The 64,612-nt window shown below is 43.7% G+C and overlaps 1 protein-coding gene across 1 annotated transcript; it reads left to right on the plus strand.

Annotated features, from left to right (window-relative positions):
• Window positions 1–3,122: 3,122 nt before the first annotated feature.
• LMO1 (LIM domain only 1) lies at window positions 3,123–58,449 on the plus strand. The gene is made up of 4 exons (XM_039707574.1): window positions 3,123–3,811; window positions 42,214–42,427; window positions 53,118–53,243; window positions 57,140–58,449. Exons 1-4 carry the CDS (start codon window positions 3,787–3,789, stop codon window positions 57,243–57,245), a joined length of 471 nt encoding a protein of 156 aa, XP_039563508.1. The 5' UTR covers window positions 3,123–3,786; the 3' UTR covers window positions 57,246–58,449.
• Window positions 58,450–64,612: the final 6,163 nt, after the last annotated feature.

The following is a 64,612-nucleotide window of genomic DNA, read 5'->3' on the forward strand; positions in this document are numbered from 1 at the left end:
AACACGAGGAGCTCGGGGCCGGCCTGACGGTGCTGTAAGGAAATGAAACTAGAACCCTTGATTATCCAGACAGTTCTCAACAGCCTCCTTCCAGGAGATTTCACGAGTGGCTGTGTATAAAAGGGAATAATGGTGGTGGATGGGAGAGGTAAAGAGGAAATTAGTGCGGGGTGCACTTAAAAAAAGGAGCAAAGTAGGAAACAAACCCCTGATGGGAGGGATGTGGAGATCAGAGCAACAAGGTGCGGAAATGCCTGGGAATCTCCTGTGCTGTTGATGGAGTAGTTATACTCGAGAAAAAATTATGGTCACTTTTAAAGATGCCCTGGAGAAACAGGGTACAGAAGGTGAGACTCGGAGAAGAGACTCTTTTTATGAAGAGGTCATTTTACCTTTGTAAGTTTCTTTCTGCCTGATTCAAATGGGCTCCACTTGCCCGCTCGTCTGTGAATGTTAAAAGGGGATGCTGGACCTGCGTAGGTTACAAATGGACTAAAATGGAAGCTTTTGCTAACTAAACCAATTCCTTTTGAAATCAAGCTTGAATGAGCTTGTTAATAAAAATGGGTCTGTTTTACTCCCATAAATGGCCCTTTTTTTTCCCTTTTATTTTTCTTTTTCCCAGAAGCCGGTCTGATTTTTACCATCTAGAAATCCCAGCGTTGTGGCTACTATCCAATTCTCCCCTTGATTTAAGAGGCTTTGCCATGTAGAGTTTTTCTTTGAGGTGTTTTCTTCTTTTGAGGTCTCTGGCAGCGGTGGGGGTATTCATAGCTGTTGCTGCATAGAGAAGGCAGGATTTCAGGATTACCCCTCCCAGAAGTCCGGGTGCATCGCAAGGAGGACACTTGCTGCCTTGTAGATATGAGCCCCTTGCTTTTGCATCCCTGAAGGCCACTTGGGAAGCTGGGCCATGGCTCTTGGCCTCAGGGGCAGCTGCCCACTCTTCCAGCTTGGGGCCTTCGGGGTGTGTGCCAGCCCCAGTGTGACACCAGGATTGCCCCAGCGGTGCGAGAACTGCGGATTTGGGTTTCCACTCCGGGTTTGAGAGCAAAAAGCTTCCTTGGCAAGCACGCTCTGTGGTGCCGAGAAGTAGCAGAGACTCAGTAACACTTTTCTGTGGGTCTTCACGGATATCATTGAGGATGAAGGGGCAGACTGAAAAAATAACAACAGTAATCATGTTTCTGACTTGATGTGTTGTGGCATCACGTCAAGTTATGTCAGGGAGGTAACAGCATTTTGTATGTTTGAAGTGACATAATATAACTTGACTGATGCAACATGACTTGATATTAGAAAATACCGGTTCACAGTGGAACTCTGGCAGGTATCTTCCCCGAACAAATGTTAGCAACTGAGAGAAGAGGGACAAGAGGGGTGAGGGAGAGAAAGGTTGAGAGAGAAGAACTTCACGGCTCTCATTTTAGTCAGTTCCACTGTGTAAATCACAGCAGAATTTGCTGTGGGCAAGCCAACCTACGCACCGTGCAGCGCATTTATATATTTCAAGATAATGAGAGTTAAGATATTTCTGAAATACGTAAATGTTTTGATCGCAAAGACCAGATTTCTGCTTTAAAAAGTAAACTGACATCAGGTAGCATGATTAATTCCAACAGATTGTGTTAATTGTAGTTGACTTAAATTGCTGTGCAAATGTGTTGGGGGTTAGAAAACTTTTTTTTTTTTAATTGTTGGTGTGTGAAAAGAGTAAGCAGATAAAGTGTTTAAGAAAATCTGTTTGCACAGGGAGTAATCCAGCCTCTATGACATGATGGAGCAGTAAAGGAATAAAATGTACATTGATCCGGTACTGCATATTTTTTCATGAGTGCATTATGTCTGCTAGTTTGCTCTGCTGCAGAAGTCAGCTGTGACAGTCAATGGCTAACTTCATTTTTATCAAAACCTTGCCTTTCTTGTAGTTACCAAATAGTGGAAGTTGAAATGTACCATATATTTTGGGGTAAGTCTGTCCTTTTTGAAGGTTGAAAGGAACACAGACAGAAAGACGGAACATTTTTGGAGTTCACCATTTTCTGATGGAGGCCAATAGTATATTGGAAGTGGTAAAGCGCCTCAAATCTAAAAAAGGCTGTGGTTTTGTTAGTTTTTGCGTGGCTCCTTTTAACTATGAGACTTTAATCTTTGGGATAAAGTCCTCCTCCTTTCTAGTTTGTGACACTTCCTAAAAGAAAGTGATTATTTATGGTGCTTGCACTCTTATGCTAAAATACATATTCAACACTTGCAAACTAGTATCACTAGGAAACAGGAGTTGTTGGAAGCACGGGATGAAAACAGCTCAATGTAAACTGATACATTTAACATCAAATATTCTCAAGGACTGTTAGGATTAAGTACTGTGAATGAAGGGGGAAGGAAAAGCCACTTCAGCTGGGGATAAGGAATCTAATTAAAAATCGGTATTAAGGATATATAACTTGAGCCTGCTATCATGCTCTTTAGAGTACCGTTATATCAGTTGTAAAGGGGAGGAAGAAGTATCATCAAAGCAGAAATGAAATGTTTTCTCAAATTAAAAGACTGAGATGAGTGAAACGGTGCTGTTGATCTTGGTAGCAAAGTGTCTGATCCCGCAATCCTTGCCAGAGCCATTGGAGACAACCGATGACTTGTCTGGAAAAGGAATGAGAGTTGCAGGATGTAGGATAAAAGACATGGGCCCCCAACTTGTCACTTTATATTTGAGTGTCGATGGCATTTCTGATAAGTGGAGCAAACCTGTTAAGTGTTTGTATCGTGTTTGATTAGGTAAATTAATTTTAATATCGATCTAGTGAAAATGGAGCTGCGTTCTCTGGAGTACACCCTGAAACTAAAACCAACGTGTGAAAACAAACCCAAAATGTTTGTGCAGAAAATCAGTATCGTATTTTAGGTCACCAGAGATGGGTGAAACGTAGCTGGCAGCAGCGGGGGCTGGCGTAACTCAGCCGGCATCAGCTGCGGAGAGTTGAGAGCCTCTGACCTGCCCGAGCTGCTGCCTGGCGCCAGACACAATCCCCGCTCGCAGGGAGCAGGACCGGAGCAGGGCTGGAGCGGGACCGGAGCATCCCCCGCGCCCCGGCGAGCACAAAGCGGCGGCAGCGCAGGTGGCCCCGCGGCACCTGGGCGGGGGCCGGGCGGGCTGCAGGTGGTGCTGCTGAGCCGGGAAGCCGCGCTCCGCCAGGAAATCCCGGCAGGAGCTCCGGAGGGGGCCCTGGGAAACGCGTGCATTTATTCATCGCAAGTGTGCAAGGCTCACCAATTGAGAGGCAGAGGCAGCACTAGTCGGGCTTAGGTGTTCTAGCCTCTCTGAATGTAATTTCGGATTTAGATTCAGCTTAAATCCAAAGGGAAAACACTTTATAAGGCTGAAAGCTGTGTAGTTGCAACAGCCAGGGTTATGAGCTATCAAAGGCAATTACATTAAAATAGATTATACTGTGCAAATTGAGCCATTTAGAAGGTGAGAACCAAAGAAACAGCTCTGATCCCCCTTCTTTCTAAATTGCAGTTTTAGTTCCTTGCAATTCTGAGGCACAAAAGTAGGTGAGACTGCTTTTGTATCTGCAAAGTGCTTTATTTCTGAGTGTAATTCTAACTGAGTGCAATCTAGGTTAAAAGCTGGACAACTGGGTAATTAGAGCTCACTTGCTGCTAAAGGACGATCAGCTGTACCGTAGCTCATTTGTGTTCCCAGAGACTTGCTCTCCTCTCCCCTGAGCGGAGGCTGCTGGAGAAGAAGCATCTGTGCCCGGACTTTTCTTGATTGCGGAGATGATGGTGCTGGACAAGGAGGACGGTAGGTGGGCTGAGATTGTGTAAGGCTGCGCTCGGTGTCTTCTGTGTGCTGCTAATGTAGAAATAAATAGTTTTGAAACAGATGTGCGCTGTGCATTTCACAGTGCTCTGCTCTGAGCTTCTGATGTTTTTCTCTTGTGTAGGTAAAAGCATGCTTGCTCTGTATTTTTTTTTAGTCTCGTCTCTGACATGATCGGACAGCCAAGAAGGGTTTACTCTAGGCTCTGTTTGCTGAGGGACATAGCAGAAACAGCTTGATTTTTTTTTTCTTTTTTTTAAATATCTATGTAGATTTTTCTTTCTGCAAGTTATTCTAATATATCCTTTTTAGCCTGTTTGTTTTAACAGCTTTTATTGTAAATCTCATTTTGAGATTTTTTCTTTCCCTTTCATTTGCATGCCATTTAGGTCTCTTTAATGTGCGCCTTTAATATCTCTTTCTCACAGCTTTTCTTCATAGCTATAAACATAATGACAATAAGCTAATAACCCTCTTTGGCAAAAAAAAAAAAAAAGCGTTGGTTTATTCTAAGAATTTACTCCCTTCTTTTAATAGCAGAAGTGGAGGTTCGTTTGGGATGTAATTTCATGAATGAAGCTGAAGGAGAGCTTGACTGATTTTAGGATTTCGCATATGCTTATTTTTTTAAGCTGACTAGTCCTTATCGAGGATGCTTAAGGGGAACAAATTGATGTGAGGGAGATCAGTGTTAGTTAGCAGCCTGAATGACCTGATGCTGTCTTTTGCACGTTGCCTGCCAGGGTGTGCAACTTAACTGCTCAGTCATGAGTAGTTTCTGGGGTGCAGGTGGTAAGTTCAATCACAACTTTTTAATGAGTTTGTTTTTTGTTTTTTTTTCTAGCTGAGGCTGTTTTGTGGCTTAGGTCTTCCCTCATAGCTTGTACACTCAAAGCAAGGATTAAAACTGAGGCAGAGCAGAAGGCTCCTGCAGCCATCCACATGGACTTCCATCCATGGCGCTGCCTCTTTCCAAGGACCTCCGCCTTGGTGGCACTTTGTGCGTGGAAAGTGGGAACTGCATCTTAACTTTTAACAGGCATTTCTACCTATTATCTCCTCATTTCATTCTACCTGTATAAATGGATGAAGTGGGCCATGTAATGGATTTCCCTGATCTTTTAAAATTTATTTCAGGAACCTCTTTATGCATTAAAAAAAAAAGGTCATAGGCTTTTGCCATTCGAAAATAAGAGAAATTACTGAATATTTGTAAGACTGTAGACAGGAAATAGCTTTTCACAGGGTGCAAAAGAGCTTGGAGAAATTGGAATTTGGGCATTTTGGCAGTAGCATTGATTTTACTTGAATATATATATTGCTTTTTAAAATATTTATGAGAAAAATAACTTGTAATTCAAAGTCACTTACTTTCCTGTGTCAGAGTCATGCTAACTGTGTTTTGTGGCTACTACTAAGAGCTGCTCAGTGCTATTAAGTTGAAATTATATTATTTTTATTTCACAACCCATATCTGTCTTCTAGTATTTTACAACTGAATTAGTACTGCACTGGAGAATAATTAGGAAGACTTGACTATTGAAAGATCAGAAGTCTTCTACTAAAGTTTCTCTTCCCTCTCTCCTCTCCTTGCTTCCCAAAAAAGGGAGTATTTTAGACCTAGCATTTTGAGGTCTTACCTCATTGTAAGGTTGATTTCTAAAATTCTCCCTCTGGCATGTTCACGCGTGTAGAATTAGAATCTAGTTTCTGGGATGGCATGTGAGGTTTTGTTTCATGAAGCATTTGGGACAATGAAAAAAATGTGGGCTTTATCACAAAGACTTGACACCTTTAAAATAGGAGACCAAGCAGAAATGCATCATTATCAGTGCCCCCTTGTATGCAGATTCAATCAGATTTGGACTCAGAGTTGACCAATGTGAGATCAAAGTCCCTGTATAAATTGTCATGCTTTTCTGAATTTATTCCATGCTAATTAAGTTGGCATCTCAAAACTGTGAAATAGTCTTATTCGTGGGGAGAAAAAAACCTAAATCATGGGCTTTATTTCTGTTAAGATATTCCAAGTTCCTTTGTTAACACAGTAGAACTTGAAAAAAAAATAGTAGATGTGGAGCATCTGTTACACATCTTCTAGATCAGCTTTGCAGTTGACTGGCCTGTGGATAAAAGACACACTAAGTGCTTGAGTATTGCTTATGCTGGGAAAACAAATGAAGCTAACAGGGTTTCAAAGGCTTTGAAGCAGTGTCACTCTCAGAGGTGTTCAGTTGTTTTCTTTGGCAATATAAGTTGAAGCAAGCTAGTTTACTTTATTAGAGGCATAAGGCTACTCTTGTAACCTTCCTCTGACTAAGATGAATTTGGCTGACTGACCTTATTTCTTGCTGGACCACACGTGTTGTGCTGGGTTTGGGTTTTTTTGGTTTGTTTTTTTTCCTCCCTCCTTAGGATTCATTTATTTTAAAGGGCAGCAGCATTTTCTGTATTTTGTTAAATCTCTCTTTTCAATTTGTGCCTCCCTACAGAACTATGTTCTGCTATGATGGAGCAATGCAAATCAAGTAGAATAGCCCAAATTAATTCTTCACATTGGCTGCAGTATGATTGCCTGCATGGAATCAATAATGCATCATAGAGGGATCAAATTTTGGAGTATAATGTGTGAATAATGCTTGACACAAAACAAAAATTCAGTCATCATAATAGCAATTAGGAAAAAGCTGCAGCTTATCCCAGCTGTAATCTCTGCTAACAATGAAGCACAGCCTGGTAATCAGCATGTATGGTATGAAATGCACTAATAGAAATCACGGCTCTTTGTTATGTGTGTGGGGGGTGAAAGTTTCCTTTTCAGCTAACTTGTGCTGTGTTAACCAGACATGGCATCCTTCAACAAAATTGTGGAGTGTGTGTGCACTCATAAAAACACTGATCAGCTGCGTGTTCATCCCGATGTTTGCATAGACAGGAGCCCCCCAAATCACGGGTCCTTTGTGTTTTTGAGCAGAACTCTGATTGAACAAATCACAAGATAGGCTGAGTACAATATCAGAAGACTCCATTAAACATGTACCTTGGTTTTATATAGAAAGTAAATTTCATAGTTTCTTTAAAAATGAAAAGAAAAACATGGATGCTCAGTGGTTGTGTGTATTGGGGTTGGAGAATGGGTCTAAGGTTGATGGGAGATATTTAGGGCAATGAATATTAGGTAATTGGAAACTGGATTAGTACCAGCAGTTGGGTTCCCTGTTGTGTGAAAGCCCATCTTGTCCCTTACAGAAGTGAAAAAACCACAGCATTTGGAATTGGAAAAGCAGAGAAATGGATTGTATAATGTCAGTGACAGGACTTGTGCCACAGCGCCCTGCCAGGACAGCAGGGCTGTGGGCTGGATTCACAAGGGATTATGCCAGATGCCATATGGAGGTACCTATAGATAGGTAGGTGGATATGGAGAGGCACCTATCTCCAGCAACACAGGTCCAGGCAGTCCTGTTCTGTGGATAAAAATTGTGATACACACAAGAATGCCACAGGCACAAATTGTGCCACGCAGGAAGAAGAGCTGTTCTGCGTGCTGCTGGTGTCTTTTGTTTTCCTTGGAGCATACCTTTCTCAGGTGTGCCTGTTGAGGAGTCATGCAGAGAGAGAAAGGGAGGTGGCACCATGGCTTTTCCTCACAAGACATGGAATTTAACTTTTCTGTTGTCTGATGTTCCTGAAGCTCTCTCTCTTTTTCCTTTTTGTCGCTTGTGCTACTCTACCTCAGATCTTCTCCGTGGTTCACCGGTGTCTAGCTTACCATGTATGAAGAATCCCTACACATCTTCCCAGACATCAGCTTATTCAAAAGCTGACCTATAAAGGTTACCAAAGACTTTATTTTTGCCTATTTAGCTGAATTACCTGTTGGTTTTTTGAGGGCTTGATCTTCACACATATGGTTTTGGTGTGACTTTAGGGGTTTGCTCTGGCTTTAATTCATGGCAGTGTCCTTTTGTAACTCAGAATAACAGCAATGGGTTAACATGTTTATGAAGAGGAGATAAAAAGTTGTCAAAGAAGTATTCTAAATAAAATTGGAGCACATTTGGCTGCAGAACATGAGACTTCGTTTGGCCATAAAGGACCAAAAAACCATTTGGACTGTTTCTCCAAAGCTGACCAAGTGCGGAGCTAGAGGTAGTTCTTCCTGGAGATGCCCTCTGCCCCTGAAATGGCAAATATGGAAGCATGGCAGAAACATGGGGTAGTAAAGTAATGGCCTAAACCTATTCAAGAAATGGAGACTACTGTAATTGGAACACTGATAACCTAGATATCCATTTAAAGAATTCCCATCCTATGGGAAGGAGTGACAGCAGGTAGCAGGCCTAAGAGGAGCAAACTGCTTTGTGTAGGAGTATGGCAGGGGATCAAATAGTTCCTAGTGTTTGTTCAGGCTGGATGGCTGAAGGATCTGGGTAGGATGTCATTGTGCTTCATCCCCAGATGCTGTTGACATGTGATAATTGCCTGGTTGACATAACAAGCGTTGAAACAGTGTAAGGACATTTTTCAGCTTGGGTAATAGGGCAAAGGAAGGAGCTTGTTCTTGGAAATCAGTTTGCTCTAATTTTGGTTTAATGCAGTAGAAAGTGTACTTGATGCCCTGGCAGCAGAACATAATTCGTCTTCTTTGGAGTTAGTGTTAAATTTTATTATCTTTAATAAATACAACGTGAATATGTCAGCCTGTTTGTCATAGCCATTCCAAAAATATTCTCTTATGGTAGAATCTTCAGAAAAATTCCTTTTAAGAGCAGTGCATTATTAATAAAGTAATCCATTAGGTCTGGTGATAAAGGGTCACAGCAGAGTCTGAAATACGTTTCTTAAATGGTTAAGAAATTTATCATGGTTGGAGGATTAATTGATTTCATTTGGAAGCTTTCTTAAGGTTTTCAGGCATTGTGTTTAGAGATGGTTTTATTCTCTTTGGAAATGTGCTTGCTGCTCAAAGTTTTGCTTCGCTGTCATTAGCATGAACATTTCTGCTAAAGGCAAACTGTTCTTTTAGCATTATGACTGATTGCATCTGCGAGGAGTCCTACTTAGGTAAAGAATATGAAAGTTTATGGCAAATAAGGTATTGTACTTGAAATCAATTCAAAATCAGAATAATGGCATCAAGCATTAAGTGTTGCAGTACAAGAATAAAGAAGGCACTGCAGATGCTGCTAAATGCCAAACTATAATATTCCAATGGGGCTATATCTTTTAAAAATTGGACAGAATTGTCATCATTTAGAATACATAGACATAGTTGTAAACTGTATAGAAATCACTGCCCCCAACTTCAATAATGTGCGTTACTGTTGCCAGGGAATGATTTATTCAGTGAATGTAGCTCCTATTCACTGAAGACTTGGGGGTGGAGGGAAGGGCGTTTTGAAATGAACGTTGTTCACTATTAGATTAACATAATTAAACCTATCTGAGAATTCACCACAGCTACTGTTTTTTTTAGTTCTATGTATGTGTGTGTGTGTTTTCTCTGTCTTCCAGTGGGATGACTCCCAAGCCCAAGTTTCCAAGCATGATGTGGGGTGCTATCCGTGCAAACAGATGCTCAACTCTCCACTGAATGTTCTTGCAAACTACTTTCTACTTACATTCCATATCAAAGCAGATAATTGATGCTCTTGTCCAAATTTAGAGGGTTTTTAAGTTTCATTGAACATTTTTTAATTCTTTACACCAACATTCAGAGTTCCTTGTGTGCTAATCAAACTCTGAAAGGGTGATTTGGGCAGTGAAAGTATTATTTGTCTTCTTTTAAAATAATTTATATCAACAGTTCTAGTTTCTCTTAAAGAAAAAGTGGATGATTGTTGCATATTCATGAACTGCAGAGAACTTGGACCAGAATTAAACAATTAACCCTCTCGCCAACATCCATTTGAGTAGAAGCCAGGGATGTTCCTACTTGGTTTATTATGGATCTGAGATATAGAAATGTATTCCGGAGGACTGTGTTTCTAATAAATAAAAAGGCATAATGAGAATGTAACTGGGAAGGAAGACAAAAGCAGCCATGCTTTAAATTGTTAATGATGGTGCCAGTGGCTGCAGCTTTACCACAGCTGTTTAAATTGATCAGCTAGTGAAAATGTTTTGTTTTGGCATTTTCCCTGCATGTGCAACTCTTTCGAAGGGACTTCTGGAAGCTTTTCAAAGGGGAATCATGATCTTTTTTTAAACTAGGCTTAGAGCACTAGAGTTTCCAGTATTTTGGAATCCAATATTTAAGGATGCAGTTCAATTTTTCTTTTGTCAAGTTTTTGGCTGATGAGCCATTATTTCTCCTGGATTTTCCTTTACCATTTTTTCCCCCTCCACAAATACTACAAATTACTCCCTACCCATAAAAGCTGAGGGAACAACACATTTCCTAGCTGTCCTTTTTTCTTTTTTTCCCCCCATCTCTATTTCACTGATGCTACAGAGTTTGATCAGAACAGCAGAAAGGGGCTATGTAGATTTGCTATGCATCTTTTGGTCAAGCATCCAGTGTGAAATTGTTCTATAAAATGTACTTTTTCAGAGGGAACTCACTCCTAATTTCTTGTCTGGTTGGCTCTACCTTGCAGCTGAAGTGGGTTAAGCAACATCTCTTTATCTCTTGTATCCTTTCCTTCCATTCCAGAGAAATGGATATACCTTTCAAAAAGATGCAATCTCTTCAAGACAGGTAGGGAGGAGAAGATTGGCCTTTCTGTGTGTTCACAAGTGGTGTGGTAGAGATCTTTGGGCAGAGGACTGGCTTGAGCTGGTGAGCCTTGGTGTCTTTTGCAGAGCACCTCGTGCCTTGAGCTCATGAGCAGACCTGCCTGGGGCCTGGTGTGAAACCTCTTCCTGCCATTCCTGGTGGCAGGTGACTCCTGGAGAGGGCATGCCTTAGATAATGTTGAGCAGCCAGGTTTCTGCATTAATGTACTTGCAGTGAGGGTGGGTACTGAACATTATTCAGGATCCATTATATATTTATCCTTATACTCCTTTGTGGAAAATGATTTCTGTAAGTACCCTGTTACGGTTATGAAAGCCTAAATAAGCATCAGTCTCAAACCCTTTGACCTGTCTGCACAGAATGGAGATCTGTTTTGAAAAGGACTCCTTTATATCTGTTTTTACTCCATGCCCTTCCATTCATTTGCCTATACAAAGCAATAAAGGGTAAAACCAAAGTAACATAAATTGGTCTGTCTTCCTGAATCCATGTCTCGCTAATGTACCCAGATTAACTCAACTGTAAATTGTCTCCTTTGGATGTCGTGTCTTGCTAAAAGTTTCCTATATGATTCATGATTTGGATTGCTTTTAACAGCTATTGGCTAAGCAATATGGTAAATGTACAAGGTGATGCAATTGGCATTAGTGAGAGGATGCACAGGAGCATGTAATGCAGTCAATACTACATTAACTACTGATGCCCAATTACAGAAACTGGAAGAGTGGCTTTTAGGAGCATTAGGACTTGCAGAAGAGCTGAGATCACCTGCCGCTCCTTGCCTAAAAGCTTCACCCTTTACGCGCTGGGATCAAAGCAAACATTTACTTGCTATTTTGTCATGTATAACAACGAAGGTATTCCCCCCCACACACTTTTTTTTTCCCAAAAAGTGTCACACTGATGCTTTTAGCACATGTAAAATCCTACCTCTGTATTTCAAGACTCTACTTCCATCTCCTGGGGCAAGACTTTATTTGAATAAAAACTCTTTAACCACCTCTGCATTTATTGTTTCTCTGATGCTTACTATTTCAGCCAGTTTTTATTTTAAAGAAATACTAAGTGATATTTAGAGTGTCCTATTTCAGTGTGCCAGAGTGGGCTCTCATTGCTCCCCCCAGCTTCTTTCCCTTTTCTAATCTGTATGTGATTGTGACCTCAGCTGGCTCCAAGTCTCTAAAAAGTGTTTTAAAATACAACCAGATACCACATAAAACAGGATATTTGAGTGTGCAACCTTTCTGCAGTCCACATTCAGATTAAGCACACATTGTTTCCACCACTGCTTTTAAACCCATTTGCAGGAGATGGCAAAGGACCACATTATACTAGAAAACAGAGTGCATACTTTCAGATTGAACTGTGTGATCACAGCTTCTAAATCTATTTTAAAAATAATGAGCAATGTCTCTGTTGCATGGCAAAGCTAGCAGCCCACAAAGTTCCTCTGGACTTGGAGCGAGATGGGAAATTAATCAGCTCTAAGAACACTGAAATATTTTAATATAAAAGACAGCTGGCAGGTGGCTTATTGCTCTTGTTGCAGCATTTGTCTTTACTTCCAGCTATGATACTTGGCATATCACTGCTGCTTTTAATCCTCAAAGCATTTTGCAGTACTGAGAATTTGTGCAACCCAAGTTCCCCTGGAACTCAAGCCTGGATGTCTGGGGGAATGTGCCTGACCCCAGTGAGACATGGGTGGACTTTTGTGTTTTAGCTGTCCCTGCTTTGTTCCTCTCTGCTTTCTGTCGGCTGGGCCTGGGTCCCACCTTGCCAGCTGTCCCATGCTGGGTTGGGAGGTCAGACCTCTGCAGAAGAAGGGAGAAAACTTCTAGATCTCCTGGGAAGGACAGAGTCTTATGGAAGAGATTGCTCTCTTTAACTCTTTTGGGGAAAGTTTTATTGATCCCCAGTTGGCAATTTTAATTTTGGATTTTTTTTAATCTCAGAGGTCCAAGCAATTACAAATTGTTGAAGAAAAGCCTTTTGCTGTCTCCCTGCCATAAATATGAGCAGTGGTCACGTTCGCCTCCTGCTCCTGCCGTGACTGTGAGCATGGGTCTCACCCCCCTCTTCCATTTTCTGGGGGCAACAGAAAAAACGAGGTACAGCCATGCTGTAAAACATCCTGACAGTCTACAGGCATTTCCTCAGGGACCTTTTTTTTGGTAGATGGTGCCTTAACTCCTCAGCCCGCAGTTGTGCGGGTTGTCCGTGTGTTCGCTCCGGAGCCCCCCGGAGCTCTGCCCCATCACAGGGCTGCTCCGGGCTGCTTGCTGCGGCCGGGGGCAGAGGAGGAGCCTGTTATTTTTGAGTCCGACTGTTGCTTTCAGGTGCCGATCGATGCTCTTTTGAACGTCTGGGGGAGGAGAGCAGAAGGTGACCTGCTGGTTTTCCCCTTGCACTAATGTGTTTAAAAGGTGGCACCAGCAGCGGGGGCGTGCGGGAGCCCGGCTGAGCTGTGCCTTCAGCGCGCCTGAAACGCAGACGAGCATCCTGAGCTTGATGCACTTTCCAAGCTGTACAAACAATGTTTGAAAAGTCTGAAGTACCCAGCAGGGCAAGTCAAAACGTCCTTGAGCAACTTTGTGTTTAGACAGTGTTTTCTCTTTGCCTTTGATCAGGAGGGAACAGATGTGCCTCCTCTCATGTGTGTGTTTGCGTGCACCCCCTGATGTACGCGCGTTCCCTGTCCTTGTGCAGGGCTGCAGCATTTAGGGTATGCTGCTATTCCTCTTTGTTCTTTCTTATTACTGTTATGTTGTTTTTTTGGTGGTGTTGTTTTTCCAGGGAATCTAAGTTGGAATTTAAAGAGGTCGGACTAAACAAGGTTTTAACTTACTCTCGCTCATTTCCTTATCTCTCTTTAACTTGGATAGAGTGGGAAGAGAATATGTATATAGTAATGCTCCCTTTAAAAAAACAAACAAACTATGCATATATATAATCGATTCCTTGACTAGTTTTTTGGGGGGGCATGTTTTGAGCATTTGGTCTAAGTGGGCTGCTCAGTGAAATTTGTACATTCATAAAATAGCTGATTGAAAAGCAATATTTCAGATAAATACAAGCCAGCGATCTATCAGCAGTTGTAATAAAAGCTGGGCTTCAGGCTGTGATTTTATTTTGAAATAATAAGAATTGCTTTATTCTTTTTACTTGAGTTACCATGGTAATTCTGTCGTGTAGCAGTGTTATATTGATTTAGAAAGTGGACAGTAATATTTCTTTTGTGTTATTCTGTTTCTAGGGGTTGATTTCTAATTTCCACTTGGAGATTACTTTTATAAATTTCTTAAGTCCTTCCACTTTTTTCTCTAGCAGTGTAATTTTCCTCTCACACATTGCTATTTTCTGAGCTTATTGGTTTGCTCTTATTTTAAATTAAACTTGCTGGTTTCAAATATTGAAATGACATCTTTGTCTGTGTCTGTACTTTGGTTTAGCAAAATATTACAGTCTGCTGTTTTATGCTTAATAATTTAAGGGAAGCTTTATGTCTGCCATCAGTGGTTGTTGGTAACTCATGACTAAACCAACACAGAGCTCAAACCTCTGACATTTTAATACCATGTAATGGTGCTTCCACCCTGCACACTCCTTGGGTTTTTCTTTAATCTGCCTTGTACGCATTCTAAAAAGAATGCCAATTAAATTCTGAAGAGATCAGGAGGAGCTTTTGGGTGGAGCTGGGTCTTGGCCACTTCAGGTCTCTGTCACTCTTGAAAGAAGCACTGGTTTTATGTATGGCACAGGTACCATTCCTGGCTACCCATATTTCTCTTGCAGTTAAGAAGCTTCAAGTTTTCTAGAGGCAGAATTTTGGCTTTCAGAAGTGCTTGTACACACTCATTGACTGCCAAAAAGTAACAAACTGCTTTAGCTCTGTACAGGACTGTTATATAAGAACATTCTTGTTCTGTGCTACCTTAGCTATGGAGCACTGCTCTTAGATCCTGCTGCTTTAAGAAATGACAGTCTGAACAGGATGTGGCTGCTCCTTGTGGCATCTTCATTTTTTTGTGAATGAGAAATAATGGTTCTATTCCAAACCTGGGAGAAGAGGGGAAATGAACCTCAAGCATCACTGTCTTCAGAAGCAGGGTTGTAGATCCTGAAACCAAAGCCATGAATTCTGCTTTCCAACAGGAGTCATTCACATGAGCTTTTAGTCCAGAGGGTGGGATACCTACTTTGTGAGCACTAAGGACAGATTTCCTGATGGTATAAACTACTGGTAGGTTTTGTGGTGCAAATAACTGGTGGGAGTGGGACTGAAGCCATGTGCTGTTGCCCCCTGGTTTCATTCCTGTATGAAGCTCACAACACTAGGAAAAAGAGCCCAGGAATCCCATCTGATCCCTTTGAGGATCGCTGAAACATCTACAAGTAGGACCTACCACCAGCTGGAAAGGGCAGAAGAGGAGGAAAAGGGTGGCTTGGACAGATGGTGGTTGACCTCAAAAGGACTGAGGTGTGAAGTAGGTGGTAAAAGGCACATGCAGTCCTGGAAAGAATTGAACAAGAAATCGCTAGTAATGATTCCTGTTAATAATGCTGGAGAGAGGCAATGGTAGACCTGGTCTGCTATGGGTAACTTGCAGATCCCTCAAGCTAAGGGACAGTAAGTCCCTGTGGAAGTGGGGGCAGAGAGGATGCCCATGAAGAGCAATCTGCTTCAACTCATCTACCTTTACAAAATGAAGGCTGACTGGTCTGGACAAGCACTCTGGGAGGAGAAACACCAGGGATGAAGGAAAAGTGGACTTTTTACCCCAAAACATTAGAACAAGTAGTTGGAAATGGATAAGAATGTTTCTAGGCTAGCAATTTATAGTGTTGCAATTTAAAAGCTTTTGGGCTTCTGGTCTCTAGATCTGTTTTCCTCAGAGGGGAGTGGAGGCATGAAGCTGACTTGCTTGGGTTAGGGGAAAGGATGGTGCAATAGCCTCTGGCTGTAGGAGCTGGGACTCACTAGTCCTTCTCATCAGTCCATGTTGAGGCATTTATGTCACAGCCTGTGAAGCTCTGTCAATGTTTCCATAAAACCCCTGTATTTTCATGAACATTCATTTATGGCGAAAGTCTGCACGTAAGATCCTGCCTGAGGTTACCTTTTTCTTCCCTATTAAAATTTTATAAACCTGTCACTTGGCTGGGAATTTTAGTTTTCTGTGAAAGTGAAATAGAAGGGGGGCCCTGATGGGGAAGCATGGAGGTTATAGTGTCATTTTCTTCCTCAGTGCTCCCTTTAAAAATAAATAAATAAATAAGTTAAAAGGCACAAGCTACAATCTTACGGGTGAGCTCCTTGATGAGAATGGCAAAAGCCATGTCTGCAGGTTCTGAACTTCTTTTCAGTGATGTGATTTGGTTTGATCTGAGTGTGAAAACACATAAGCAGCTGCTGCTCCCAGAAGTCTCCCCTAGCTTTTCCGTGTGCAGGTGTTGCCTGTGCTGTTCAGCTTGAGAGCAGTGATCCACAAACTTTAAACCTTTCAAATGGGTCCTGACCTGTGAGGCTGTAATGGCCCTCGGAGCCTTTATGGCCCATCAGATGATGTCTGTTACACATTAGTCTGTAATAGCTCCAGAATAAATAACTTTCTTTTTTTTTTTTTTTTAAATCAGTAATTATATCTCTCCACAGTGGAGTGCAGTGGCTTCTTGTGCTAAAGCACAGTTTTAAAGTAATGCAGCAAGAGACTGTTTAATGTCTCTGACAGTCTCAGTGCTGAGCACAGGTCCTGTGTTTTCTTTCTTCAGCATTTTCTTTCTCATTCCTTACTCGTATTGCAGCAAATCCATGCTACCAGGAGCTGGCATCTCACTCCAGATTCTCTGTGATGTGGTAAACAAATACCTCATATTATGGGTCTTCTCAAAATAATGATCTTGTCTTTCCCCATCACAGTTGCTTTTCAGGAAGAGCTGATAATTTGCAATCTTCTTAGTAGGGCTTTATGCTCAAGAGTGTAATCTTGCTATGGTGGGGAAAAGGACCAGATGATTTAATGGACTTTTTTTTATAATCATTGCATTCTGTATCTGATCTTTTTGTGGGATAGAGTGCTGCCTGCATCCTAAGTTGGGATTTGGGTTCGCTACCCCCTACCTAAAATGTATTTTCTTTCCCTATGGTTCGTTCAATTATAACTCTAGGATATATCTTCTGGGACTGAGTAATTGGCTAGGTCAGAAGTAATCTTTATTTTCACTGGAGAGATGTTTACAAACTGATGCTGTAGTATCTCTTTAAAACCCACTGAGAATCTGATTAAAGGCCTGAGGATCTTCTGCAAAGATTGCCTGCTCCCAGTTGACTTGAAAGGGTCAGCATGCTGTCACAGTTTCGACGACTAAGAATTAACTTAAGGCTGATTCAAATGCTACTCTCTGTGTACAGCATTGATTGGACTGCTTTCAGATGGCAAGAGGTAACTTTATCCTGCAGCATGTGTGAACTCCATTTAGTTAAATAGGGAAGCTGAATGAATATGCTTGCTTGTGGCAAGGGAGCTCAAAGGTGAACACGTTCTACCCCTTCTGCCCTGAATTAAATACTTTGGGGAGGATGGGAGAGAAACATAATTCTTGTAGTAGCATGCTTGGGATACTGACTGCTGCAGCTGTTCTTCAGCAAGTGCAGCTCCTAAGTATCACAAAATCTTCCCTTCCCCTATGCATAGTCTGCCCTGTGGGCTTGACCATAATGAGATGGGATTGCTTGTAGTGGAAATGGCAGCAGAGTGCTCTTTTGAATGAGAAAATAAACCCCAGACCAAATAAAATTAGCTTGGTGCAGCATTATCACTGCTCCTTTTTTCAAGAATTGAGGATTTTTAACCTGGTTTCATGTGAGCATCAGTGTTCAAAGGCATAATGAATTAATGTGGGAATGTCATTAATGGTGCTGACTCACACAAGGCTGTGGGCTTTGTGGTGTCATACTTGTAGTTGCTAGCATTGGAGTAGCTTTTAAAAAGGTCCTGCTGAATGCAGCTGCCTCATACAGAGATGGGTTCAGTGTGAAGCAATTCCAGGCTGCAGACTGGTGTATTCCTGCTCCATCAGGGTCTGGACCAAAGCAGGCACTGCTGCAGCCAAGGTTGTTATGTGGAAGTTCTGCTGAGCACCTTATGGAAAGAAAAAGGTCTGGGCTGAGGTGTTCTCCTGACCTCCTGTCAGCCTCCTCACCAAGCCAGTGGCTCCTTGAAATGATGGAGCACCCAGGGAAGGTACCCCACCAGCATTAAAACTTCATCCAGGACACAGGGGCCAGCTATGTAAATCAGACAGCATCTTGCTGAAGGTGAGGATTCCTGATTTCCTGCCTCCTGTGATGTCTGGCACACTGAAGACCTTCCTGATGACAGTCACAGCACTGATGCCCTACTTGGGGTTTGATAGAGACATCAGTGCCAGTCCCAACTGAACAATCCCAAGGGTTTGGTGCATCTGTGTTAAAGAGAACACATTTCCCTGAGCAATTTCTTAGGAATTATTCTGGGTTGTCTTGGGGTGAGTGCAATGTGGCTGTAAGCCAATATCACAGGCTAAACCAAAACCTTGCTTTTTTGGTTGTTTTTTTTTTTTTTTTCTTTTTTTGTCTTGCAACTGTTGTAACAAATCCAGGAAGAGGAGATGTTGGAAATGCTGACAGGCTCTGAGTTAGAGCAAGCAGAGAGGCCATGCTGCAGTAATGTAGTGCTCAGCTTTAATTGTGCCCAGTGCAATTTCTGTGTTCCCCATGGGCACTTGGCCATGCTCACATCCAGAGCTGCAATTTGCCAGTGGTCACTCTCAGAAGAAAAATATGTGTTGGCAGGATCCTCAGCGAGCTGATGGCAGCAACTGCACCAGCCAAGGTGGAGGAAAAGAGAATGATTTTTGATGTCTCCTGAAGGTGACCAGCTATGAAGTCAGACAGTTTCCATCTGCAAGACTCGAAAAATGACACCAGAGATTGACAGTCATGTCCTCACTTCACGTGCACTCCCAGGCTAGAGGGGCTGCTGCCTTGTGGTCACAACTGTAGTTTAGTTGTGGCATGTTTCACTGTACAAAATGAATCCATTTTCTGTACAGTAACCAAAGCTCTGATTGCCTCTTGAGACAAATATTTTCACCATCTTTTGCCACTGTAAACTTTTTACCAAATGAAACACTGAACTAGAGAGCTGTGGACATGCTGCAGTAGTCGCCATGCTGCACTTGATGGATACTCAGTGTTTGCTTCTGCTTCCTTTCATCCTGTCTTTTTTCTGCTCAGGTTGGTTGGCTCCTTTCTCGTCACTGCACAAGCTCAAAATGTCTTAGTCTCAAATGGTGACTTGTTTCCCACTCTACTCCTATCCCAAGCAGGTGAATAAAAATTTGAGCTCGCCAAATCCTGTGCTGTACCTATGGTTCCTCAGTGTGTGCTGTACTCATTCAGCTTGTGAACTTGCAGCACTGACTCTCCAAAGAATGCTCCTTCATGATGCTTTAGCAAAGAAAGCAACCATTTCTTGGTCTTGACTCAAGTTTCTACCAGATCTGCAGAACAAGTCAGTTGTGAAGATGATTACACTGGTCCCTGCTACAAGGGAGGGTCATGAGAGTTGTTACAGTACCAGCTGTGAACAGTGTGACAAGTCTCATTCTGTTTCAATTAAATGAATACACTTGAAATGCTATTAACCTAGTTAAAATTTTGCTTATCAAAGCAAGATCTGTAAAGCAAGCCAGGTAAGTGCCTATTACTGTTTGAAGTTGTATGAGAATGCAGGAGGAGGAGTTGATTTTGAACTTTCCTCACACTGCATATCATGATCAAGCGCTTGAGGCAACTTTAACATCTGAATGATTTCGTCATTAAAGGAGTAGTGTTGATAGCAGGGCTGTGTTTACTCAGCATTTCTCTGCCAGCTCTTAGAGCACTCCTTCCACTTAAGTGTTTACCCTTGAGTTCAGGAGAGATGCCTACCCATTGAAGGAAATGTTTTGCACATCCTGTGGATGCTGAATAGCAGGATTTTAATGAAATAAATGCTGAAAATATTTTCTATTCCCTGGAAGAAATCACTAAGACATCATGTAGGAAGAAAAACCCAAAGGACTTGATCCTGCTCCTGTTTATATTTTTTTGGTCCTTTGCTGTGTAGGTCAGTGTATGCTTAGAGAAGAGTAAGAAATAGCCTCTAAGTTAGAATGTTTGAATTAAGCATCAAGAAAAGGACTGAGTAGTGCAAGGAGAGTACAGCAACTTTCACAAAATAGCAGCATTTTGGTAATCCATGGTGGAATGAAATTCTGAGTTCCAGATCTCAGGTGTGAATGCTACATGATGAATTGCAAAAAATCCCCCATGTAAGTTCATGTGATTCTTTCTGCTGTGCCAGACCCAAGGGCAGATCAGCATGGGTGCTGTCAGTTTGTTGTTTGGTTGTGCTTTTTGTATCACTTAAGCAATTTAATATGTCATTCTCACCTCCCTCCAGTTCATTTTGGGAGTAAGGTTTTTTGTTATACCGCTTCAAATGCTAATCTGGTTGTGCTTTTTGTATCACTTAAGCAATTTAATATGTCATTCTCACCTCCCCCCTTGCTTGATTTACTTTGCTATGTACTGTGTATTATGGTAAAGTGCTTTTCCCCTAAAATAGGGAAAACCAGTTTGGGAACAATGCACAAACTAAATAAGATATATGGAGATGGTTTAAAAACATTAGCAAAGAGATAAGCAACAAAGCACATTTCCACTATCTTTGGAAATGTGGAATCAAACTGGATCTCTATGTTATAGAAGAGGTAAGTGTGATCACCAAGGTGAAGGAATGCATGAGTTTAAGCCAGGCATGCTGGAGGTTTTGTGGGTTTCTGGTGTTACTGGCTCCAAGTCAGAAGAGCTGATGCTTCAGCTCCCCTTCAGGGTGGATGTGGAACCTGCCATTTTTAGAATATACACAGAAGAATATTTCTAATTACTTAAGGGTTTGTCAACATTTGGTCTTTATTTGACATGATGACTGATCAACTCATGTTAAGTCTACTCACGAGTCTCATGGGGTTTGGCTGGTTTTGCACAGGGTGCCTCACAGGAACCAGATCCAGCAGGAGAACTGGCTGGTGGTGAGTGTGGCATTTCTCTTCTTTGTGCCACAGTCCCGTGCAGAGGTCTCAAAAGGGTGGTTTCGTGTCCAGTTCTGCTGTGGGGTAGCAGAGTTCTTGCAAGCACGGAGTGCCTCCAGCCTCGTGGCTGTCCTGTGGGAAGCAGTATGGAGGGAGCTGGTGGTGCTGCTGGCACAGGGCTGGGAGGCAGAAGCCAGCCCCTGTTACAAGCTGGACTCCATGGGCAGCCCCTGCCAGGGCCAGGGTGTCCCATACCCTCCCCAGCTCTACCCCAGCTGAGGTGCCTGGCTGGAGGCTAGGTCTTGCTCCTGACTGACAGTGAGTGGCTGAAGGGGATGGTTTGGTGTGTGGAACCAAGAGAGGAAGTGCAGAGACCTTCCCAAGCACTGTGGCTGAGCCTGTTTGTCCCTGTGCTGGCTGTGGTGCAGACCTGGAGGTGCAGCCATTTGCCTTCTGCGTCTGAGGAAGCCTTTCTGCTTTATACCTTCATCTTCACAGCTTTTCTCAGACATCCGAGTGGCTCTGTACTCATCCTGCCTCTTCAAAAGATAGAAATCTTCATTTCTCCCTCCATTTCTGAAAAGCTGAGATTCTTGAGTCCTTGAATCATTTGACTTGCCCTCTGCTATGCTGCCTTTGCTGCATCCCTTTTATATAATCACCGCAGCTCACAGTATTCTGTAATACAGCCCCAGTCCTCTCTCTAATAGACTGCTATGATGTCCATGACTTACATCCCTGAATTTTCATTACTGCTACAAAGACTTTTATACACTTTAAAAGGGAACAGATGGATTCTTCCCTATTTTGGAAGAGATCATTCGTGCCTGTCCACCTTCTCAAGTTCACCTATTTTCATTACTTTAACTTAAAATGATTTGTGGAGCCTTCTGAGCTCTCAAAATTAAACTGGAGCCTGAATAAAATTTGAACCTAGATTTTCCTCATCTACCCTAAACTAGATGATCGCTTCAAGGGAGGACCTAGAGAATAGTTCATTTTGGTTATAGTTCAAAACAGTAGTCAGTCTGTTCTTTCCCACTGAGCTCTTTCAGAGTTGTTCCAAGGAAGCTCACAAAGAGCCCTTCTGAGATTGAAGTGGGAACAAAGTGCTAATTGTTAAATTATCTTTTATCCCCCCAAAATCTAAGGAAAATCATCTGAAGGATGCTAGTTGCATACAGAGTATTTCTGTCTCCATCCAGTGCTAAGTAGTCTGTTTTAGAAAACCTTTATGTTTTGTTCTTTGCAGCTCTCAATAGGCTTTTGCTCTCAAACAATATGGACTCTAGCAGGTGGCATTTTTGGCAAATGACCTCTTCTCAATACCAGGACGTTCAGATGTTGGCCTTTCTCATCTTTGTCAGAACTGTTAAAATAGGAGGTGAAGGGCAGTGCTGCTAATAGGGTGAAGATGCACTAAGATCTTGGACTGGAAGAAAATCAAAATACTGGTTTCCAAGGAATTGGGTTGCTGGTGAGGAGCGTGGTGTGATAGCTGGGTGTAGGAGCTGGCAGCACTTCTCTCCAGAAACAAATGACGCAAAGTTACAAGAGCAGGTCCTGTGCTGTGGCAGAGGTTAATTATACGAGTGGTTCTGCAACTCGCGGCTTTTTCTTCTGTGCTCCGCTCACATTTGCCTTTCTGACGTGAACCGCAGTAATGTGCACAATTCATGTGTCTCTGTCTGATTTTGGTTAATTGTAGTAGTAATTACTAATTTCCAACCCTTGACCTGCTTTTTTAATCGCATTTTTTAAACGATCTTTTGGAATTTGGTGTTTGGTTTTTAATTTAGATAAATTATGCTAAAATGTTCTTGAGAGAGCTGCACGCCGAGGTCAAAAGCTTTATCTGCACCGTGCCCATTTTCTCTAACCTATTTTAATAATCACAGCTGCTTTCTTTAATGGGTAGCTTTTGTTGAACCATGCTAAATCTGTCCTGTTTAGACCAGGCTGCTGAGGAAGCAGTAAAAGAGAGTGCTGTGGAGTGGCCCTGAGGCTTCATGGGTTGGGGGGTTCTAGGGCTGGGTTTCCCTTTTCCTCCCTCCTTCCCTCCCTCACAGCCCCCCAGCTCCTATAACCTGAAGCCTTTCCCTCCCCTTTTCCCCGTAGCTAAGAGGGAAATGCCTTCTGCTGCTGCTGTCCCTCACTGAGCTGCTGGCACCAGCCTGGGCTGTGGGACAGCTGTCTGGGGAGACTGGCCACATCCACCTCCCCTCTGGACCCTGCCGAGGGGAGGTGGCCCTTCATTCCACAGATGAGTAATGGTCATCATGAACAGCAAGGGCTGGTTGTCAGCCACCTCATGGCAAAGGTCTCAAAGCTTTTGGGAAGGCCATGTCTTTATCCTCTGCTCTGCTCAGGCGTAGAAGTGGGTGTGTGTGTGTGTCTACAGGTGGAGGCACGGTTTGCTGTGGCTGTTTGTGGTAAATTGTGTGAGGTTCATGCAGACTGGTTGTCCTGCCTTTGTCCTGTCCCCTCCTTACGCTTCGGATGGGGAAAGTTTAACCCGGTGCGACGCTTTCAAACTTGGAAACAGGTATTAAAGAGCAATTAGCTGGCCAGCCTCCCTGGATAAAACAGAGAAACCTTGCCAAAGATCCTCTTGTCTTTAAACATTTGTACAAATCTCTTGTCAAATATAGAAGTAATTGCCTTCTCCCCCTTTCTTTCTCCTCTCTCCTCAACCACTTTCAGTCCTGCATCTGGTTTAATATAATGGGTGTTTGCATGAATGGCTTAGTTAGCCAGGTAATAAATGGTAATAAAACACTTTAAATTTATTGTGACATTTGGATTTAATTAAAAAGTACACACTTAGAAAAGTAAAACATAATGTGTAGAAGGAGTCAGGAAGGTTTTTCTCCTTTTCTTCCAAAAAGCTAATTAGAGTTGTATTTTAAATTGTTTATGTGCTGCTAATCATTGTAATAAATCATTTATACTGAGAAAGACACACTCTAATGTGCTTGTGTAACTGTTTATGCTCTCAAGTTTCTATCATGAACAAATTGATCTGGAAGTGAATTTATTAACCACTGGGGAAGAAATCATTAGTGCCTTCTCTAAATATTCCCCAGGTACACTTTTATTATAGTAGTTTACTGTTTTAACTAAAAGTAACGTTACAGAGCCTTGGTTTAATTATGATGCAAATTGACTTTCCATCATTTAGAAGGAGGGAAAACTGCCTTTTTGCTGGTAAGATACATCCATGTTGTATTTGCCAGAGCACCTCACAGTATACAAAGGGTTTTTCTCAGAAAAAAAACAACTTGTAAACTCGTGTGGGGGCTTTATGGAAGTTTTAAAATACTTCAGAAAGTTTAATCTCTTTAATCTACCTGGCCTTTGATAAAGGATTTTAGGATAAGGTAAGTGTAGCCTGTTATGTTAAATCTTTTGCAGCTGGCAGCACATTTACACTTAGAAAGCAACTTGGTGCTTTTTTTCACAGTGCCGGAGACCACTTGAAATCTTTTGGAAATATTTGGCATTGCTGGTTCCACATCGCCAGCGAAGGCACCAATGCAGAGGTTTTCACATGTAAAATTAGTGGCAGAACTGCAGTTATAATCTGAGATTGTTCTGGTTTCTAGTGCTTAGTCCAAACTGGGAGCTGCTGGCATCCCAGCTTTTCCCCAGGGTTTTTAGGGTGGGCTTGTCCTGTGAGTCCGGAGGTGGTGGCAGAGCCCACAAATCCCCTGAGCTGAGGGGCAGCTTCCATACTTGGAGGCATTGCTGAATTAGTTTTCAACACTTGTACTTCCGCCTGGTAGTAAATTGCATTTCCCACCCTGCCCAAGAAACCAAATCTGGGCATTGAAAGCTCCAGTTAATGCTAGTAGGTTTTGTGGGTGTCTTTTAAATTTAGCTGCTATTACTTGAGTACTGAATTATTTATTTACAGGCCATTGGGTGGGAATACCCACAACATGTAGATTTATATAGTTGAATTGGTGGTTAGGCAGTTTTATTTGAAGTCCTCTGTAACCTGATGGGAAGAATTAATTTTCTGTGGGGTATTCTTAATTTTAAATACAACAACAAGAAAATATCAAAGAATGCCCACAAGAAACCCACCTAACGACAAAACCAACCAGTGTTCCAGTTTTTGGTAAAGCAATCTACAGCTCTTTCCAGTAGAGAAAGGAGAGTGAACATGAGTAAAATTGTTCTTCTAGATACATACATGATTTGGAGGTGACTGGAAAGGGATTTGATGGTTGATGTACGTGTGCCCACATGTCACAAAGACGACCTGTTGTCTTGGGGAGCTGGGCAGTGCAATGGCTTTGGGCCTTAAGTACCTGCACTGTTATTTGTACTGTTTTAGCTTTTTTAAAAATATGATACTTACTTTCTCGTGGTTGAGTAAATGTTGTCTTTTTCTTCTTAGCCTTAGAGGGGCTCGCGAGTGACAAACGTTTGTGTGTCAGTCCTGGCCATGTGTGTGATGTGACACCAGCAACCTGTGGGGGGGTATGTGTATGTGGGAAGCCTTTATTGGTGCATCAGTTACAACATGTCACTGAAGTGGCTTCTTGTTTCTAGATTTTCCCCAAGTTATTTTTTCTTACAAGATGAAAGTGTCCATTCTCTATCTCCTTTTATTTTGGATGTTTGAAATCCAGTAACATTATATACATTTTGCTGGCAAAGTGGGAATTTTTTTGAGACTTCTAGCTATTCATTTTTCCAGAAACCTACTATGCAGTGTTCTGCCACATTAGGTTTCTCTAATAATCCATGGGAGGGTGTGATCAAGATCTATTACTGCCTCTCAGTGTGGTCGTCACCTAATTTCATGAGGAGCTGTAGTGGCATTTAGCTTTGCTGTTTGCAGGTTTAAATCTGTATTTCAAAAACCTTGCTGTACTAACCAGGCTTCAGAACTGTAAGGAACCAAAGGACATAATATGTCTTCTAGAAAATGTGGATTTTTCTTTTTTTTCCCCCTCACCTTTAGATCCTTTTATGGCCGTTTTCAGAACAAAATACGAGGCCTTCAGTCATTTTGTATTCTGCTGAATCTGACACATAGAAATGTAAACGTGTCTATCAGAATGCCATTAATTGAGAATAATAAATGTCCCTTTATAAGTGAAGTCTTTATATAGAGGTGACTCCTGCTGGGATTCCTGAAGGCATTTTTCTTTCAAAGCACAAATATTTCAGCACTTAAAGCAACATTTGATATCCTCTTGCCATTTCTGTGGCCTGAGCCTCTGCATTGCTGTGGCTTCTTTTTCTGCTCTCGACACTTCACAAGGTGCGCTGCATCCAAACGTGGACTTTTTCTGCAGACCTGTCCCTGAATTAATGGAACTCAAAAACCGCCAATGGCAGTTTTATAAAAAAGTCCCAGAGTTCAGAGATGGCTTGTCCTTTGACAGACAGAGGGAGAGGGAACGGAACCAGTGCAGCCATGTAAGAAATGCAGTTAATGGAACAAATCTGGTGCCCGTTTGCCCCAGCGGAGCCGTGGAGGACAAGCTGTTCTCTGCCACCGCGTGCTGTGCAAGAACAGCTTTTGTGTGCACGCTGCTCCTGCAGCTTTGGGCCTGTGTAAAAGTGTAAAAGCATCTTGAATGACACAAGCATGTGTCTGCAACCTACTTAAATAGGTAGCCTTGGAGAACCAGGTCTGTAGGTTTTGAAGCAGAGCTCTGTTGTGATTCCAAGCTTTCTTAATAGCCTTGGCATACAGTGGACTGATGAGATTTAATACCTGCCCTTTAAGCTTCATTTTTTCTCCTTCCCTGTTAAAAATTCCTTGCAGCTGGGCATGAAATTACTCAGGTTGCCCCTTCTACTTGGAAGGCTTTTAAGATGTTGGCATCCCCAAACAAAGGGATGATGGCTCTTGTGTGACATGGCAGGAGGCTTTTGTGGATGGGTGAAGGTGGACCAGGATTGCAGAAGTGCTGGCAGAAATTGCCATTTCACAGCTTAGGATAAAAATGAGGCAAACCCTGTTCATGATGAGTAAAAGTGAGTAATAGTTTTAATATATTAAGGCTGTGGAAGAGGCAAGGACATAGGTTTGCTCCAATCTTGTCATGCAGAATGGGAAGAAGTGGTGCCATGGTTTAACTCTTCACTGGCCTCTGAGGAGAAGAACGTGCAGGTCCCTGTGCTTATTCAAATCTTACCAGAATGATATGTAGTGCTGCAATGGATTGGCTCAAGGAAAGCCACCAAATGGAGCTGTGATGAAGCCGTACATGAACTGCATATCAAAGACTGATCATTCTCTAGTGTTTATAATGCAGAGCATCTGTCTTACATGCTAACTTCCAAAATATTTTTATGTCTACTGATAATGTGATGGTAACTGTGGAATGCAGCTTTACCATTTTTGATGCTGTCTAACAAAAACATGATCTTAGGGCTTTATGAGTATGATAATACATTAAAATAAAAGTACAACTATTTCCTGAAAAAATAGGCATTACTCCCACCACAACTGAAGAGAGAGAAAAGATACTGCCAGTGGAGGTTTGCATATTGTACTGCAAGTGTATTTTGACACTAGAAACTGAAGAAATGGGAAATTAGATATGTCTGGGGAGTAACTGCTAATCTAAGTGTCAGGTTTGATACTGGCAGACTCTGTGGAACCAGTAGCTCAAATCTCCGGAAGGCTGGCGGAGCCCTTGACCTTCGCAGCAGCAATGAACTGTTGTTATTGCTGAGGGCTGGTCCTGGAGAGAGGGATGGGCAGATCTCAGGCATGGAAGTGGTGCCTGTTTTGCATAGACAGAGGATGTCTCAGAGCCTTCATGCATTGGAAAGGTTTCCCCTGGTTTTCTTGGCTGCTTAAATCGTGCTGCCTGTTGGTTTTACTTCTCTCTGGAGATGGACACGTTTCACCCTGCAGTTCTGTGGTTGTAATATAGGAGTCTCTGCAGTGTCAGTGCTGGAATCATAGTTTGGGGGGTTTTTTTAAAATGAAGTTTCTGGTTGCTCAGGCTGTAGAAGTAGTTTGTCATGGAGCTCATTAAAATAAAGGTAAATATTTTGGTGTACCTGATCCATGTCATTGGTAGTGTCATAGAACAGTGACAAAGTTTTGCTTCCCAGACATCAGAGATCAGGTGTAGGCTTTTGAGCACAAGATACATGTCCATCAAAGCTGGCCAGCAGTCCTACTGACAGACTAGAGAGTGCTTAGCAAGTTCATTTCAGAGCCATCTTATTGGTGGTACCCACAGAGAGGGGCTGAGGGAATTGGGAGATAGAGGAGAAAACAACACGGAGATGTCACCAGTGGAGATTTTTGAGACAACTGAGCCAAACTCTTCTCAGAGGGGAGCAGAGGCTCTCACTTGAGAGAGGAATTCCTGCCAGGAACTTCCAGGGAAAAATACCTGTGGCAGCTGTCATCAGGGGCAGACAGAGGCACGGCAGGACAGGCAGTGGAGGGTACAGCGATGGTCCTGCTACAGCGCTGGGAGGAGGGATCTGCCCTCCTCTGGTGTGCCTGATGGACCTGCTTGGGAGTGGAGATGGATTTCAGCTGCCCTAGGTTCAGGAATGAAGTGAAAATAAGGCTGAACCCACATAAGAAGTGAGAAGTCTCTGGAGCAGTCTTCTGCTGCTTAATTCTCTGAAAGCAGAGTGGCAATTGCACACCCGGCAGTTGCTGTGAAATTGCTCCTACAGATAAGCGAAACTGGGATAGATATTTTTACTTGGAGTTTAGGGTGCCTGAAATGCATATATCTATTATTTTTCACCCCTTTCCTGTTTGTAAGCAGTTCAGTTAAAGACCCAGATGGATCTTGAGCTTTGGAAATCCTCATTCACACACTTCCATTAGGTATTAGATCTGGAGCAGGTGTTGTTTTTCCTTATCAGATTTTTGGTTCACTGTGAATTAGGAATAAGTACACTGGTGGGCTATGAAGATGAAGAAAAGTAAATTGAGATTTCTGTATGCACATTACCACTTCAAATACTGTTGGCACTCAGGGAAAAAAAAAAAAGACCTCCTAGCACTTGAGGTAACAAATTACTCATCTCACGCTTTGCTGTGGCAGATCATGGTTTGCTTTAAAGTAACATTCTTTTTTCCTGCGCTTAGATAATTTAGAGACTCCTCTGAAAAGAGGTGCTGCATGGAGTGCAGTAGAGTTGAGGTAGATTGGAGAAAAGGATTACAGTTTGCATGTGGAGGCAGTGAATGTAGGCTGCAGATAAACGACATGGGTTTAGAGCGATCATTGCTGCTGCAGCTTGATTATTTTTCTCAGGGACAGGTGCTGGCTCTCTCCTTACTTTGAAGAACTACATTACTTGTGTCTGCACCGTATTTTGTATCATATTTGTGCTGTCTTCTGTTCCTCCACTACCTATCCACCTTCCTCTCTCTCCCAGAAGCAGGATGCTGTGATCGTGGAACTTCTGAGTCTTCAACATGCAACAGGTTGTGACAACGGCACCATGTGGCCTATCCAAATACCCATGTCATGCACTTCATGCATGTAAAACATCTGCTCCTGAGCTTTAAAAATGAAGGCTGAGAGAAGCTGATGTGGCTTCGGGAGCAATCAGAGCTAGGAATAATGTAGGGTTGTTCTTAAGTTAACAGGGTAATGTAGGAGCCTCTTTAGGTTCATAAGCAAATGTTTGAAGGTGTTTCCTCACTGAAAGGTGCGCTGAGAGCCAGCTGGAATTGCTTGCTTGTTTATCCTGGGCAGTAGAGGAGGGCATGGCAGGGTTGGATGTGTGTGCTGGGAAAGCAAACCTTGGGTCTTGTGTCTCAGCTAGATGTCCAGCCATATTTCTCCAGGGCTGCATCTGTTTTATGAACAAGCGAGGCAGGTAAGAAAGAATATATGATTTGGAAGTAATAAGGTGGACTTTGCAGCACTCTTGCCCTTAATGACTTTTATTTTCAAAAACCTGGTTAATTATATACTTATAGTCTGTGAACTTTTTCTTGAAATATCAATGTATATGTAGCTTTTTTCATTTGAGGGGGAATAAATTATCTGGTGTCATTTGGCACTGGTGGATATGTTCCTTTCTTTGATACAGAGCAAATTTGCTTTAGAGTCATTTTCTTGAACTCATAGAAAAATTGTATAGCATTGAAAAACTAGGAATTAATCTAAATAGCCAGTGTGAGGTGAAAATGCTCCCTATGCTTTAATTGGAATGGCCTGGTGAAAGCCAGTTCCCAGGCTGCCTCCCTCACTAACTGCCCACCCTGTGGCAGATTGACATAATTCCCCCATCCCTGGGGAACCATAATAGAGCACTCCCTGAAGTGCTCAAAATCCCAAAGGGAAATAAGGATCTCTTTTCTTTTTTTTCCCCTCTCTCTCTCTTGCCTTTTTTTTTTAAACTTTTTAAATGGAGTTTCTGGGGTGCTTATGTTCATCCAGAGGATTGTGGCTATTAAATAGAGGGGGTTTTAAAGATTTTTCTAATTGCCACACTTCCTCTCTCTGCCCCCTGTTAAGTGGCTTTGGACAGTTGCAGAACTTTGATTTCAAATTTGTCTAATCTCTTGAAATATCTAGGTAGGAAAAACTATTGTAACTGAAAATGGCTCTGATTTTTTTTCCCCTTTCTTCCATTTTAATAGATATGTTTAGTCTACTTTAAAAGCTTTCTGGAGAACCTTTTCTAAATGGCTAATTTAAGCTTGTCAGGTTTTAATTATAATCTCTCTATACACAAGTTAAGATGCTTAATGCTAGTGAAAAGTTCTGAATACAAAGCAAACCTGTGTCAAGTTGCAGAGCACTCTTACCCGTCTTAATTGCTTCTGGTCTGAACTTTAACCTTAACTCTCCCATCTGTCTTACAAATTCTCTTCTCTCATCACAACCACTTTCTTTTCTGTGGAGTGCTGAGGATCTGTCTTAATTCAGCAGGAGTTTCAGTCTGGAAAAAAACTGCCATCGGGCTGTGGATATTCAGCTCTTCCTTTATCCAACTGTAGCATGATTCCCATTCCTGGAGTGCAGCCCTGCTCTCCTGGATATCCCAGAGCATTCCCATACCCCTGCTAGAATGGGACTGCTTGTGGAAGATGGGGTACCTCAGCAGCAGGAGAAGTGCCCTGGATTCCAAATACCCTGTCAGCTTCTGGCCTCAGTTAAAATCAGTCCCAAGAGGATCAGCATGGCTTTTTTTGTTGTTTTTGTCAGCAGTTTTATGGATGTGTAGTTAGGCAGTTTATTCCTTTCTAGGGCTGTTGCCTGCCTCATTTTCTAGCTGTGACCCAGCCTTTGTGGCAAAGGTTAGTTGCATCTTTTTCTTAGATAAGAATGAGTTTCATTCAAGCTTAGAAAATTAGCCTTGGAAATACTCAGTCAGTGCAGATTCCTTCTGGAGAGTGCATTTAAAAGTTTAAATCCAAAATTGATTTGGAAGTGCTCTAATCTAAAATAACCCTGATGTTAGCATTGTTGTCTGCAACTCCTGCTAGCCCTGGTGTTCCGGTTCAGCGCGTTGGCACACGGTTCCCTGATGCTGTGAAATTGAGACTCATCTGGAGATACAGCCTTTTCTAAAAAGGATTGCAGGGCACTTAAGACTCCTTATTTCATTAGTTCAGTGAAGGAGTTCTTTTCAGCAGTCAGGAGTCTCATGATGAGGTGGGCAAAAACTGAGCAAATCACGCGGCGGACACTCCTGCAGAAATGGAGAGGAGGAAAAGCTGCTCAGTAAGTTTTTTGGCCCGGAAATGTGGCAATTTTTGGAGTTGAAGGTTAGTGGTTTAGTATTTCTTTTTAGTCTGAGGTTTCAGGCACAGCATTAGTAGCTACATATCCGGGCCAGACTTCAGGAGGTACATTTCAGGAGGTTTCAGTTCTGCACATTGGGTTGGGTCATATGATTATTATGTTTTTTTCATTGTTTCTGGCCAAGTGTAACCATCACCATCTTCACGTATGTTGGTGAGAATGAAATGGAGCATGAAGATCTGAATTGAAGAGCAGGCTTCCACTTTAAGGGGATGGGATGCTGCATGAAGCAGTGGTAATGATCCAGAGGAGCAGGATGCATTGAGGAAAAGAGTGAAGTGTGAGCACCATCCAAAGTGCAGGCAGCAGGTCATAAATTCTTTTAGTGGTGGTGGTCTGAAATTCAAGGAATAGGATTAGAGAGCTACAGTAGGTTAATGAAAATGGCTCCCTCAGGATCAGCTTGAATTCAACTCAGTGGTCAGTCGTAAGAGGGGGAATGTCTTGTGCAATTCCAGCTTCTCATCCATATTCTGAATACTGTGATTCTCCTGAATGCTTAATAGAGTAGAATATGCTCTGTTATGATATACTTCAGATGACTTCTAGGATGCTTTAATGTAAACTAAATGTCATGCTAACTTGCCCCAAACCCGTAGTGCTCACTTTATTCTGGAATATATGAATTGCAGCAGGGTTTTCAAAGCCTTGCTTGGACATGAAAATAAATTTTAAAAAAAGAAAAAAGAGGAACAAAAGAAAAAAGTCTTGCAATTCTACTTGTGTCTTTGCTGTTGTCCAGGGTAATAATGCTCAAATCCTGCCTCTATACGTCACCTCAAAGGAACTCATTATAGAATGAGTATACAACAGCCAAGAAACCACTTTTCATTCTTATCAGCATATTTTCTTGTAAAGAAGGGTAGCATTAATGGCCAGCTGTGGCTTGTGAGCCCTGACTTAATCAGAAGTGAATAATAAAAATTAATTTGAGGCATATAGTTACTAGCCAACTGCAGCTATAACAAATGTTTAATGATCAGCCTTGCACTGGGGGCTGCATACCTTTTCCTGGGAATGAAAGGGGAAATGTCCAGGGGTGGGACTTTCTCTGTCCTAATTGCAGTAGCAAAATGAGGTAGAGTAAAATCTGATTGTGGAAGCAAACTGTGGCTCAGTAAGGCTTAAGTTAGACTTCAGTAAACAGAATAACAGAGGTAATGAAGTATTTAGCCTCTGCTTTCTCTGCCTTCTCTCTCTTCATGGCATTAAGAGAGCAACTTTGGTTGATGTTCTTTGCAAGGTACAGCAAATTCTTTCTGACAAACATCACCCTGCCCTTAATCTAGTCGTGAAATATTAAACTGCTTTGGCAGAGCCATCGTGAAGGGCATTGTGCACTCGGGTCAGCACTGGGAGAGGAAGGATTGGTTGTTGGTGGGCTACACTTTGTTTAAACATCTTGGTCTCTGTCAAACTGCTTTCAAGGCCAGGGTACCCATGGTCCTCCTGTAGTTGAGTGACTGCACCATACAAGTCATGGGCTTTTGTCTGGTCCTTCTCAGACAGCAGCTATACCTGAGCAAAATGCACTCTGCTCCTCCCTCTGGCTTCTGCTGCAAAGGACAAGACAGTTCTGGGTCTCCATTTCACTCAGACTCTCCTCTGCCTCCCAGCCACCTCTGGGTGTGACAAGGAGTTTGGAAAGGAGCATGGCAAATGCTGCAGGAGATGGTAGTTGGACTTTCAAGATAGTTTCAAGCCCCTGAGTCTGACTGAGCATTCTTATGTTGTGTGCAGTTGTGGATAAATCCAGTAAAGCTGCACTAGATGTGAACCATTTTTGACACCTCTTCTGAGACTTGTTCTTATGCACCTGAAGCTTATCAAAGCAGCTCCACAAATTCCACAGCCTTTCAGAAGGTTGTGTAGCATCACTCAGGGCTTGCAAAAGGTTGGGTATTATTTGTATCTACAGCGATCCAAGCTCCACTTCCTAAATCAGCATTTATTTATTGGTTAACTTGCACAGTGCTCACTAATGCTCACCACTGCTCACAGATTGAGGCTCAGAGTCTCTACACATAGGGACTTGAAACTGTGACCACCTCAGCCTCTCTCACACAACAGGAAAAACACACCACTTAGATATAATTGGGGGGGAAGAGATGGGATGCTCTCTTAACCTTGGTTTTCCTTTGCTACTTTCATGAGGCAAAATTCCAGTCTGCTTTATTTTTTAAGTCAGCAAACTGATTATATATTGTAAAAGATCAGTGTTTTCATGGGTGAGTAGTAATTACTGAGTAATGGCTTAAAACATTTCCTGAAGGAACATAAAGCTGTTTTTAAAAGTCAAGAGTACATTAAAAGGATTACCATGTAGATTTGATTTTTAGATAACACTAAAATGGATCCCAAATGGACTTATGAAAAGGGATGCTATCTCTTTAATGGAAAGTGCATGGTCTGACAGCTCAGCATGCAAATGGTCCTGCAAAGGACTGACTGTTGTGTTTTTTCCTTTCAACAAGAAGACAAGGAAATAGCTTGCCCTTCTCCTTTCAACTTTTAATAGCAGATGGGTTGCTCTGGTTTTGCTAGGAAGGGTAGAAGAGGATAGGTTTGGTGGATAACTGCATCTTTCTAAATCACTAGGGAAGTGTATTTCGCAACTTCTGGAAGGTCAGTCACTGGCAGTTGTATCTCTTGCACAGTTTGCATTAAGTAGATGCATTCCCCATAGGCAAATCTCTCCTTGCCTCTTATATGCAAATAAATTTTAGTCGCAGTATCTTTATTACCGTAATCTTGTGCAGGGCATGAACATCAGTGCTTGCCTTGGCAGTAAGTTTGGACAGGGCAGGAGGGGCTGTTATATTCATACTACAGTAACTTGCAATCACAATAGTATTTTCTATTTCAGAGTTGCCAATGCAACTTTCTGTGATTGATGGTATAAAATGTGCTTTTGGCCTGAGTAGGATTTCTTCCAGAAACATTTAAAGGAGTATATTCATATTTCATTAAATACAGAGCACACCGGGATTCCAAATTCTTTTGTGGTATTGCGCAAATTATTGTAGGCTCCAAAAGTCTTGAGAAATTTCTATAAGCCTGTGAAAGCTTTAGATTGGATAGTCATCATTGCCTGCATTAAGGGCTGTGACAGATTGCTTCATCAGTGTACACAGAGCAGAACATCAAATGGCCATTTGGCAGTGGGCACTGAAATTCTATTAAGGTTGCCGAAAGCTTAGGTTGACATTGTGTATGTCTGCAAAGAGGCAGAAGAAAAGATGATGGTGATTGTGCAATGATATAGTTCTATTCTCCTTTAAGTATTCACATATATAGCATGCCAGATCTGTCAGGGAGATGTTAATGTTTCACTGCTAAACCTCAGCACTGCTTTGTTCGTGTCTCATATTAAACAGGTCATTTTACCTGGGAGGTGATCATTGGGTAGCATCACACATCAGCATGAAATAACAGGACTTTTTACTTCTTGAACAGTCTTTGGGATATTTAACTTGAGAGAAGGTTTTTCCATTTGATTTTCTTGCCTGTTGAAAAAGGGAAGGGAAACAAACCCCGCCTTATATTTAAATTTGGTACACGGGTTATTCTCACTAGAGCTGAAAAGTGAGGGATGAGGTCTTACCTTTGTGACCATTTGACCCAGAGACTCTTCTTCCACTACTTTGCTCTGACACCCAAACCCACTAAATGACAGCTTTTGAGGTTGGTATCTTTTCTACAGTCACCTGCAAATTGATGGAATATTGAGGAATATGGGATTTCAGGCCAGTCATCCCTAATAATTGGGGTTTTTTTCTCATGCTTGTACTGTGGAAAGATGGTTTGAGGGTAGTCAGTCCATTGCCAGACTTTTTTCTACTACAGACACTGAAGAAGGGAGATGGCCACCTGAAATCAGGACCTTTGCCAGACTGCAGTATGCTAAATTGTGACTAATGAAGAAAACTTGATCAGAATGTTCTCAGATTAGGTTGAAAGTAGAAGAAATCTGCATGTCTTTGTACTGCTTCCAGGGCTTCAAACAGTAAAAATGGATTTTACTGAAACACTGGATATGCTAAGAATAAACTTTGGACATGTGCCAATTACAAAAAAATTAAAGCTCAAACAAACACATTTTATGAGCACAGGGAAAACATTGCTTCCTGAAATGATTTATAGAAACTGTCTTGCAGCAACAATTATTATGGTTTGTGTTTAGTCCTACTGCCATGTGTTTCTTTATAGCTTCAGGTTGGCCTCTGGTAGGACAAACTCTGTAACTGAGAGAGGCTAAAAGCAGGTACTGGAAGACTCAAAACTTGTGGGGAAAATGAAAATCTGGATTCTAACCCTAAACCTCGTGTCCTGAATCAGGACCTGTGTTGGTACAGGTTCAAATTATGCCAAATAATTACTTTGGATGTGTTGGTCTATTTGAGCAAATGGCTTGGAAACAGGGTCCCTACATGTGAGATTGAAGGGGAGTTTAAGGCACTCATGAAGCTTTGGGTCACTTTTAGGGACCTGAAACTGCCAGGAGACACTAAACTCTAAAACGTATTTCTCTACAGCTTGTCATGAAGTGTATGGACAAAAAAAAAGTTGCTGTGTTATTGGGCAGAGGACTTAGAATAGTCAAAATAGAAGTGGTGATCAAAATGTTGTTTATTCCACTAACTGCCCTCTCCAACTGCTTTTTTTGCCATGCTTGGGAAATTTGTTCAGTAATGATTCAGAAGAAAGAAAACCCAAATGAATTGCTGAAGCCACTGTAAAAATCACCAGCTGCATATTGCAGCATGAAACTGGCAATGAAAAAAGATTGTGGTTTCTCATTGAATAATTTTGATGAATGGTCCAAGTCTTACTCATAAGCATTTAGTTGCAAGTACTTGGTGTTCCAAATGTAACGTTTTAATTGGATATACAGATGACATGATGAGTTTCACCTTGGTGGCTGTAATTCTTCTGATGAAATTCTTGGTGAAGATGCCCGAGACAGCACACTCTCCATTCAGTGGGAGTGCAAGGTCTGACTTGTTTCACAGAGTGCAATATTCATAGAAGGTGAGTAATACAATACTGGGAACACAAAGTGAGTTTCTTTTTAGGGGAATGAAATTCACTGCATCTTTTTGGCAGTGACTGTCTGCATTTACTTAAATGGGTGATGCAGGGCTCTAATGCTTTTAAATGATATCAGATCCTCTGATAAAAGACATAAGACTGCAGCCTATTTATTGTGATGAGACAGGAGTTAATAAGATTACTCCTACTCTTCAGTTACTTTTTCATCTTTTGCAGCCAAGTGCCGGGAGTTTTGTTAGCAGGCAAAAGGAGGTCAGTTCATTTAAAGGGTGTTGATGCTAGAAATAAACATTTTTTTCCCTCAAGTGGAACTCTGAAACTTAGGCTCAGTTGCCTGACTGCCAAACCCCTGGTTTTTAAACCAGAATTGCTTTTAGCACTGGAATGCTGCATCCTTATAACAACCACTTGTATAAATTAAAAAAAAAAACCAAAAAACAAAAAAAAACCCCAAAACTTAAAAATATTATACATAATTTAAAAAAACCCGAATAAGTGTAATGTAAACCTGCAATAACTGTGGTGTTTGGCAGGAAAAGGTTCCGAAATGTGGTAGCAGTGTCTGAAGGCACTGCTCAAGGAAGAATTTGTGTTGGAGAATAAAAACAATTCCAGTACTGTGTTGTGCAAGGTGCTGTACAACAGGGAGTGATTGTCACAAATCTTTTGGAGAGTAGAAGTATTGTGTGTGTGCATAGTTATTTGCTTTGTTGTTGAACAAGCTTTTACTCTTAAAGTAAATACTCTGAGGAAAAGTTTTGGGGTTTTATAAGAAGAAAAACGAAATAACAGCAACAACGAAAAAACCCAAACAAACACAAACAAACAAACAAACAAAAGCCTAGCAACAACAAAAAAGCCAACACCAAAAAACTTGTCGAGGGAAAGAGTTAAAGCCATCTGCCTGAAAGCATTGTGTAAAACATACACACAATGTTGGGGAAATAAGCCAATTATGTGTGCTTCACAGGAGGTGGGGGACTGACCTTTGTGTATAATTAGTTCTTTTATTTAAAGCAAAGATTTTGAATAGAATAACTAATTAGCTGTCATAAATGGCAAATTGAAGATTTTGGCCGGATTCCTTGGGGAGAGTGGGAGGACGTCCCTCCTCCCAGCCCGTACTGTAGGCTCTGGCTCTCCTCATTAGGGTTGTTTTTAGTTCTCCGCAGAGGTAATGAGGAGTGCAGCCGCGCACTTCTCCGAGCCCCCTCCAGCAAGGCGTGAAGTGCAGGTGGAACAGAGCTGCCTCCAGCTCCTGCTGCCTTCTCCCCACACATGGGGGTGTAGCCAAGGGGGGCAGGTTGGAGTGGAGGGGGTCTGAAAAGTCCTGGTGATATCACCTGTGTTTTATGCTCTGGACTCGGCTGTATAAAATACAGGCAAGCTGCAAAGCCTTGAGGCATATATCATTAGCTAGCAGTCCCCCATTACTCTTTCAGACCAATTAACCTTTAGAGTTGCATTAGAGAAATTAGGTGGTGAACTTCCTTGCTTTCAGAGGGGACCTCTAGCTCTGCTGCAGACCAGAGCACTGTGGAGCCGTGCGCCGTAGGACCAGTGCAGATAACTGTTATTTAAAAGGTCTGCCATTTATGAAAAGTTCCCAGGCTCTCTTGGAAAGGAGGCTTTATGAACAGTGCCCTTAGAGGAACTGCAGCTGATTGCCATGTGAATAGAAATATCAGTAAAATGGCTTAGAAAAATTTAGAGGTGTACTTAGTGGACACTTGTGTTATAAAGCCAGCTGAATCATTTTACAGAAAGACTCCGACTGAGCAGATACAGGCTGATTAAAGCTTGTTTGTCCGGCTGTGAATAGTGGTAAAGTTTGGATTACTCACTACAATAACAGCCTCTTTAGACACAGACATAAATTTCAGTAAGTCCAGAGGTGGTGTCTATAATTTTTTAATGTGTATTGGAGCTCTGAGCACTCAGAGCGGGTTTAGTTTTGTATTTACCAGCAGCAAGTCTATTAAGCTGTAAAGGGCAAAGAAGGGAGTGTAGGTAGCCAGAAATAGAAAGGATTCATCTACTGTTTCTAAGAAAAGAGAGCACTGGATGTCTAGCAACAGGAGAGAAGAGAGCAACTTGATGGTACTTTCAGAATCTGGCAATAATCAGTGTTCCCTTGTGATCACGTATTTAAATATGTGAGCATCCAGCTGTTAATTTTTCTAGTTCTGCAGCACTCCTTCTCATTTTCATATTCTCGTCCACAGAGCACGTGTGGAATTTGTCAAAGGTGACCCCTTTGTTTCTTGACAGCCCCAGTTAGACACTGCATGCCCCTTATCAAATTGAACTGGATATCTTGGCATGTTTAGTCAAGTACTGGGGGGAAAAGGACATAGAGAAATGAAGCAGCATCCCCGTCTTGCAGTGGGGAAACTATCAAAAAGAAAGAGAGGTTCTCCAGGTGGTTTCTGCCTACAGAGCCCAGGCTGCTTCAGGTCTGCTGGAAGGGGGAGGCAGGAGGAAGAAAGCAGGGTTTGGTGTTGATTGTGTCCTCTCTGTGCAAGCCTCTAACTGTGAAAAGGGTTAAGCTTCTGAGATGCTGCTCTCTTGTTGCTTGGAAATGACATGGCAAGTGTTCGAGGAACCCTTGCTGATCAAGTTTGGCAGTTTTTGAAATTTTGTTTCACGCCTTGCCTGCTGTGTCAACTCACCAGCTAATTGCAGCTGCAACTTTCTGTAGTGGCTTGTGTGCTCCGTGCAGACCGCTTGGTTGGGATGTCGGAGGGAAACCTCACAGCCCAAAATGTAATTTCAAAACACTGAACCTGACCAGCAGAGGCTGACCTTGCTCGTTATTATCTGAGTGGGAATAGCAGCTTTGAACATCATATGATCTCTGAAATGGTACCTTTTTTCATTAGAAAGCCCCCTGCTGAACGCTGACCAAATACATAGCTTTTTTCCTTGCTTAAGGTACTGCTTAAAAATATATCTATATCTGTTCCTTTGTTAGTTATTAGAAGCAAATCAAAGTGTTACATTCCCCTTGCTTGCAGAAGCCTCTCATAAGACAGTGGTGCTCTTGCAATAGCAAGGAGCTGAGATGGCTGCGGAGAGCGAGGGCTGCCAGGGCCACAGATGGAACAAGAACTGCCCCTGCAGTCAGCCCTCAGCCATCCAGGCCTGCTTGCCACGGGAGACCCTCCTAAACTGCCCTAAATGATCAAACCAGCCTGTCCTCATGGTCCAGCCAGGGTTTCATGCCTGCACAACCACTGCCCTTGTGCTTGATGATGCTGCTACATTGGCACCCTCTCTCTGGGTGAGGGCAGCTGTACCTCTGAAAGGGCATTGCTTTCAAAAGTGAGACCTTGGGAAGTCCATCTGGCTGAGGATCTTGTGTTTCTGAACCACAGAGCTGATCTCAAACCCCATCCATGCAGCAGCTCTCTTGAGTTTAAGGTGTGCTGGTTATATGGAATCTGTGTCTTTCCAGATATGCCAGATCCTCCTGTTTCCTACACAAACCTTGCAAAAGGATTGTATGATGACCCTCTTCTTGTGAGAAATCCTCCTCTGCCTTTAAGGGTATACATTTAGAGAGCCTGTTTGGGGGTGAATAATGACTTGTTGGTGTCTGGGGCTCCTATCTAAAAACATAATTCTCACATCTAGGTCCTAGTTTTCATAGGTGCGAACTATTTTCTTTCATCACTGGTACTGATCTTACACAGCTTGCAAATGCAAATTCACATGCTCACCCTTCTCTGCCTCACAACAAGGCAGACTCTTCTCACAATGTGCCGTTTTCCTGGAGTGGAGTCGGGAAGAGCATGGAAATTACTTGAAAATGGAAGCTTCTTTTTGCTATTGAAATGTATTTTGGATTTAAAAAACCCAAAAAATAAATAGAGGTGTGTCTAGAACCACAGGGCAGCTTCCCTCATTCTCATAAGAGACCCTCACCAGGCACATGAGACTTCTGCAGTCTGAGCTGCAGCATAACCCACTTCTGATGCTTCCCTGTCTTGTCCCTCTTTCCAGTGTGGGTGTGTTTCTCTGTGGCTTTGTAGAATTTATCTTGGGAGCATTACAGGTTGCATATGTGGCAGTCTAATACAGATACAGGTTTTCACTTAATTATTGCAGATTTGGCAATGGTGTCAAAAGTTTGCTTGTAGAGACTTGGGTTTTGAGTGTGCTGCAGGAGAGGGCAGGAGAGTTCTTTAAGGGTTTTTGAATGTTACTTGGCCTGTCTCTGTGCTGCTGAGACCACTCTGATTACAGATGGATCAATACCTCGCTGTTTGTGTAGAGGTGTCTTAAGTGCTATTGTCGTCTGCTCGGGCTGTGACAAAGCAGTTAGTACTGTGGGAGTGGTGGGTTTACATGTGCTGACCATTAGCCACTCTCAGGTCACCCTGGCTTTTAAGGAGAGCAGCAAATGTCACTTGCTGCAGTGGCACTGGCTGGGTCCTCTCTGGTTAAGGGACTGTTAATAATTCTATTACCAAGCTGTTGCTTTCTGGGACATCCAGTGCTTCCTGCAGAAAGGGTGGATTAACTTTGTGTAAGAGTATATAACCAGTGACACCTGCTGCTGTGCCACAGTGTCCCTTCTCATCATCTCTGCATTGCATTAAGCCCCAAGTGTGCTTGTTACAGGCCCAGCATTGTCATTTTTTGTGACTGACACCAGTAAAAATAAAAATCATAACAAATTGAATCAAGGCTCTAGAACAAATGGAATTCTGGCATCTCAGTGAGCTAATTTCTTCATTCATCACTTCCTGTCCTGTCCCTCACCCACAGTACAATCCTTGTTTATTTTTCCACCTTGCCTATTGATTCCTTTAAGTTCTTTCCTGCCTGGCTCTTAAACTGAGAAGGGTGACAAGCATCACAGTGCTCACCATGGCAGGCCCTGGCTGCTTGGAGAAAAGGAAAAAAAAGCACTGAGGGGAAGGTGACCACAGCAAGTCCCCCATAGCCTCCTGAGCCGAGTGTGCTGTCACCACCTCATACCCAGCTATCTCATGCCTGCTTTGCAGTCCCAGCAGGGGTTTCCAGGAAGGATGAAACTCCTGGCTTTGTGCTACCTTCTCCAGTGATACAAGAGGAGGAAGAAAGCTCTGCTTTGCTTAAGGAATGTGGCTTCATTAGTGGCAGAGGAGCTCTGGTGGGGTTATTCTCAGCAGTTCTCAAGGACTTTTGAATCAAATTTATTTTGGAGCAGCCCCTGGCCTGCTCTGACTTTCAGTCAGGCCTCTGTCACCCACAGGATTCACAAGAGAGGAAAAACAGTGGCATACCACATATTTTTATATCCATTCCACTCCCTTCCCATCAAACTCGACTCAGATGCTGAACCAGGAGGGTACATACCGTGATGGCCCTTCTGCTCTTTTTAATTGCCTGTGGCAGGTAATTAACAACACAAGGGTACAGGTAATGAGGGGAAGAAAAAATAAATGTTGAAATTTCAGCCAGTTTATTGTGCTGCAAGATGTTGGTTAGGAAGAGTCTGGTGCGTTGTGTCAGTCCTGCCCTTAGCAAAAAGGGCTGCAAGTGTCAACTCGCTGTTAGGCTGCGACAGCAAATGAAGTTAGGATTCCTTTGACTGTCAGCTCCACGCAATGTGAGCTTCCTTTGACTGTGAGCCCCTTGAGATGGCAGCAGCAGCAGCAGTGTTTGCCCCCAGACTGTGCTCTGAAGGAAGTGCTGTGTTTGCCTTGCAGGCGTGCCGATGCTCTCCGTACAACCCAAGGGGAAGCAGAAGGGCTGCGCCGGCTGCAACCGAAAGATCAAGGACCGGTACCTGCTGAAGGCTCTGGATAAGTATTGGCACGAAGACTGCCTAAAGTGTGCCTGCTGTGACTGTCGTCTTGGAGAGGTTGGATCAACTCTTTACACAAAAGCAAATCTCATTCTCTGCCGCAGAGATTACCTGAGGTAAATAGAGGGACGGACTGTGGGCTCTTCCCCAAGCCTCTTAGCATGCTGCTGGCTGTCTGGCTTCTTAAAAATGTGAAAATGTGTGCTTGTGCATGGCCAGCCCTGCCCAGAAGAGACTGGAGTTCCTTCCACTGTCTAGGCAGGGCTTTTTATTTGCACTCAGCGTATTTTGTAGTCTGGAGGTGAAATCCTGCTTTTAGGTGAAGATACAAGGCAGAGGTGATGGGTTTTTATTATTATTATGGACCAACAAGAACAAACTCTGCTTGCTGAGTAAGTTAGGAAAAACTCTTTAATTTTCCTTGCATATCTCTGATGTTATACTCCTGCATATTGACTGAGACCTGACCAAACCTTTACCTTTTGCTTTTTAGTCATAGTTTTTAGACAGACTTCTAGTCTTGAGTAAGGTTGCTCCCAAGGGGCTCTTCTCTCTTTCCTAACTAAACAGAGGAAAGCTCAAAAATTACGGATCAACTTCAAAAAATGTTTCTGTCTGATGAAATCAGCAGAGACCATCACTAGCTTGGAGTTAGAACCATTCTGTCAGTATGTGTCTGCAATACATAACAACACATGGGATTTTTTGCCTGATGTGTGGGGGTTTTGTGCAAAATACTTTATGCAAACATAAATTAATATTAATAAGACAGCAGGCCTAATGCAAACATTATTATGAGGGTCACAATGCAAAACACTCAGAGTTTTGCTTTGTTTTTCCTTTGGAAGAATGTACTTGATCTCTAGCTAATGTGTGTGTTTTCTTTTATTTTTCCTCAAGCACTGATAGCATTTCCCAGGCAAGCTTAACCAGTAAAACATCTGAAGCAAAACAAGCCCAACACACTGTTGTAAGATAGGGAGGTAAAATGTCTTCTAACCTTGCAGTGTTCAGGGGCTGCCCAGATTAGTGTCAGTGCTCAGATGCTTCATGTATTTCAATGTAAAATGTATTTCTGAAAATCTTCAGTAAATATTTCCTTAGTAAACTTGAACAAACAAGTTTCTCCTTCTAAAGATGAGAGATGAAGTGCTGAGCCAAACAGAAGGACTGAGTCTGTCAGCTGCCATGTGGGAGCTGTCACCTTGCCCTTCAGCCCAGCAGTGCACAAGAACAAGAATATCCTCCCCACAGGAGGGTTTTGGAGCTGAAACTCTTTGGGGCACACATGAAATATCCCCCACAGGCAGCACCTGCAGCTCTGGTTAGGTGGGGTGTGTCCCCAAAATCTAAGTGAGGAAGGAGGAGCTTGGGTAAGGGTGAACACATCTGAGGTGGAAAAGACAAGATAAGCAGCCTTTGGAAAAATAGAAAGGGTGTGAAAGGAAAGATTTAACTATCTTCACTATAATGAAATTATTTTTGTACCTGCCTTAAAACTGAGTATTTACTAATGTCACAAGTCACTTGCTCTAGAAGCATCCTTAACTCTGTCAGTGCTAAGCAAAACCAAAATTATCTCCAGAAAGTTCAAATTCAACACAGAGATTTCCACCCCCAAATTAGCATTTTAGTTGTTCTTCTTCAGCTCAGCTATACTATTTCTGTGTTGTGGACATAATTCTGATGTCTCAGTGAAGAATATTTCAGTTCTTGATCTTCCCTTTTTGAGGAAGCCTTTCATCACAGTATCAAATTTGGGTCATGCTAGATACTATCACAGGGACCCCCAAAATCTCTCAGGAGAGCTACTTCCAGGAATAGTTTTCTTTCCAGGAAGAATAGCTGCATTATTTTCTAAAGTATTTGTTTATACTTTATCTTGTTCGTATATTATCCTTTCTTTATCTTGTTTGCACCCAGCTTGCCAATTGATCTAGGTCTCTCCATCTGTCACCCTCCACTTCATTATTTATCACTTGATTTTGTCATTTCTGGTCTTGAAAAAGTGTGGTGTTTGTGATTTTTTTTAATTTGACCCTGAAGATAGATATTCAGCTTTATTCTATATGTTGCAGAACCCTGCTAGAAATACTGAGCTGGACAGTGTTTCCAATTTACATTTGCTTTTTGAGACCTGTGGGCTGCCCCATGTTTTGTCCATTTAATAAGCACCGTATTGATTTTGGTTTAGTCTAGTTTCATAACAAAAATAATGTGTGGCATCAAATCAGACATGTTAAAGTGCCAAAGGACAGCAGTATTGATGCTCTTAGGTTTAGAAGGACCTTTTTATCATTGGACTTGTAGAGCACTTTCTTTCTTTCCTTGGTTTATCCCAAGAATGCTGCTTCAAGGTGGAAAAGCTTAACCTGTGATTTTTCCCACCAGCCCCTAGATGATGTGAATTTTCTGGGGCACACCAGAAGCCTGTGCTGGAGATGGAAAAGAAGCCAGGCATTGCAGACTCCAAGTGGCCCATGTCCCAGCTCTGTGAAGAGAGAGAGCAATTAATGACATGAACCATGGAAGGAACAGTTGGGACCCGTGTTTGACCGTGGCCATGCAGCTTCTGTCACAGCACCAGTTAAACGTGGTCCCTGGAACAAATTTCTGTGCCTGGAAGGTGCCTTGTAACACCTCTGTCTCCCTTTTTAAGGTTGGAATAGTTCCTGGCCTGACAAGGGGGAAGTCTGCTGCTATTTGTGCCACATGGTTAAACTGTGAAGACTTATGTGGCCTGTACATTAAGAATTTTCCCTTTATCTGAATTTAAAGTGATAGAGCTTTGACTGTTTTTTGTTGGGAAGAACAGTAGAATTGTCATATCCTGGGAAATTTGTTGAGGACTCGGCTAGGAAGCAACATTAATTCTGTAACAGCATTGTTAATTAGCCTTCAGCTGTTTAGGCAGCTTTACAGCTGTCATGGCTTGTATTCTTACAAATAAGTAAATTTAGTTTAGACTGGGGTTTTTGGAAGGGGTTCTGCTGAACTCCTGGGATCTCTTCCCCTGATGCTAAGGAACCTTTTCAGGCTTCTAGGATAGGAATAAGGCATTGCGATGCAGTTCCATATTTATAGAAGTATAAAGCAATTTTTTTACTTTAAAACATCTTGTATTAGCTTCTACACATAATATTTCTTTCTTTCTCCATTTTAACTATTAGTTCTATTAATAGAAGGAGCTAAAGTTGCCATCACGATCTTCTCTACTGTCTGTTCCCTCCTGGTAATTTGAATTTTTCTTCTTAGAGAATTAACCATTCCCATCATTATATAATTCCTTCACATTAGTGGTTTTAGAGTCTCTACCCACATTTTTTCCTCCTTGTTAAACAGCTCACAGTGTTTGGTCTACTAGTCAAATTTTAGCAGGATTCATCCCTAAAAATAACTTTTCATACTTCACACTGTGGTTGCACCACAAAGGGAGCACTTTACCTGGAGAACAGTGAGAGGAATTCAGCCAGAGGGCTCCTGGAATATTTTGTTGTCAGTTTGCAGCTCTGGGACCCTCCTGAGGGCAGGTATCGATGAGCCACAGCCACTGCAGGGATTGGGGCTCGGGAGGGACTTGTGGCAGAGGGTGAGGACAGGAGCAGTGCCAGCTCCTTCCCTGCTGTGGCAGCGTCCCTTTGGAGCTGGCTTTGTCCCAGGCCCTGGGAGCAGGGTGGGCTGCCAGCCGTGTGTGCTGATCCCCCGTGGGTTTCCAGCAGAAATCTTTCCAGCGTGTTCCAGGAGCTGCGAGCAGACCATAGCCTGATCATTTGTTTCAAAAGATAAACTGTCGTCATTGCTTGTGAAGGAACATTTGTTAACCTTCACTTTTCATAAAACACTTTCTTGCTCATTTTTTAATCATGAAAGATGAAATTGGATCTCAAGTTGTTATCCTTGTGGTATCACCTCAGTCTCCAGCTGTGTCTCGATGTATCTTTCAATACATTTCATCTCAGCAAATAGATTTACCATTTGTTTCATAATCGCAGTTCCAGCATTCCTACCTCTAATTATTTTTGATAAGCAAATGCTATTGAAGGAACTGCTTCTGGGACAGAGCAGCTTAGCATGCAGGCTCAGATGGCTCCTCGCAGCCCCCACGCAGTGATGTGTGTTTGTTCCGAGGCATAATTAAACATTCACCAAGCTCCGCTTCACAGGGACGGGCTGGGTGTTGCATCAGGATTTCCCGTGAGGAGCTGACAACTTAAATTTCACTGTGAAGTGCTGATGAAGAACGTGATTTTTCCTTTTTACTCAGCATGGTGCCCTCACACGAGCAAAGGCGAGTCGGGCTTGCTTTGAGAGGAGCAGAACTGTTGCTTCTGCGTGTTTGATATGCTGGTGTTGGGAAAGTTTTTCATCATGTAAACTGATTGGGGCCTTAATTAGACTCCAAAGAAAGCTCAAAACCTGCATTTAAAAATGATGGTGAATCAGTAAAAGAGAAGGGCTTTCCGGGAAATCCTGATGCTGTTCTCAGGGGGTTTCATGGCAGTTCTTTTCACCCACTTTCCCACATGTTTGGATCAGGGCTGCAAATTCAGCATGGCCTCACTCTGCACATGATGTTGGTGCCTCCAGGGAGCAGAGCAGCCCTCTTCACCCCACCTGAGGGACAGAGGCCTCCTGGCAGGACTGCCATCCCCTGTCACCCCTCAGCACTGTCTGTATCCCAGAGGCTTGAACTCCACCCATGGCAGCTCCTACTTCCAGTGGCTCAGATGCCCCATCCTGGGGTTTTTGCTCTACTCCAAGCATCCCAGGGCATTAATTCTGTCAGTGAATCGCTTTAGGAGCCTTTTAGGTGAAGTGTTCTGTATCTGGAAAATATGCAGGGTTTAATTTTCTTGTGGGATAAGAGCACAAGCATAGGTGCCCTGCTCTGTTGGCACAGGAGGATATGGACAAATTCCCTTCTTCTGGTGGCCTTCCCCAAGTCAGGGACAACAGTCTTGAGCCAAACCACTAAACCATGGCTGGCTGTGTGAGAACAAGCCCTTGGGTTTGGGAACTGAGATGTTCCAACAGGCAGAATTTAAGTTAATCTCCCCAAGACATCACTGATGCTCAGAATGTGGCTTTAACTTGCAGAAGCTGCAGCACCTTTGAGGCTGGAAGGAGAGAATTTGGGATTATTTTTTCCCTCTGGAGAAGCACAGTGTGTGTGTATGCACCGAGTGCATGTCCTGCTGGATTTTCAAGGGACATGTTTAGTGTGGGAAGGAGAGGTATAAATGCAGTGTGGCTGAACAAATGGTGTCTGCTCAGAGCCTAAAAATGTCACTAAGCTGAAGTGCTGCTTTTGCCTCGCAATAGGGAGCATCGTGCATGCTGCATAGGACACCCTCACTTCTACACTTGGTGTCTGTAAAGATTAAGAAGGATTAATTAGGCTCAAAATACAATGTGTCTTGGCAACATTGCTGTGCTTTGTGATGTTAAAGTACAGATTTATTTTTTTTCCCCCTGCAGTAGCTGGTCCAGGACTTTCTCACAGCCTGTGCCCATACTTGGTTTGTTTGTTTGCTTTTTGCCCTTTTTTTTTTCATCTCCACTTTTCACTGAGGAGGAAAGCTAATGGGGAGTTGTGGTACACTAGCATGCCTCTAGCACTTTCAGCTTTGGAGTTTTCTGGCTGCTGTGTTTAAACTCTCCTAAGAGGACATTGTTGCATTTGTGTTCAGCAGTGCCAGAGCAAGGATGGGTTTAGGGTCAGCAGTTTCAGTGATACTGTGGGAAAGGCTGGGGCAGGGCAGGAGGACTTGGACTTCTCCTGCCTGAACGTGGTCCCAACCCCTCTCTAAATGCCCACTGGGAAAAATGGAGGGAGAGGCCAAAGGAGTGAAAATAAGTGAACATTCAGATGTGTCCTTCAAGTGAAACAGACTCCCTTGAGCAGCCTTGAAGTTCAGGCCCAGCAGCCTCTGAACCAGTGCAGTCACTTGGCCAGGGGCTGTTTTGTAGTGGTTCAGCTCCCCCTGCTATGCTGTCCTTGAATGCCAAACCCTTTGGCATGCCAGATGTAAATTCCTTGGGATTGAACTGGAAGGCTTCATGAGAAGACAGCTTGACCAACTTCATTAGTATCAAAATGTATTTCCTTTCCTTCAGCTGACGTGACTTCCCACTGCAGCACTGACAACGGTGTCCTGGATAGGAGGGTGCACCAGCTGATATGTATTTACCATGCTGAAGAACCTCCTGTCACTTTCTCTTATCAGCTTTCTCTGATATTACACAAAGGCTGATTACAGCAAAGTTGTCTGGAGTTGCTTTTAAGATTATTCTTTGTAAGTGATGTCCAGGCTTTCCCTGCATTCACTGGTATATTCAATACTCCAGTCAAATCACACTTATAGCTCTGCATATTTCTAATATCCACAGATGGGAAAGATACTGATTGCACTATTTAAGAGCCACCATCACTGAAAAACCAGCTGTTGGTTTGTTTCAAAAGGTAGGGGCAAAACTGTTTCTTTTCATGAGGATGGATTTCAGTTACATTAAGCAAATTTGGTTCTACAGCAGGCCCTGATGAAACTAAGAAATAAACAGCAGCAGGCAAACAGGGAAGGTGTGTGGGAAAACCTATTTCACCTTCTGGCTGGGGAGGATATGAGCATGGAGTTCCACAGCTCTTCTAAAACTTGTATATCCAGATAATCTGGGTATATAAATATGTAGAAAAAGATGCAGTTGTACATAATATGTACAAATGTAGATATTTATCTGTAGGTTAGAGTTTAGTCCTCTTTCCATTCATAATTCTTATCTTTCAGTGTTGACAAAACTTTTTTGTGGGGAAATTATCAGTCTCCACTCAGCTGTTTGAATTTCAAACTTGTTTTGTTCTTGTGTTTAAAAAATCCAATTGACACTGCCAACCTTTCTTTTCTGTACCATTCATTATTTTCATGTGCTTGTCCTGCTTCCTCTTTTTTTGTCTCCTATGAAGTCAACAGCTCCAAAATTTTTGCTCTTTCTGCAGAGGGGAGATTTTTTCCTTCTTTTTTGATTGCAAGCTGCTATCTAGTCAGACACCAGGCTAGAGGGGGCGAGAAGAAATTGGGACTCTCCTTGTAGGCAATGACTAAACCAGATTGTTGTTCCTAGTGGAGACAGAAATAGGCAAACAGGTTCTCAGTTTAGGCCCGCTGAACATCTTGGTTGAACAAAAAAAAAAAATCCGTTAAAAGGTGCTAAACTTAAGGTTTTCATTTGAGAAGTTTCTTAGTGTTTTCCCTGCAGTGAGAACCCTTTAACCTTTTTCCCCTCAAAAAAAAAACCCAACCAAACAAAAACCAAACCTGCAGGGTGTTGTGACATTACTATGGTTTGAATTAATTTAATTAATTTGAGGTGTACTCACAGAGTTGCTGAGGTCTGGATCACCATGCACAAGACTGCTCTTTAGCCCAGACAAGACTACATAAAACCCATCCTTTGACAGTTGCCTACTGCTTCCAGGAGCACTCCCTTCTTTTCTCATTAATTCATTTGCATTCAGGGCTGCTCCTGTATGCCAATTAGCTTTAATTTTTACTATACACACTGACATCAATGGCCAATGAGAACAGGGCATAGCGGGGTTTTTACTGTGCCCATAAACTACAGAAAATTGTCCTTGGACAAACTCCTGCTTTTAGACTCGCTGACAACAATAGACATGGTTAAGTTCAGGCTAAGAGCCATTAAACATAATTACTACCACAGGGTAAAAGTTTAATTGTGCTAAATTTTAAATCTGCATAGTCTATGCTTATTTACAAGCTGGCTGGATCTTCCTGTTACATAAAGGGGAATAAATCTGTACTTAAAAATTGTTGCCTTTTAACTTCAAAGGCAAGTGAATAAATAGGGTTTTTTAGAAGAAGCAAAACAACCCCAAACTGAAAACTTTATGTATTTCCAGCTTCTTTTATGCCAATGGCTCCGAGCTGGTAAGTAGAGGCTAAACATCTTTTGATAGATTTTTCTAATGCGCTTCAACTTCGTGTGTGTGAATGTGTGAGAGAGTGTTGCATCTGTTACGAAGGTGTCTTGGGGGCAGAATGCAGATCAGTTTGTTCATGTGGGGTTATTTTAAATTTAACCACAGATGGGGCTTGGGGCGGAAGGTTTTTCCTCCTGCTCCTTATCTTCTCTCCCTCCTTCCAATAACGTTAAGCTCCCCACTTCAGGAAGTTTCATCCCAAGTAGCTTCTGGATCGGGAGATATCAGAGGTAGCAAGTTTTCTACAAGCAAACAAAAAAAAAAAGGCAAAAGACCCTGTACATTTTGCATTTTCTTCCAACAGATTAAAAAAATGTCATGTTCACTGAGCTACAAGTCACAGCGTATTTTTAGGAGCATGGTGAATACATGGGGCTCTAAATCACTCCCTGAAAAGCAGATTAAAATTAGGAGGTGCTAGAATAAGTGTGAAATGTTCATCTGTAGGGAAAAGGGAGGGTATGGAGGACTGTGAAACTTGATAGAAGAGACAAAGATTAGCACTCTGACTCGCTGGAAGCACGTTATGTAGACATTAGAAGGCAACACAATTTCAGCTGGACAGAACATAAGCTTCAGATCTTATGCAAACAGTCAAAGCTGTTTAACAATTGGTTTACCCCCAAAACCCCTGAAAGGAGACAGGTGAATACGATGCCAAATACATTTTTCATGTTTCTTAAGCTAACTGTTTAAATAGTTAAGTGAACATCTGTCCAAATTTCCCCATCATTTCCATTTAGAAAAGTCTCCTATTTGAAGGCTGAAGAAAAGCACCTGCTTAACAATGCAAATGGTGCTGTCTGGGGCCCCTTTATTTTGTTTAATCTAGATTGAGCTCCACACAACTGTGATGCTAATGAATAATGGATATTTTATACTTGTGCATGTAGCAGTGCTGGGCACAGAGCAAATCTAGGATTAACCTCCCAGTTTCCCTGCCTAATGCATTTGACTCATTTTTTTGAGTTTGCTGTGACTTGGATACTCTAAAAACGGATGCCTGGTTTTATGGGAAATGGGAAAATCCTGGCAAAAGCTATCAGGCTTTGCTGTGCCCAAGTGGAAAGGGGCAGCTAGGCTGAGGAGGGGAGGGATGTCTGGAGTAATGGCTTGATTTGTGAGTGGGTGCTGAATGAGAGCCAGGGTGTTCCAGGGTGGAGACCTGGACGCTTTTCAGAGCTGCATTTTTCCAGTCCGGTCTGCTGGCGTTAGGCAGCCGAGGCCCGTGCCCAGCTGCCTCCCCTGCCTTGCCTGCCTGTGGGGGCAGGAGCAAGAGGGGTCAGCTTGCAGGGAGAAAGAGATTGCCTTTTGCTGGTGAAAATTATACAGCTGGGATTTTACTCTGCCTTTCAGCCTTCAGATGATGGAATCACGGGGGAAGAAATTTTGGTACTCCCTTTGCGGATTTTCCGTCCTGCATGAGTGTTTCTGTTTCGGTTTGTGTGGTTTAGCTCTCAGGGAAAATGTAGTGCTGTTTCTTCATAGGAGGGCCTGCTATTTTCCAGCCAGGCCTAATGAAAGACCCCTGATACCACTTTTAAAGAAAAATAAGGGTGGGCTTTCTTACAGCTGGAGACTGAGCTGACTTCAGGAGCACAGCACTGTAGGAGGGTGGGAGAGTTGTGTGGAGGTTTCTATAACACTGCTGGGTGTTTTAATTCACAATTACTGGCCAGTAATAATTAGTATTGATTTGCCTGGCAAATTGCAGGTTTAGAAATTGGTTATAGATTTTCCTGATGCTTCTCATCTGCGTGTTGTGGAATCAGCCAGAACCGATGGCTTGAAACAAACCGCGAGCCCAGCTCTGTCCGCGGGCAGCGGCGCGTTGCGTGCACAGAGCTAATGGCCAGCAGGGATTGCACGTCTTGAGGCTCATCACCCCCAAAATCCCATTTCTGTCCTCCCCTAGGCAAAGTGACTAACCACATGTGACCAGAGGCTGGGGTGAACCTTGGTTCTGTCAGCCCGTGGCACCGTGCCCCTGCAGGGATACCTTGGGCAAGGGGGCCATGGGAAGGATGCCGCAGTCTTGCTTGAGTCCCCCGGCAGGAGATGCAACTGCAGCAGACATCTGGGGAGACAGATAGTGAAAGCCAGGATGAAAATGGCAACGCTTCCAGTGCTGAAGGGCTGTCCTGGAGGGGCAGGGAGCTGAAGTGGAACGGCTGAGCATGCTGTTTAGGCTGCCATGGAAGGGCTTAGCTGGCTCCCGGGAGAGGGCCAGGGAGGCAGGAGGAGGGAGGCACAGCCGGGCAGGAGGGCTTGCTCTCTGAGATGCCTGGAGAAATGCTGTGCACTCATTGCAAGAGAAGTCATGCTTTTTCTTTTTAAGCAGCAGGTAAGTGAGGTTCTTCCTGAGCTCTGTTACAGCGCTGCCTGCCAGGATTGGCAAAGTTTGCAGGACTTCTGTGCCCTGCTGCCAGGCTGCGGCCAAGCACAGCAAGCCTTAGTGGAGCAGGACGGGCAGCTCCCAGCACCTACCCCACTGCTGCAGAGAGGCAGATAGTTTTTGACTGAAATTTTGTGAGCCCCAAAATAGTGCTCTGAGTGTTTAATGCTTTTCTCCATTAGACAGCAAATTAGCCCTAGGCTCACAAACCAAATGAAGTTTCATCTCGATGATCGGAGCCTGCTCACCAGGCATTTTTATCCCAAGCTCCTGCACGCTGGTTGGTCAGTGAAATGGAGACTGCAACTTCTATTTATTGGTGCAATACAGTATTTGATACTGCTAATTACACTTAATTAGTCCTTCCACCATTTAATTAAAATGGCTTCTAATGATTGTGCTTCTTTGGCAGGCTCTTTGGTACCACCGGGAATTGTGCTGCCTGCAGTAAACTGATCCCTGCCTTTGAGATGGTGATGAGGGCCAGAGATAATGTTTACCATTTGGACTGCTTTGCCTGTCAGCTCTGCAACCAGCGGTGAGGACACAGTTATTGTACACACAAACTAATTTATACCTTTGCCCACGGAACAGGGGAAACGTTTGATGCACGTTGCCCGTGTGGGACTCACAGCCTGGGGGCAGGGCTGGGGCTGGGGGATCCAGGCTGACCTGGGGGATCCATGTGAGTACCTGTAGCCCTTTTACTGCAAATCCCCTTGGAGCTGGTGGGAATTGGAGGGGCAAGGGGGAGGACACAGACACAGACTGTCCAGCTGCTGCTGAATAAAACAAACTGCTCCCGCGTCCTTTCAGGAGCTGCCCTCTTTGCAGAAGGCAGATGATGGAGAATGGACCTCCCCTAGCAAACTGACATTATCTCGCTTAAATCACGTTTCTGACGTGTTCAAAACTGGGGGTGGAAAAGAAGAAGCATAAAGAGAAGGGACAGGAAGGAGAAAAATAGTCTGGCTAAGCCCTTTCCAACACTAGGAACAAATCCATTTAGTTGTGTAATTAATAGGGGATCTTGGTGGTATAACTTTGAGTGGGGCTTATTTATTTCTGCTGGGACATCAGGGAGTATAACAAAGGGTCATGCACAGTGTTTTCACTTGAACTATCTGTAGCCAGTTGAGTTTGTGAGCGCTGTGAAAACTCTTCCCAGCACCATGTTTGTTGGTCATCAAAGGTAGAATTGAAGCCCACAGAACCAGATATGATACTTTGTCACCTTCTGATGCATCCAGCTGTCCATCCTTGTCTAAGATAGACCTGGAATTGCTTGCTTAGTCAGGCTGTGGTGACTGCCCAGGGTCAAGGGCTGTGCTAGTGTTCCTGTTCTGGATCTGTGGTTGTGTTTCCCAAAGATGAAACTAGAGCGCAATGCCTCATCCCATGGGAAAGCATGAGAGAGATGACAAAACTTGTGGGAAGATGGAGAACCCAATTCTGTAGAAGTCAACCTAAAATCCTGACTTAAACATTCCTTGCTCAGTCTAGAAAAGAGTCACAGTAGGATCTCTCATGAAGCAGCCACACACGTGTGTGAATGCAAACCTCTGCCAGCTTTCCCTGAACTTGGGAGATCCTGTCCGATCCTGCTCTCGCACCCCCGCCAGTGGCTCAGCCCTGGAGATGACTTTGGTGCCAGCTGGTTGGTGCCAGGGCTCGGCGGAGGCGAGTGAGGTGCCTTCACTCGCTGGCCTGGTGTTTATTCCAGGTACAGAAGTCCCATTAGGGCTGTCGCCCGCACGGCGCGGTGGCAGTGCCGGGGCGGCAGTGACATCTAGTGGCTCCTGGCCTTGGGCTCTCTGCGGGATCTTCCCGTTGCCCAGTCTTGTTCTGTGACTCTTGGACACAGAGCTGATCCCACCTCATCCCCCGAGGTGCTCATCCCACCCTGCTACGATCAGTGAGCATCATCCCTGCTGCAATCCCAGGCGGTTCTGGGATTTGTCTCCAGACTCGGGAATGTGGCGGGTGCTGCCAGGCTCAGCCCTCAGGATCAGCTCTTTTCAGCCTGCTGGTGATTCTCGGGCAGGAGAGGGTTGCTCCCAAACTCCACACTGAACCTGGGGCTGGAGCATTATAAATTTCCTTTCAGGCTCTGGGCTGCACAGTCAGGAGTGCTGCTTGGCCTTGGAGTCTGCAGGCTGTGTATCTCTCATCAACCCCCTACTACACCCTTCTTCTCTCCCAGAAAATCCTAGTGCTGCCTAGTTTTCATTTTCAGTAATTTCTTTTAAATTTCACCCTTTATTTCAAAGGCTCCAAAGCCCCTCTCTTCCTCCCTTCCCTCTTCAATTGCCAGTGTGGTGGCACTCTGTCCTTCAGACAACCTCCAGGGCTGTCCCTGCCCAGCAGGAGAATGCAGGTAATCCCCCTGTTCTGGCAGAGTTGTGCTGTGCTGCACAAGGGATTTGCTCAGTTTGTGAGAGGCTGAGTTGTTCTGGAAGATGGGCTATGTGTAGATTCTTGCTTTTGGCTGAGGTCAGAGGGCTGCCAATTTTTATGACTTACTCTGTGGAGATTTGGGCTTGAAAGGGCAGAATGGAAGTGATCCTGTAACAGAGTACTGGATGCTGAACTGAGAACAGTGAGATTAAGTAGCCCTAAAGTAAAAATTGCAGAGGTGGATGCCAGTTCTGGTTCTGAATTGGAAACCTCACCGGAAATCCTGCCTTGTTCTTCAGCTCTGAAAAGATTTGATGATTAAGACCTTCTCCCAAAACTTCATGTCACATTAGGGTACCCCTGCAGAGCAGTTCAGTTCCCATGTGCTTGTACACACTCCCACACCTTCCAACTCCCAAAACTCCAGCTCCTCCTTTGGCTCCTCTACACCCAAAACCAGGTTTGGCAAGGGACAGCTGTTGATGGTGCTGGTGGCAAGAGTGATTTTTGCATTTCTCTTCCTGGAGATTTATATGGCACTTAAAGTGGGAATAAGTAGGGAAAAGCAAGCAGCTGTGTCTGTTATTTATTGTGAGTAAACCTGCTCCTGGGGAAGGTGGTGTTGAGGAGAGCATGTACAGTACAGTTTTTACCATAAGAGCTGTTAGCTTAAATTAGGAGTAATCTTTATCTTTGTAATATGCAGAAAAGGTTGAATTGAAAAATTACTAGAGCATGTGCCACAGAGGGAAGAAGATGGAAGGTCTTCAGTGAAATCCTATAAAGTGTGAACCAATGCCCAGTTCTCTCTGTACCAACTTGGCACATTAATCAGCTTATTTGCAGGTGTCCAGTTGGAGAAAACTTGTGCCTGTGTTGGACCTATAAAGAAGCTCTAAAATTATTAGTCCTGTTCTTTTAGCAGAAAATAATCACTTTTATGGAGATGCTTTGCCTGAAGCTGCTTGAGTTACAGATGATAGAAGCACTGTAGACAAGGGGTAGGCAATGCCAAAAGGAAAATGGGCATTTGAGGTCTGCTAAGTCTCCTGGGGATGGGGTCACCTCCAGTGACCTGCCTGTAGATATTTGGCCTTGCCAGAGGCTGGTACCTACCCCTTCCTCTCAGTGCAGAGCTGCCTTGAGGCACAGTGCCTGACCCAGGGTGTCTCTCTGCTTTAGGGACCTGAGGCTGATTTCAGACTCAGCTCTTGGAGCAGCCTGTGCTCTGGTCTGTCATTGCCCTGCCAGTGTTATGGACAAAAACCAGCCCCTGAATTGGGTGCAGAGAACATTATTTGTTATCTTAAGAAGTAAAGATTAGCTTCTGATTCCTGAGCAAGCAGGCAGGGCGGAAAAAGCTATTGGCTGTCGATTCACACCTCTCCGATCTTATATGTGGAACTTTTTTGACCTTAATGGTCAAATAAAATTGTTAAATATCACAAGCTTCTCTGTCAACTTCAAGACAAACAGAACAATTTACATGGTATATAGAGAGCAGTGCCCTTCGCTCAATGAAGATAAAGGTTAGGAGTCCAGCCACCGAGAAATTTCTATTTATTGTTCAGCACTGTACACAAGGGGGTGAGGGAGGACTTAATAGCCAGTCCTTGCCTGGAAATTAGTGTAAATACTGCTTCACCCGAGGGAGCTGTGGAAATGTGGATACCAGCAAAAACTTCAAATAGGCTCCATGTAATATCACCTGCTTGATTTCCTGGTTGGAGAGCCAACATCTCTTGTCTGCAGGGACAAATCCCTTAACTGCTCCCAACCTCCTCCTGCAGCTGGCATGGGACCCTGCAGGGAGTGGGACCTGCTCCCCAAGCTGCTCCATGTGGCCTGGAGCCCTGTGGCCTGGAGCCAAGGAAAGGGACAGCAAAACCCTGGGATGGCAAAGGGAGAAGCGCTGGCAGAGCTGGAAATCAAACTCTGCTCACCAGAGTCACCTTTGGACCCAAACTGCCTCAAATTCCCCCCGTTCTCACGTCTGTTCATACTCACACCCACCAATCCTTTTTTTCTATCTTCCAGATTCTGCGTGGGAGACAAATTTTTCCTGAAGAACAACATGATCTTGTGTCAGATGGACTATGAGGAAGGGCAGCTGAACGGGAGCTTCGAGTCCCAGGTTCAATAACAGCCCCTGCTTCGCTGGAGCACTGTGGGATGGGCGCTGGGCCGCACGAGCAGCGAGGGCGCCTGTCAGCTTGCCTGCAATATTTTTTTAATTCTTGGTCCAGAGAGGACTATATACATTGTAGTACTTTTCCCCCCCAACACAAAGCAGTTACAATTTTAGATGTACAGTTGTGCCTGCTTAGCTGAGCACTGCATTGCCTGTATGTTTGTGAGTTTTTGGGGTCTGGGGGAGGGCTCTGTACAGTCTGTTTTCTGTATATAAACTGGAACATTTATTTTATGAAAAATGTAATGCAATTTTATTACTGGTGTGAATTAAAAATTATGAATGTTTCCTGGTCATCTTTGCCGTGGTTTCTTCCCCCTGTGGCAAAAGCCTGTATTTCCTGTGCTTTAGCTGAGCAGACTGTTGGAAACGTGTACATAGATCCCTGGAAACTGCATGGATCACAGCAGAGGCAAGTTCTCTCATAATAACTGGGGGAAATGCTGCTGCAGGATTGTGGAGACTTCCATCCAGCCACCTGCTTCCCTGGATAATGGTGGGGATGAGCTGGGGGCAGGTGGTGGCTGGGAACCATTGGCATCGCTGGCGGGGCTGCCATGCCGTGCTGGGCTGCTGGCTGAGAGGTTCCTTGTGGATTCAGACAGAGCATTGCCATGGAATTCCTGCTGCCTGCCTGATCCCGTGTCTCCAGTCTGGGCTGCGAGGAACAGGCTCCCTGCAGCCCTGCCAACAGGTGCCTGGGCATTGATCAGAATATTAATTTCAAGGCTTTGCTAGGCAGTGGGATTTTCCCATGGGGCATCACTTGTCCAGGTCAGAGCTGCTGCGAGAGCTGATGTCAGGGCTGGGACGTGACCGGGCGCTGATGCAGCAGATCCCTGCTCCCAGCCCTTTTGCTTACTCTGTGCCAGGTGCTTTGACCTCCCACGAAATAAAAGAGATCAGATTTGAAGCATCTCCTGGAGAAAAAATTCTGAACTGTGTTCCTGCTGCGATGCTTTGTGCAATGATTTTCAAGGTTATGCAATTCATGTGCAACCCACTGGACTGTATCAAACACATTTCTTTGTATAGTGAGTGTCACTTTAATATAGTGCACCAGTAGCTGTAAAGGATGGCTGCAATTCTATTTATTTTGTCTTCTTGCTTTTTCTTAGATTTACCCCCCTTTCCTTTAATAAATAGACACCGAGTACTTTTTTTCTGATGTGACTTAATTGGTTGCTGGTCCTGGGTCGCTTGTGTGTGTTCTCTGAATTGCAAATGCCAGGTGCAGTGCAGCTTGGTGCTGCTCTGCCTGTTGCATGAAATGCTTTTATGTACACCTGTGCTGAATTATGGCTAAGCAGAAGCAAAACACCACCAGACACTTAGCATGCTTCAAAATATCGCCTGTCATCTAGAGCCACCTCAGACATGTGGATTGATTCAGTGATTTTTCTTCACAAACAGATGTTTTGGGTTGGGAGTATAAAATGCGTGGCCTCATCCCTTTTTATCCCCATAAACATGGAATAGCAATTAAAAAGCCACTTAGAGCTGCCTATGGATATGTGGTGTTTAAACTGCTGTTCCATTTTAGTGCTTTTTGGGGTGGGGGGAGGTTGTCTTTTGGGAAACTGTAGAGTTGATGCTGTTTTTGTAGAGGCTGTTGGAGGCAGCCACCCTGGGGCTACGGAAGGAGCAGCTTGTTGCCCAAATGTTTCCATTCCTTGCTTTGAAATGGGCTGCCAGACAGCCCCTGCCCCTGCCTGTGGTCTGGATTGATGGATCCCTGCCTGCTTGCCTGCCAGTGGGATTTGCTGCAATTCAGCACACAATGGCAGGGCAAAGCTGCTGTCCTGTGGTGAGGAGGGGAGCAGTAAAACCAAACCAAAACCACTCACCAAACAAGCTGGAGGGACTGTTCAGTTTCAGTTCAGATTCTTAGGAAGGGTTTTGGCACCAGTTTAGAAATGAAGTCCTTCAGAGAAAGGTACCTTAGTTACACCGTGGGCCATGACTCAGGAGCAGTGGCTTCCCATTGTCTCCCTGCACTTGCCCTTGCTGTGAAATGCAGGCACTGGTCCCCTGCTGGGGTGCAGGGGCTTCTTTTCTGACGGGCAGCCCTCTTGATTTGTCACCATTGCTGTAGATCTGATTCCTGATACCTAAAGAGGAATTTCGTGATGTTGGCTCATGCAAAAGCCCCATCTGGAGACTGGGTGGATGGGAGGAAAGCCTGGGGCAGGACACAACTTCTCAGTGTTGAATAGGGTGGGGAAAATGTCCAATTGTCTCATATTTAAAAAAGAAAAAAATACAAGGGAGAAACTGTGCAGCATCTGTATCCCTCTTTTCTGTGTCTGCACAGCAGACAAGGCCTACCTGCCACAGCCCATGTCCCAAAGTGCATTGGAGGTGGGACACCTTTAAAAATAAAAATCCCAGGAGGACAATGCAATCATGAATTCTTGTCTGAATGCTGCAAATTTGCTTAATAGAAACAAGGGCTGGAGTGCAGACCTGCTCTTGAATAATCGCTTCCACTCTGCGGAGCAGAGCACGAAAACCTTTTGATGGTGTTATAGTCATCACTTGGCATAAATATTCATTCAAGGAATCAGAGCAGAGTAAATGGCATTTTAGCTGCTAATAATTTAGTATTAGCAGATAGCCTTTTTACTGCTAAAGATAACCACTGCTTAATCAGTTTAGTGACCACTGGCATATAGTATGACATTTAAGCCTGTGCCTCAGTGCCCGTGTTGAGGACACGGCTGCCGGTGACCCCTCTGCCCAGGCCTCCATCGTTCCCAATGTCAGCCCCAGCTGCCAACTGCACTCAACTGGCTTTAACTTCTGCATTATCTGCCATTTGCCTCCTTATCTTAGATCAAAGAGGAATTTTAAGTTCATACTACGGTTGTTAAAATCTAGGATCTTCTGTCTCTTTCTCTTTTTGTGGTCGGGGCTAATGGCTGATCACAGCACAGTCTGATTTTGAGATTAAAAAACAAGCCAGTGTTTAAAGGCAATCAAAATCTTAGGCTTCGTCTCCATTCATCTTTAATGCTGGTGTAATTGCTGCACAGATTCTGGCTCTTCCTGCAGACTTAATTTATTTTATTTTTGGAGCATGCCCCTGTCTGTCAGAGGGATGTTATACTTCCCTGAGCAGCATTAGCGCTGTTGAGCACTCCGCCACCGGCAATCCAGCTCACCCCATTTCATATCTTGCCAAACAAGTTAATCTAATATTAACAGCGGTTTGTTACCTCGTTGTTAGCTTAATTTACTCTACAAGAAATGCTGTATTTGCATTTCATCCCTCTGTCACTGGCTTGTGAACCGCGCTTCCCAAGGCCAAGAAGGGACGGCTCAGTCCCTCGGCACGGCACTGCCACACGGGGGAGGGGGACATCACCCCCACCAGGCATCTTCCCTAATTGGCCAGGGGGGATGTGGGGAGCTGGGAGGAGGATTTCCAAAGCCACAGAGCAGGTCCTGGAAATGCAATATTGGGAGTAGCACAAATGCCGCCGCTGCTCTTCCAGTAATAGAGCTGAGTCGTAGACAGCAGCTTTCCCTGGCGGCAAACATATCCAGGAAATGTCTTTAGTATGGAAATCAGCAGACCTATGGGCACGGGGCAGACGTCTGCAACACCAACAGCTTCCTCAGGCTTTCAGGGAGTGCCCCTGCACACCCCAGGGACTCAGCCATGTCTGTCTGTCCACCACAGACAGCACGGTGAGGGCCCTGTGCCTCACTTCCAAATCGCTGGGTGAGGGAGCTGTGAGCAAAGTCCTGCAAGCAATCACGCAAAAGCCAGTTCCCCAAATGATCCAGCAGCCCATGGAGCAGTGCCAGCTGATGTGCTGGTGGGCAGGGGGATGGAGCTGGGGATGCCCCATGGGGTGGCATCAATGATCCCACACCTGGGGCTGTCCCAGCTAGGTAGGAATGTGGAGTTGTTGGAGGTGGAAATGACTTTCCAGTGAAAGCTTCTGACTTAATTGTTCACGAGCTCACTCTGTGTCCCACTGATAAACCCTGTCCTTGTTTATGGGGCCCTGGCCTCCCACCTCCTCCAGCAGCTGCTGCCTTCCACTGCTTAAAGGAAGGGAATGACCTGGGTGTCTTGCTCTGGTTTTAACAGCAAAATGCTGAAGGATGCCAAGGGCAACTCTGGCCAGGCTGAGACATCTGTCAGGGCAGTTTTGTGGTGCTGAAGGTTTTTTGTGAAGGTCTGAGAGAAAGCAGGGCTGGAAGGACCAAACCCAGAGAAACAGCAGGAAACAGAAAGGTGGAATGAAGCAGGGGAACAGCTGCAGGTGAAAGCACCAAATATTGGGTGATTTTTGTGAGCAATTGGAGGGCAAGTGCCCAAAACAGAGAGCAGTTTTGCCACAGAAGCATTATGAAGGCACTCATAAGTGACGTAAACAGTGCAAGTGTAAATATAAATGCACATCCAGCCTCTACTGCTGACTGGCCACATGAACCTGAAGCTGCAGGAGCTTCCTGGAAGGAATGTTTCACTGCTAATTTAGATTATTTGAGGAGAGGAAGAAGGTGCTGCCTGCTGTCTGCCTTAAGGGGAGCAGAGGGGCCAGCTGCCTGTTTCAGTCCTTGATAATAACACTGCTGGAAAGAAATGCTGCTAATGCAACCTGGGCTTTTATGGGTGATTTTACTTAGAAAATTACCTTGAGAATAGCTTTATTATTATTGAATAGGATCAGGCATTTTCTTAAAGGTCTTGACATCCCTACAGAAACTAGAAAATTGTGATTTTATTTAATGAAAATATTGTTGTTCAAAACCTGTTTCACTCTGGGGCTTACCCTTCAGGCCCATGTGCCTCCCAGCAGTGGAAAAGCATCAATTTCGTCTGCCTCTCTCTCTGCAGCTCACACAGGGATTTTTCACCCCAAAATGCTTCCCTATGCACTGTGCCATCCATGTCTATGCCAGTGGGTTACATATAAGCTTTTTAGTAGGAGTAGAGTGGCCATCAGTGGTGCTCAGAAATGCTGCCACCCTGTAATGACAAACCCTGGTGACAGCCACCCCGGATTGTTCTTCTCCCCTTGGCTTTGGGTCCCATCACGGTGGTGACTCCTCAAGCCATGGCCTCCAGTTGGTGCCTCAAGGGCAGTGGATGTTCAAAACACTGCCCAAGGTGTCCCTGTCCCCGTCCTCCAGCAGCAGCTACAGGAAGGGCCCCAGTCTTCAAGAATGGCTTTTCAGAAAGTCTGTTATTGAATTTAAGTAACCCCTTTAATGCCCAGTGCTTGGGTTCAGAAGGAGGGACTTCTGTTTGCAGTTTGGTTTTCTGAGAAGAGCCTATCTTTGTCATAATTTAGGGTTTTCTAATGATTATTTCTTAACATTCTTGCTGAGCAGAGCACAGAGATGCAGTGAAGCATCTTGCCTTGGCAGCACACACAGTGCAGTCACAGCAGCCCTGGGGGGCTGAGGCAATGACCTCTGCCAGAGGAGGAGGAGGAAAGGTGCCCCAAAGTCTCAGCTGGAATGCAAAGGTTCAGGACACAACATCTTCCAGAGCAGGATGCCTTGCCTTTGCACCTCAGAGGAAGCTCTAGGAAATGCCATCCTTTGGCAAGAGACAATCATCAACATCGCGGCTCAGTTGTGGCCACAGTGACAGCCCAGGGGCTGCTCCTGGCTGCCCTGAACCAGGTCCCCTCACCCCACCGGGGAGCAGCAGCCTCATAAATAATTCCTCAGTGCAATGGCAATGTTGTAAAACATGAATATTTAGTGCATGCATAATAGTTGTTTATTCTTACTTAAATGTCAGCTGATGAAAACATATCTAAAAGGATCCATTCCCAGGGAAGCACAGGCAGCTGGAGGAGATGGATGCAAAGTCACTCTGTTTTTTGCCACACTGAAACCCAGGGCAGCAGTGATGGGCCCCTGCACTCTCCAGCTGCAACATATTCCTGCTCCCTGGGTGCCAGACCTGGGGGAGCCAGTGCTGTCACACTCTCAGCACGTCTATCTCCCACAAAGGGAGGGTTTCACATTTGTGCCAGAGCTGAATTTGGCTGAAACTCTGCCAGTTTGGGGTGTGCACTCTCAGCACGGGTGACGGGGTGGCCATAACTTTGCAGGATAAGGATGCTGTGGATGCAGGGATGTGGCCAAAGATGCAGGCAGGCAGTCCCCCCTCATCCTGCCTCTCTCCTGCCTGTCTCCTGCCCACTGCCTCTCACTAGCATGAACGTTCCTCACTGGGGAAGGGGGAAAAAAATAAAAAGAGAGAGAAATGAATTATCAGTAAAGTAAAGAAACAGAAAGTTATGAAGGACAATTTTTTTTTTCTGTCAATACACACAAAGAGACAAAAATTGGAAGCTTTTGAGGAAAAGAAATGCGTCTGAACTTCTGAGAGAGCGAGAAAGTACTGAAAAGCCCTGCCATGCCGAGCTCCTCTGAGGTAACTTCTGTGCTTGGAAAGAATATTTCAGAAGACATTTTATTCTTTAGAAGATGCCAAAAATGCAAGACTTGGCACTTTAACAAAACAGAAAAAGGAAAACACATAATCTTCTTAACTAGTAAGTCTTTGAGCCCAGGATCACATTGTTGCCATATAATAAAAAGGGATGTTATGCAGTAAATTGGGCAGTTAAGAATTCTGTGCATACTCAAAATCGTGACATTTCAAGGACAATAAAGTTGGCTGGCTCGTGGCCATTGGCCATACGAACAGAAAACAAAAAAAATGGATTGTCAGCTGGTTATTCATACCGCATTATAAAACAAGTCTCCCAACAGGCAAACACTCTTTATTGCTTGTGTTTTTGCTCCAGAAATATATTTTTTAATTAAAAAAAAAAAGGAGTTCTCGCAGCATTCATCTTACAAATGTTAACCCCTTAAAAGACAATTCTGACATGCTTTGCCGCTGGCTTTTCCACTTTATAAATGTTCTACAGACAAGGAGAAGATCAGAAGGAAAAATTTATTTCTCACATGGCATAAGTGTCTGTTTCTTTATGGGGAGGAAAAAAAAAGAATCAAGACATTTGAGACAGCTTTATATGCTATTAATCACACGGGATGCAATTAATCATGTGGGATTAATCTGTTTTGATTTTTGGGGCGTCTGACTTGAAATCATCCCTGGAGAGTTGTTTGCCAGAGCAAACACAGAATCCGTGAGCGTGTGCCAGGTGATGTCCCCAGAGCTGCTGCCAGGGCTGAGGATGGTCCCTGGGCTGCAGGGTGGGGCTGGTGGCACGGATGTGGCTCAGGGAAGGGGACCTGCCGTGGGCAGGGCGTTGTTTTGGCTGTGGCTGTGTAACTTTAGCTCGTGTGTCACTTTACCCTGACCTGCAGGG

The sequence above is a fragment of the Passer montanus genome, unplaced genomic scaffold, assembly GCF_014805655.1.
Source record: "Passer montanus isolate IOZ18808 unplaced genomic scaffold, ASM1480565v1 scaffold2, whole genome shotgun sequence".
NCBI classification, from domain to species: domain Eukaryota; kingdom Metazoa; phylum Chordata; class Aves; order Passeriformes; family Passeridae; genus Passer; species Passer montanus.

What these genes read in the sequence shown, in the direction of transcription:
- LMO1 (XM_039707574.1), top strand. Translation starts at nt 3,787, where the DNA reads ATGATGGTGCTGGACAAGGAGGACG. An exon ending in GGTGCTGGACAAGGAGGACG is followed by an intron (nt 3,812 to 42,213) that starts GTAGGTGGGCTG and finishes TTTGCCTTGCAG; the next exon opens with GCGTGCCGATGCTCTCCGTA. An exon ending in TGCCGCAGAGATTACCTGAG is followed by an intron (nt 42,428 to 53,117) that starts GTAAATAGAGGG and finishes CTTCTTTGGCAG; the next exon opens with GCTCTTTGGTACCACCGGGA.